The 72089-nt window shown below is 36.8% G+C and overlaps 1 protein-coding gene across 8 annotated transcripts; it reads left to right on the top strand.

Annotated features, from left to right (window-relative positions):
• The first annotated feature begins 34977 nt into the window (after window positions 1–34977).
• LOC114295077 (E3 ubiquitin-protein ligase PRT1) lies at window positions 34978–52141 on the top strand. Of its 8 annotated transcripts, none has more exons than XM_028239266.2 (7): window positions 34978–35311; window positions 38068–38096; window positions 38174–38353; window positions 40389–40769; window positions 50117–50317; window positions 50719–50840; window positions 51649–52141. In XM_028239266.2, the coding sequence occupies exons 1-7, from the start codon at window positions 35232–35234 to the stop codon at window positions 51820–51822; spliced, it is 1167 nt and encodes a 388-aa protein (XP_028095067.2). In that variant the 5' UTR covers window positions 34978–35231; the 3' UTR covers window positions 51823–52141. The 8 variants fall into 8 exon arrangements, with proteins under 8 accessions (XP_028095067.2, XP_028095071.2, XP_082731366.1 ...); XM_028239265.2 differs by having other exon boundaries at window positions 35127–35311; window positions 50713–50840; XM_028239270.2 differs by lacking the exon at window positions 50117–50317 and having other exon boundaries at window positions 35082–35311.
• Window positions 52142–72089: the final 19948 nt, after the last annotated feature.

Below are 72089 nucleotides of genomic sequence, written 5' to 3'. Positions count from 1 at the left end.
GGAAAGGTGTAAACCCAAAGAGCATTTATTTGTGTTAAACTCTCTTGTATTTTTATCTTCATATAATGAAAGAACTATCTACACTCTGATTTATGTTGTTATATATATGCTTCTGGAATATATTTATCGTATTATTTTGAGGGCATTACACTTTTCTTTTTTGGGAAATTTGGCCATAAATAGCTCTTATCTTCCTTTTCTTGTTTAAAGGACCAAAAATAAATAAAGAAATAAAATAAAATTTACTTTCAACACCCCCTCATAATTATAAAGTCTTGTATAAAAGACAAAAAATTTCAGATTTATATTTTGTGTGATAAATTCACCCCTTCACACACACACTCTCTATCTTTCTCCGCTTTCTCTCCATCAATTTGTCATCTCTCTCTCAGCTCTTTCTTTCTCTATCTCTTTCTAATAGCTCTCTCCACTACCAGCATCACCATCTACACTATTACCACCATTACCATCTCTACTACCATGACTATCATTGTTTCCATCACCTCTGTCGTCTCTACGAACACCATCTTAACCATCGATGTTGTTCGTCACCACCACCGCCACCACCGTTTCACCACTAGCGCCATTCGATGCCACTATCGTCATCCTTAGCGTCCAAGACTTCACATCTGAGATTGATGACCTCAGATTTGAGATCTATCATCTCAGATCTATATTCTCTCATTCTTTTTCTCTCTGTCTCCTAATCATGCTCTATTTTTCAAATAGTAAAATTTTACTCTAGTTTGAACCAAATCTAAGGCAATATATGTGCTCTCTATCTCTCTATTTCTCTGTTTTTTTTTCCCTCTAGTATATCTTCTGTTTTTGTTTGACAGAATGAAAGTAAAATTTTACTCTAGTATGTGCTCTGTTTTTGTTTGATAAAATGAGAGTAAAATTTTACTTCTAAGGCAATGTATGTGCTTAACAATATAAAATTTTACTTTAAATCATAATAAATTTTACTCTGATTCAGAGTAAAATTTTACTCTGAATCAGAGTGAAATTTACGAGAATTCAAAGTAAAATTTTACTTTGAAATACACAGTGAGGACGATATTACAGGAGAGCTGATATACATACATATATATATATATATATATATATATATATGAGGGTAGTATAATAAAAAAAATAAGTTTTAAAATGTTAGGGAGTTTTGAAAGAATCTATATAATTCTTGTCCTTTTGAAAGACAAATTAGACAGTGAGGGTCTATCACCAAATCCCCTTTCTCTTTTGTCCTCCTTCTCACCCTTCTCCATCGGCCGGCCATCCCCCCTCACCTCCTTTCCCATCGTCATTAATGATTTGAGTAACATAAATTAATGCCAACAATTTAAAGAGGAATAATGCTATATGTATCAATTAATATATTAATAGATGATGTGATATAATTTTAAAAGTTTTTAATATTTGTAATTTATAAAATGGGTGCGTCCAGTAATAATGTCATAACATATGTTGATATATTAATTGGTATACCAATTGGTGCATATAGCACCATCGAATATCAGTGGTATTACATGCACTAATTGACTTACTATTTAGTATGAATAATGCTATATATAGCAATTACTGTACTAACTAGTGTACTAACAGATGATGTGGCATAATTTTAGAAGTTTTAGGTATTTGTAATTTGTATAATAGATGGGGTCAGTAATAATGACATAACACTAGTTGGTACACTAGTGTGTATATTAATTGGTGTATACCAATATACTAGCCTATGAACTCGTGAGATGGACAAGCTAAATAAATAATTAAAAATAATTTTAAAATCAAATAATAATATAAAATTTATTTTAAAAATATATGAAGTAATTTAGAATGAAATTAAATTGTAACTATTGTATTAGAATATATATTGAAATTTTTTTATTATTAATTGTATATTTTAAGTTTACAATAAAAAATAAATGTCATAATTTAATTGGTAAATATGAAAATAAAAATTGATTAAATTAAAAAAATTATGTTTATGAGAAAATAAAAATAAATTTCATTTTATAAATTTTTTAGTTTTAACTTATTCTATGTTAAAGTTTGTCAAAAAACTTAAACATTCTTTTTAGAAATAAAACAATATATATTGATAAAATCGTTAAAATCAGTTAAAAGACTAATCAACTTATACCAAAATTAATTAATTAAAACTTTTACATTTTGTTTTATTTTAAAATTTAAACTATTTTTAACTGAAACATACATAACATTGTATTATTAAATGGGAGTATATGTTTATTTTATATAACTGAAACAACTCTCTTTTTCCTTCTTTTCCCGATATGAGATTGTGTAAAATAAAAATTAACAATTGTTTGAGCGGAAAGTTTATTTCGAATAAAATAATATCAGTTATTTAATATTTAATTAGATTGATCTTTAATTTATTTCGAATCAAACAAATTCAACCAATATATTTTGATAAAATCACTAAGATCGCGGTTAAACTAACGAATCAATCAAACGAAAAACAATTCAATCTAATCGGTTAGGTTAAAAGACCAATCAACTTATACAAAATTAATTAATTAAAAATTTTAAATTTTACTTTAATTTTAAATTTTAAACTATTTTGAACTTAAGTATGTACAATACTACAATATTAAATAGAAGCATAATGTTCATTTTATATAAGTGAAACAACTCACTATTTTTTTTCCCTAATGCAGGATTGTAAAATAAAAGTTAATAATTGTTTGGGCCGGGAAATTTATTTCTAATCAAGCAATCAGTCGCTCAATCTTTCATCAGGTCAATCTTTAGTTTATCTCGAATCAAACAAATCTAACTAATAAAATTTGATAAAATCGCTAAAATCGCGGTAAAATCAGCAAATCAATCAAACCGAAAATGTTTCAGCCTAATCAGCTAGGTCAAAAGACCAACCAACTTACACAAAAATTAATTAATTAAAACTTTCAAATTTTATTTTAAAATTTAAACTGTTTTGAATTGAAACATGCACAACACCCCAATATTAAATAGGAGTATAAGATTTACTTTGTATAAGTGAAACTACTCAATTTTTTCTTCTTTTCTTGATGTAGGATTATAAAATAAATTATATCATAAACTAATTAGAATTTTTATTTTAAAATTTAAATTGTCTTGAACTGAACTATGCACAGTATTACAATATTAAATGGAGTATAAGATTTACTTTATATAAGTGAAACAACTCACTTTTTTACTCTTCTCTCGATGTGGAATTGTAAAATAAATCATAAACTAATTGGATTTTTTATTTTATATGGTTAAATGGAAGCTAATCAATGAATTTTTTAAAATTTTTTAAAATTAGGAAAAAAAATATTAGAAATTGCGATTAAACTAATCATAAACTAATCTTTGTTTTTTTTTTTTTTTTTGTATGTGTATAAAATGGTATTGGACTTCTGAGAGTATCTCTTAGGACAAAATTTGGTTGCAATTTAAAAAAATAAAAGAATAAAAAAAATTTATATAAAATGACAGGATGATTTTTGAAAATGTCTCAAATATATTAGAGATACATTTTGAATCAACAGTTCAGATTATTTCATCTAACAATTAAAAATCAAGATGATTTCTTTACTTTTGTTTTTCTCCCCAAAATATATCTCTCTTTCCCTCATTTTCTGAGTCTTTTCACCTATTCACCCACTCACCCTCCCTCTATTTTTGAATTTTTTTCCAAATTTCAAGTGTAGTGCACTACTTTCTCCAATACAATTGTCTTCTTCGGGAATAAGTCTTTGGTTTGCTTGTTAATTTTATTTTGTTTTTTTTGTTTATTTATTTATCTTTTTGTGTGTATAAAATGATATTGGACTTTTAAAAGTATCTCTTAAGACAAAGTTTGGCTGCAATTTAAAACAAAAAAATCACAACCAAAAAAAAACCTTAGAGTTTGACCATAGTAACAAAATAAATCTTGTTGTTTTAATTTTTTTAATTTAAACTCTTATTTTTTTAATCTAAATTATTTGTCTATTTATATTAAATAAAACTAGTATAAAAAGTGTATTTTAGCCATTAAACTTAATGTAGGTACATAAAATGTTTAAAATATCATTTTATTTTTGTTGAGTTTAGTGGCTAAAATATTATTTTTTTCGTTAGTTTTACTTAATATAAATAGATAAACAGTTTAGATTGAAAACAAATTAAAATATTAGGATTTAAATTAACAAACTTAAGATCTAAGGGCTTATAAGACTCAAATCCTAGGATTTTTTTTTTATTTATAATTTCCCCAAGAAAATTTAACCAAATTCTTATTGATTTTCTTATTTGTTGTATTTAAAAAAATAGATTTTTATTGATAAATCTCATTTAGAAGTGTTTTAACCTAAGAAATCTATGAAAGAATTTTTTAACCCACTTAATCCCATGTATTTATACTTTTATTTCATAAAGTCCTTTTTCTTGATTTATACTATTTTCTTAGACTCTTATGGTCTTATATTTAATATTGATATTTAATGTTGGGGAGGAGAGAGAAGAGAAAGGACCAAGGCGTAAGAAATTTTATACACAAATTAAATAACATTGATGTTATTATTTTATATTATTATATAATGTGAATATATTTTCAATTGACAACATATTAAAAATAATGTGAACATTATCTCTCATCTGATATGAACGTTCACAACACCTTTCCGAAAAATTCTATATCATCTATGTAGTGATGTGAAGGTTCACTACATGTGAACCTTCTTATTTTTAATTGACAACACATTAAAAATAACATTCATTAGATTTTTAATTGACAATACATTCTTATTCACAACATGTGGTGATGTGAATGTTCACATTCGTATGTTTTAGTATGAATATTCACATTATGCAATTGACGACACAATGAAAAAAATTCATTTCAAATTTATGTGAATATTCGTTTCAATTACATGATGTGAATATTCACATCATGTGATTGACAACACAATGACAAAAATTCATTTCAAATTAATATGAATATAATGACAGTCAATATCCTGATGCATGGGAACTACCAAAATATAGTGACAATCAACATTAAATATCAACATTAATAGGGGCAAGAGAAATTGAGGGTGTTTTGATCTTTTTACCTCTAATAGAATCTAATGGAATAGTCAAAAAAATTATAGATTTGATGGAATAAAACTCTTAGATAGAGGATTTATCAAAAAAGCTCCCTTAAAAAAATTAGGCTACGAATTGTTAAAAATTAAGTAATGTTCAAAAATTAAAATTTTAATACACATTTTACATATTCATACACACTTTTATATATTTATATACATGTTTACATTTTTAATATAATTTATATATATATATATTTAAAATATGTATTAAAAATTTAATTTCTAACATTATTTGATTTTGAACAAATACTCATAGATGGCTTGCAAGCGTAATGTTTTTAACAATCAATAAGAAAATTAGTAATAATTTGGTCAAAAAAAATTTTTTAAATAAATGAAACCAATAAGAAAATTAATGAAAGTTTTGCCACAAGGAATACTTTAAAAACCAATACCATTCAACAACAATAAGCCCTCCCAAAAAAAAACAAAACAAAACAAAACAAAGAAACAAAACGGCACCGTACTATGTGCAGCAGTTGCTGTTGTACTTTATGCACAACAAAATCTTCACATCTAAATTACTATCTAAAACTTTGTACCCGCCCACCCTCTCTCTTTCTCTCTCACGTCTCACCTCATTTTCTCTCTACACTCTCTTATCTCTTTTTCTTTCAACCTCACTTTCCAGATTTTAAATTTCAAAACACACATTCACTCACTCTATCCTCCCATGCTCTTCTCACTCTCTCTCTAAACTCTTCTATCTCTCTTAAGACTCTCAGCCTTAATTCTTAATTTCCAGCCTCACTAAACACTCTCTATTTTGTCTCTCAGCCTCACTTCCCTCGGCCCAAACCCAACAACCTGGCATCGTTGACGAACAAGCCTTTGTTGTCGTGACCATATCCGAAAGCAACGTTGGGGACTCTAGTCCTCCGAACATCAACATTTTGGTTAAGAAATCACCCAACGTGAATGAATCGTCACCGTACAATACCAGGTAAAGACACATCTGATGGTTGTTGTAGCCCGGTGAGTCAATTTCGTTAGATCGAAGATTTGGTTGATCTGAGTGTAGCATTTTCAGAATGAGGAGCACTAGATCGAAACGAACCATCGCCGTACGATACCTGCTGAAGTCGCAACCAATGGTAATGTTGCCATAGATAGTCGCGGATAAGGTTTTGGCCCTACGGCATTGCATTGGAGAAGGTGTGGAAGAGGCGTTCTGAGGTGGCAGTGAGGGTGGTTTCGGAGAGGGTTGTTGTCGATGAGGGTGGTGTAACTATATGGAGAGGGTGATTTCAGATTCTGATTGGCAGTGAGGATTTTTGAATCATGGGTTATTGTCCATGAGAGGGACTGTGGTTTTGGAAGAAATTATTGGAGAAGGGTTTGAAATTAGAGGGGTTGGGAGAGAGAGATAGAGAAAGCAAAGAAGAGAAGTGAGAAACCAAACATTATTTTTATTTTTATTTTTTTTATAACCCAGGCATGCTCTATATTTAGGGGTTTATGTGTTTTATACTCTTAAAAGTGAGGAGCATGCCCTAGATTTATGGGTTTTTGTAGTTAGTATAAGAAAGGTAAAAAAAAAGTAGGGAGAAGGGATTTGGAGGCAAAGGGCAAGTGAAATTGGTCCCTTTTTTTTTTTTTTTTTGGCATTTGCTTTGTGTTCTATCTGGCACTGATGGGCTTGATAATAGTCATGTTAAAAAATATTTGTGGAAATTTTTTTTAGTTTACAAAGTTGAATTCAAAATTTAAATAAAAAAAAATGAAGTTGCTTGGTTATTAAGAGACAAAACATCATTATAAATATTTATGTTTAATGATGAGATCAAAATATTAATTGGAATATATATTTTTGGTAAATGTTTTTTCTTTGGTGAACAAATTTGAATTCAAAATTTAAATTGAGTTCTGTTGACACACACACACACATACACACACACAAAAGACTTAGTTTTACTATTAAAATCTAGGAATATTTACCAATAAATCTTATCTCACAAACAAATACTTCAATTAGTCCTAAGTTTTTTCTATTAATCTATGAAGTCCTATTAATGAAGAGTTTCTTTCCATGTGGTCCTATTTTTTATTTTGATAGTGTTTTGGTGGATAGCTATACTCTTTTATTAATGTGACAGGTATGATGTGATACTCCAATGTGGTAGGTATTAATGTAACACTCCAATGATGTGACGCTCCAAAAAAATTAAAAACTCCTTAGTGTACTTTTCCTAAATGTGACAATGTAACAGATATAACGTAACACTTCAAAACTTTTACTATTCCAAAAAAAATAAAAACTCTTTAGTGTACTTTTCCCTAATGTGACAACGTGGTGGGTATGATGTGACACTTCAAAAAAAATAAAAATGCCTCAGTGTACTTTTCACAAACGTGATAACGTGATGTGTATGATGTAACACTCTAAAAGAAATTCAAAACCCCTTAGTATACTTTTATCAAACGTCACAACGTGACAGGTATGATATAACACTCTAAAAAAATTAAATACTCTTTAGTGTACTTTTCTCAAACGTGACATATGACTCTCCAACATGGCAGGTATGATGTGACACTCTAAAAAAATTAAAAACTCTTTAGTGTACTTTTTCAAATGTGACACTCTAACGTGACGGGCATGATGTGACATTAAAAAATTCTTTAGTGTACTTTTTCTAAATGTGACACTCCAATGTAGCGGGCAAATGAGTCATTACACATCCAAAATGACTAAATGGATCACAAGAAAAAAATATGGGACTTATTGGTCAATCTCCCTAAAATCTAATCTTTTTATAAGGAGAGGTAAGGAGATAATAGGGATGGTGTGATTTGTTTAAAGACGGAAAAAACCCACCTCAGTGATAAAGATAACATATTTTTATTTTTGAATAACTAATTGGACCTGTATTTATATTTTCACCTCAAATTTTTAGCAACAAATTAATTTGGTAAGTTACATTTTAACTTAATAATTTTATACTCAATTATATTTTGATCTCATTATTAATTATACCGTGCATTTTGAGAAATAAAATTGCTAAACATAATCACATTAGATCTTCAAAAGTCTTTTAAACAGGCAAAAAAAAAATCAAAAACTTCAAAAATATAATTGATCAAGAACTAAGAGCATCAGCATCAGTCTCTCTACAATGGCTTTGAAGTCATTGTAAAGAGCAAAAGCTATAAAAATGTGATCCACCAGCCTCACTATACCCATCTATCATTTTGCCAATGCTACAATTTCTTCCCTGATGAAGCGAGCCACTGTTCATCGCTACAAGAAGCGAATTTGGTGTTACCAGATGTCTGCTCAGAAGTCCGGCCGGTCAACTGGTCAACGGCAATTTTATTTTATTTATTTATTTTTTGTAAGAATTGTTGGCAGGCAACTCATCAATTTAATAAAGAAAGAAAGAATAACAAATACAATAATAAAGTTATATTTTAATTGAATTGAGTTTGTAGAGGGTCAGAAATTAAGCTCCAAACTAAGTATAGACCTAAGCACTGGGGTCGCACCAAAGAGGTGACCAGGGATAAAAAAGGAGCATGGGCCAAAGCCTAAGGGAAGTGGGTCAACAGTGAGCCGAGGCAGGTCTGACCCACCTGGGCTCCAGATGGACTCCATGAAGAAAAAATGCTCAAGTCAAGTTGTAGAGGCAGTACCTGCAGCGGTGAAGTTGCGAAAGGAACATATGCAGTGGTAGAGTTGCTAAGGCACTTTGCCTCAGCGCCACCATTCCTAATATCTTCAGTTCTGCCACCATCTGAAGTTGCTGAGGGAAAGAGAAAGTCGACGCAATTAAGTTGCAGAGACAACACTTTCGGTGACCAAGTTGCAGAGGCACTTCATCTCAGCGCCGCCATTTCAAGTAATGTCGGTGCCGCCGCCATTCCAAGTAATGTCAGTACCACAGCCATTTGGAATTACTGAGGAAAAGAGAAAACCGAAGCAACTAAGTTACAGAGGTAGTACTTGCAGCGCCCAAGTTGCGGAGGCATTATGCCGGCGCCACCATCTCTAATATTCTCGATTCTGCCGTTTGGACTCGTCGCGGGAAATGGTTACTGCAGCAACTAAGTTACAGAGGGAATATCCTACCAAGGTGATAGCAGCCTTTGAGAGTGGCTTCCCTCTGCAAGTAGAGGCTACTGCTTGGCGCCGATAGCAGGCCCTAAGGCATTACTAGCCTAGGGCTGATAGTAGGCCCCAAGACTTACTGGTCGGAGCTGATAGCAGGCCCAGAAATACCAGTTTACCATGGCAACCTCGCGAAGATAGGAGCAGGGTAGCCCAAACATAAAGGACTCAATTTTCATTATCCAAGTCATGGACCTGCCTTAGTCGCACAAGCAGGACTAAGGAAGCCCCCTTGGGCTTGGTACTAAGGCACAGCATGACCAATAACAGGCTTGGTTATGGCCTTTGCCCTGGGAAGCTGGGGAGTTTGTGGTTAGGTGGCTAAGGGTGGAGGTTTCGCTGAGGTGAACACGAACATAGCCGATAGTAGGCTGATGGAGTCCTGAGAATGCATGTACTGACCAAATAGAGCCGAGAAGGCAAGTGCAGCGGCAAGGTTCACCGCTACAAGTGCACTTGCTAAGTGCAGCGGCAAGGTTCACCGCTATAAGTGCACTTGCTGAGGTTCAGGCTGAAAAGGCAAGTGCAGAGGCAAACACTCCCGCTGTAACTGTACTTGTTGAGGCTCAAAAAGGAGTTACAGCGCAAAACACTTCCGTCGCAACTACACTTGTTGAGGCTCAAAAAAGTAGTTACGGAGGCAAACATATAGTACACAGTACATGTAGAGAGACACGTAGCACCTTCAGCCTGGTGGCTCAAGGCAGAATATTCCATGTGATCCTCTAGGACACACGTCTTCTCTCTATTTAGCCACTTGGTGTTCTCTTGGCACCAAGGAAAAGCCTATAAATATGACCCATTTCCCAAGATTCAGAATAGGAATTTTGAGGGATTTAGGGGAGATACTGCCCATTTTGGCACTGCCATACACTTCTTCTTGAGCTACTTGCTTCACCCTCACCCAACTACACACTCTCCAACTCCCAGATAGTTGTTGCTACTCATTCTTCAACCACTTCCACCATTAGTGGACCATTAACATAGTTTTGCCTCTCTAATCATCTCTCTAACCTTGAACCCCCCTCACATTTCTGGCAACTCTGCTAGGGAGGCTGCTTTGTTGATGGTTCATACCTACAGTGGCTTACACACTTCACTGGAAAAGATGACAGAGGATAAAGTTCAACAACCCCCACGGCAACAAGGCTCTTCCAATGGTGGAGCAACACATGAGGAGGACCATGACCACAATGTCGTGATTGAGGTAGTTCAGTCACTCCAGGATACGCAGAAGGAGATCCTGGCAGCTTTACAAACTCTTACTGAGGCTATTATGGTCATGGCTTCTAGACCAGCCCCAGTGCAAGCACCTCCGTCTATAGTAGTCCCAAACCCAATGCTTAACTTGTTCCCTGAGGTTCGGGCTCCAATCTAGTTGCCTTTGGTGGTGCCTCAGGCGAATGGTACGACCTTTGGTTCAGCTATCCAGGAGCAGATTGGACCATTCCAGCCCACTCACTTTGTTACTCAATCCGATGTACAAGCTATGCTCGAGCTAGAACGCGGCAAGAAACAACTGTCATCTCTCCCAGACCCAGATGTGAAGCCCTCATACTCTCAAGAGATATTAACCATGCCATACCCAACTGGGTATACAATACCTAAGTTTATTAAGTTTGATGGAAAACAAGGCAATGCCAGAGAACACGTGGTGAGGTTCATTAAAACTCTTGGCATTCATGACAGTGACCACTCTCTGCGCCTTCGGGAGTTCTCCAAATCACTTACTGAAAGGGCTTATAGTTAGTACGTGAACTTGGCTCCCAACTCGATCAAGAGTTAGGAGGAGATGGTGAACAAGTTCCATACGAAGTTCTTCCAAGTCCAAGAGATAGTTACAACCCACACACTTGGGCGAGATGTCCAAAAGGAAGACGAAAATATACTGCATTATGTTAAACGGTTCCAAGACAAGGCTATTGATTGTCATGAGCTAGTGGATGAAGCTCACTTAGTCAGCATATATGTGGAGGGTGCCATACGTGACTACAAAATTTTCTTGGTGAACCATAATCTGCCTACCTTTTCAGCCTTGATTGAGGCAGCTAGAAATCTCAATACCACCGGTCCTTTACACAGATCTCGTGACAACCACCGCTACTTCCGCAGTAACAGAGTTGTTGCAGTAACCTCTATAGGAAGGAGGGGCTCGCAAGCAGAGGCTTCATCCTCTCGAAAGAGGAAGAGTTATGAGGACAGGAATTCATATCCCTGCAGCATTGAAAATGTTAAGGCCTTGGTTAAAAAATGGGTCGCTAATGGCGAACTTACTCTGCCTCCGGTTGATATTACTCCAACCAAGAAGGACAAAGAAAGCCCAGATTATTGTGTCTATCACAGAACCACCAAACACTCTACTAAAGACTGTTGGACGTTGAAAAGTATCTTCAAGAAGAAAGTTGACGCAAATGAGCTGAAGTTTAACAATGCCGGTAATCGTGATGTAAGGAAGGACCCCTATCCTAATCACAAGAAGAAGGGGAAGAATATACATATGATTAGGTACCTTGGACCCGTGCGCGATCAAGTGCACATGACGTCCTACTATGATGAGTTAGAAGAAATTGCCAGCGGCCAACTCTCTGAGACAGTACCTGTAGAGGCAAAATTCGCAGAGGATAATCATGCTCAAGCCTTGCAAAACTCTGTTAAATTTCGTACCTTTTTTGACCAACTAGGGCTGAGCCAAGCTGCCAGGATGGAAGCAACAAAGGCCCTCATTAACATCTCCGAAGTGCACCATGATAAAGTCGCTAAGGCTAAGGAGTATGTACCTCAGCGCATCCAGGAAGATTATGGGGCCATTACTTTTTCAGAAGCAGACAAAGCATACCCATTTCTTTATAATCGTCCTCTTTTTGTCACAGCTTACATCAATGATGTAGAATTCAAGCGTGCTTTCCTTGATGGTGGGGCGTCCATAAACATTATCACTACTGACACCTTTGCAAAGGCTGGTATACCAGAGTCTAGGTTAATTCGCCAACTGATCACTGTAACGGGTTTTAGTAGTGAGAAGAAAGTTACTAGGGGCCATGTTCTTGTGGACTTAGCAGTTGGTGAGATCCGTTCCGCAACCAAGTTCCATGTGATTGAACCAGACACAAATTACCATATGATACTTGGCAGAGCTTGGATGCACCGATATGGGGCTATCCGGTCAAGTTATCACCAATGCGTGAAGGCAAAGTTAGGAAAGTGCACAGTGACCATAATTGCGTCAGAAAAGCCGTTCGGAGTGGAAGAGGCATACTATTCAGATACAGTTTTCTTTAATGAGTTGTCAATGGATGAAACTCCAAGGACGGGTAAAATTATAGGGTAAAATTGCCGAAGTGCAAAGACATTCGAGATGCAGAGGCTGCTCCAGAAAGTAGTGGACAAAAAAGGAGCAGCGAATCCACAAGTCCTCCTCTCAAGATTGTTAAGGTGCGTGAGGACGACAAGACAGTTTATTACCTATAACGATCTTGGGGGCCAATCTTCATACCTTAGGAGGATGGCCTCGAGACAAATAAATGTGACGGTAATGAATCCCAAGAAGGGCTGGTGAAGACGCCTGAGCCCACCCCTGAATGCACGCAAGATAGACCCAAACCACAGCAGGAAACACTTGCTGAGGTTAACCTCAGTGACTTACCAGGGCAGAGCAAACCGATGTTTATCAGCGATACAATGGCTCTAGTAGCTAAGGCAGAATTGATAACATTACTGAAACGGTATAGTGACGTCTTCGCTTGGACATACAACGAGATGCCTGGTCTTGATCCATCCCTTGTCACTCATCATTTGGACACTTTCCCCAACTCTAAGCCAATCAAGCAGCATGCTCGAAAGTATCACCCTAATCTTAAAGCAAAGATTAAGGCAGAGGTAGAAAAGTTGCAGAGGGCCAAGTTCATTGAGCCTATGCAGTACCCAACTTGGTTAGCAAATATTGTACCTGTGCAGAAGAAGAACGGTTAGATCAGGGTCTGTGTAGAATTTCGTGACCTGAATAAGGCCTGCCCGAAAGATGAGTTTCTGTTGCCCCACGCTGACACACTTGTCGATTCTACCGCAGGCCATCAGATGTTCTCCTTCATGGATGGGTTCAATGGTTATAATCAAATCAAAATGGCACCAGAAGACACAGAAAAAACGGCTTTCAGAATGCCCTTGGGAAATTTTTTCTATACGGTGATGCCCTTCGATTTGAAAAATGCAGAGGCAACCTACCAACGGGCTATGACTGCAGTGTTCCATGACATGTTGCATCATGAAGTGGAAGTATATGTAGATGATCTGGTGGTCAAGTCTACTAAGGCAAACCGCCACCTCTGCGACTTGGAAAAAGTTTTTCAGCATTGCCGCAAATTCTGCCTCAAGATGAACCCTCTCAAGTTTGCTAAGGCAAACCGCCACCTCTAAATAATTAAAAAATTATTATAAAAAATTAGATATTTCATTTATTTTTTGGTTAAATTACAAATACATCTCCTAAGATTTGTTTAAAATACAAATTACCTCATGTGGTTTGAAAAATTACAAATACCTCCCCTATTAGAATTTTTTATTTAACGAATTTAATTGAAAAAATGAAATTTCTAATTGTTCACCTATACAATAATAAAACTATCTGAATTATTAAAAATTGTTAATTAACTTGATAATTTATTAATAAAATGACCTATTTGTTATGAAATTAGAAACTTTAGGTGCATAATGTAATTTCTAGAACTACAGGAGATATGGTGGCCGAATAATTACAAACGCGGATAGGCAACGTATAAATTCCCAATCGGTGTATAGTATGCATTCGGCCCCGCCCCTGCCGTTTCAGATGCCGAATAAGCCAAGCAGGGGGTCGATTAAATGGGGAGGGCCGAGTGAGTAAGTACATGACAGATCAAGAGTGGGCCCTACCTAGAAGACCAGGAGCGTATATAAATAGAAAAACAACAACCAAAGAGAGGTATGTGAGAACTAATATGCTTAACTTAAAATACAAGCAATCAAGAGAGTATACACTGACTTATCTGTCGGAGTGCTAATTCCAGCACCCCCGACCGGAGTGTTCATTCCTTTTCAGGTGGCTAGCTGAGGATCACGAGCGTTCCCTAGGATCTGAAGAGTATTTCCAAACCACTTCCCTACAATTGGCGCCGTCCGTGGAAATACTCAAATACATCCATGGCGGGCGTAACGGAAGACCCTCCGATAGTCACTGATGAAACCACATAGAGAGACGACTTCACTCTAACAAACATGCTTGGACCGGAGACTATAGCCGTAAGACGCGCCTTGAACTTCGCCTCGCCTTCAACTTCAGCGCCTGAGACCATGCAAGCGATCATAGAACAAGCAAAGCAAAATGAACAGAGGTTGGAGAACATGATCGCTGAGAATGAACGTCTCCGTTAGGATTTGGGCTTGGAAATGGCGAAGTCCAAACAAACTGTACGCCAAGATCCGGAACGACCTCTGAAGGTAGGTGGTCGATGACCTCGAGCCTGACAACAAGACACTGATAGCGACTCCGACTCATTATCCCCGGAGCCCAAGAAGAAGGGACGAACAGAAATTACCAGTTCTTCTGAAGAGAGTCCACGTATAAAGCATAAGGGAAGAAGAAACAGTTTAGATGAAGAAGACCAGCGTGATCCCTTTGTATAACGGATGCAAGGGCAGTGCTACCCAAGAAATTCAAAGCACCGTCATTCACCTTGTACGACAATAAATCAGACCCCACCGATCACATCTGTCATTACAAACAAGCCATAACGCTGCATGCGGACGACGAGGCTCTCATGTGTAGAATATTTCCGCGCAGTTTGGGGCCACTAGCTGTCATGTGGCATTATAAACTGGAGCCGGCTTCGATCAAGAGCTTCCACCAACTCCAAAAATCCTTCAGGGCAAGGTTTATCACTAATGAGGTCCAGCCAAAGCAAGCTGATTCCCTCTGGGCAATGCAGATTTAACCGGGGAAAACCTTTCGTGCGTATTCAGCGCGGTATTAGGAGTGTTTTAATCTGGTAGATGATGCTTGCAATGACTCCATGGCCATTACTGCCTTGAAGATGGGTTTACATCCCGACAGTGCCCACCGCAGCTCTTTGACCAGACGGCCCCCCAAAACAGTCTGGTCGTTGATGAAGAAAGTTGAGAAATACTGTAAAGTGAAAGATGACGCCTTACGGGTTAAAGCCGAAAACGTGGCCAATAAGACGGCTCCTTCTGAAATTGCTCAGCCGTTAAATTCTATACCACCTTAGAGCCTTGAACCACGGCATCGGGCTAAACGAGACAAAAGATGGGATTCTCGCCGATCAAGCGACCAATGCTCCCACCGAGCAAATGAACAACTGCAAGTCGACAGCAGGCGCGCCGACAAGAAATATACGGAGTTGTCAGAGCCGATCAACGCGGTTATGTCCAAAATCCAACACCTTCCGTTCTTCAAATGGTCGTCGAAAATGGTGAGACCTCCCGACACGCGAAGACGGGATAGGCGGTGTGAATATCACAAGGATCATGGCCATGATACTGAGAGTTGTTATGCATTGAAGGATCACCTGGAGGAATTGGTACAAGATGGTCGGCTACAGCAGTACGTCCGAAAGGCAACCCAACCAAAGCAATAGCCTTAAGACAGAAGAGAAGACTGTAATAACCTTCACCACTGTTTACCGATTAACCACTGATTACTGCTAAACTGAGACTGATTATGATTGGCAATTGAACTGATTGAAATACTGAACTGACTGACTGAAATATGGAATTGAATTGACTAAGTATATCTGTTTAATTGTATGTCTATCTGTTGACTATTTAATTATCTGTTCAGTTTGTATGTTTAAGCTGTTAATTGAAGGCCTTATCGGCGGCCGAATCTGAAATTGATTGATGATTTGTGATCCTTAGAATTAATGCGATTTTATGGCATATTTAGTTAAAATGTGATTTGGTATGATTTAATTAGATTAAATTGAGTAATCAAGAGAGTTAAGCTTATTTACCAAACTACCCCCTTAGTGACCACTTTCTTACACATATTTGAGCCTTATTATATACTTAGGCACACAATTCATCAGCCATTCTCTTGTTATTGCCGACCGTAGAGAGAGAGAGACTAGAAGAGTTGATTTCATCTCACTTTTGCTTGTGAATTGCTTGGAAATTGAAGAAGAAATTGCATATTTGAGCTTCCCTTCCTTGAATTGGAGACTTAAGGTAGAAATTCATCTTCTCATTCTTGTGTTTAAATTGTTTCTTGCATGGTTTAGACCTAGGTTGAAGACTAGAGCCAACCTATGGCTCAAATTGTTGTGTTGAAGCTTAATTGTTACATGCATGTATATATATATATTGAAGTTTGAGGTTGTAGTTCACATTCCTCACATGCATGTCCATGTTTTAAGAGTAGTCCATGATTTCATCATGTTTTTAGAAAGAATGGGCTCAATTGAGCTAGCATTTGAAGCTTTGAAGTGTTTAAATTCATGCATGTTTGCACGTTCTTCATATTCATAGAAATTGGTTTGAATTGGATTTATTTGAAACACCCTTGGGCTTTGTTTTTACAAATTGAGCTTTGAATCATGTTAAAGTATGAGTTTTGATGTGTTTTCTGGAAAATTGGCCCAAGAAGATCGAAATTTATGGTTTAAAACTTGGTTTTGAGCTTGAGGTTCAAATCTGGAATTTCCAGAATTTGGACTCACGCTCGAACGGGGTGACTGGCGCTCGAACGTGGAAATCGTGCTCCCAGCATTTTGTTCTGTTTTGAAGTCCGCTCGAGCGGAATAATTGACGCTCGAGCGGGACATTGTGTCTCATGCTCGAGCGGGTGTCGAGCGCCCAATCGAGCGTGATTTTCGCCTCTCCAGTACTTTTGACTGTTTTGCAGAATGCTCGAGCGGGTAATGATACGCTCGAGCGGTAACCTTCGTCTGCATGTCCACTCGAGCGGAGTAACCTACGCTCGAGCGTGACCCCTGTTTTCTGAAAAGTCTGAAAATGCTTTTAAAGTGCATCTTTACATCCTTATCTCATTCTAGACATTTTTAGGCCTAGTTTAAGACATCTTATTGAGGAAATAGATGTAGAACCACACCGAGGCAAATTAGGGATTAAGTTACTATCTTTCTCAACTGTGTAGCTTAGTGTGTGTTCAATCTGTAAACTGTGTAGGGTTGGCTTTCCGAGGAGACGCACTCTAGCTTTACCATAGCCCAGAACTCTGTGAGTAACAACTGTGTAAAGATATGTTCAAAATGATTATCTTTTGAACAATTGAACCGTACTGCTTTCTGAACTGATACTGTTAATTGAATGAATGTATGTCCTATATTCTGAACTGTACTGTGGCATCCTTAGCAACTACTATTTACTGATACTGTTACAGAGATCTCTGTCGGTTCCCTTGTTGGAACCACTACTGTTTACTGATTGATGGCCATCATTTACTGCTCGGTCTTTTAAGACCTGCTGTTTACTGTACTGTTATGCTAATGGATGTACCACATATGACTGTACTGACTGAACGACTGAAATACTGATTTAATGAACGGTTTTCATAACTGTAAGGACATTCATTCTTAACCCCTTTACGCATTGTGTTATTCACTGGGCTATAGCTCACTGCTCATGTATATATGTAGGTGTACAGGCACCAGACCGTAGCTGGGAACGTCGGGGTAAACTCCAGTTTTGTCGAGCCAACCGATGTGCCTCAATGCGAGGTTCCGAGCCTGTCAAGTTATGGCTTAGGGGTGTTTAGTTCCCTCTTCTGTCTCTGTAACTGTTTTGTTTACTGTACTGTACTGTTTAATAGGGATTAGGTCCCTGACTGAATGATTGTATATATGTATATACTGTTTTGTCTGACTGTATATATATTTGAATGAAAAGTCTTTTTGCATACAGATTATCACAGCTCATTGGACATTGTTTACTTACTGTATTGGCTTCCGCCAGCCCCTGTACTATGTATTACTGTATTACTGTTAAGCAGGCCTTCGGTGATCTCGGATTACTGACCAGTTACGGTGCTAAACCCATAGGGACGGGTTTGGGTCGTGACAGAAGCCCTAGACCGAGTTAAAATTGACAAAAACCCAAACAGGTTCTTCATGGTCGGCGCTTCCCTGAGTCAAGCTGACAGGCAGCAACTGATTTCCTTCCTGCTCGACAACCTTGATGTATTTGCATGGACTCCATATGAGATGCCAGGTGTAAATCCGTCTGTTTCGCAGCACCGTTTAAATATTGACCCCAAATGCAAGCCGATTATTCAGAAAAGTCGGCGATCAGTCGCAGAGCACACTGCCGCCGTAGTTGAAGAGGTTCACCGGTTGCTTGACGGCGGGGCAATCAGGAAAGTGACCTACCCTTCATGGCTCTCTAATACTGTGGTTATGAAGAAGAAAAATGGGACTTGGCAAGTGTGCGTTGATTTCACGGACCTCAACAAAGCCTGCCCCAAAGATTGTTTTCATCTCCCCAGAATAAACCAACTTGTAGATGCGACGGCACCTCATCAGCGTATGAGCTTCCTCGATGCTTACAGAGGCTACCATCAAATCGCCTTGCATCCGAAGGACCAAGACAAGACTGTATTCCTCACCCCAAGAGGAACCTATTGCTATAAGGTTATGCCTTTTGAGCTGAAGAATGCAGGGGCAACTTACCAAAGATTAGTCACTGCCATGTTCAAGGAGCAGCTCGTCCACACTATGGAAGTGTACATCGACGATATGGTGGTCAAGTCCAAAGAAGAGCAAACTCATCTAGCCGACCTGGAAGAGACATTCGGCATTTTATGCAAATACAAAATGAAGTTGAACGCTTCCAAGTGTGTGTTTGGGATCAGCTCTGGCAAATTCTTGGGTTATATTGTCAACCACCGAGGAATCAAAGCCAACCCGAGGCAAATCACAGTAATCTTGGAGCTCGGCTCCCCTCGCTCAGTGAAAGAGGTTCAAAAGTTGATGGGGATGGCCGCCGCATTCAACAGGTTCATCAATCGGTCCACAAATTGCTGCCGACAATTCTTTCACACTCTATGGTAGGGCAAGGCTTTTGAATGGACCTCCGAGTGCGAAGCCACTTTCAACGGCCTCAAGACCTACCTCCGATCAGTTCCACTCTTGATAACACCTTCGGTAAGCAACCCGCTCATTTTGTATCTGGCAGTTTCTGACCGGGCTGTCAGCGCCGTACTGATAAAGGAGGAGATGTGGGAGCAGCGGCCAGTGTATTATGTGAGCAAGGCAATGGTTGACGCCGAAACACGCTACCTTCCATTGGAAAAACTCATTCTGGCCCTCGTCATGGCAGCAAGAAAGCTGATGCATTACTTTAGGGGCATACCATCGAGGTACTAACAGACCACCCCCTACTCCGTAGTGCAGAAGCATCAAGGCATGTTTCAAAGTGGGCTCTTGAACTCAGCCAGTACGATATCCAGTTTCTTCCTAGAACCTCAATTAAGGGACAGGTGCTTGCCGACTTTGTGGCCGAATTCACCGAGGGTCTTGCCGACTTCAAGTCTGATGAAATTCAACCTAAGCCGAACTGGAGAATTTATGTTGGGGACATTTGGCAGTTGTACTGTGATGGATCGTCCAATCAACACGGCAGCAGGGCCGGAGTAGTGATAATGGCTCCCGATGGGGCAATAATTGAGCAGGCTGTCAAACTCGGCTTCGAAATATCAAATAATGAGGCCGAATACGAGGCCCTGCTAACCAGCTTGCGGAATGCACATCTCCTGGGTGCTCAGCGTTTGCTTATATTTTGCGATTCAAAATTGGTGATCAATCAGCTAAAGGGGGAACACGCAGCAAGAAACGACCGTATGGCCGCTTACATGAAAACGACAAATTCCTTGCTGGGAAAATTTGACCATCATGAATTGAACCAAATCACCCGTGACCAGAATACACATGTAGATGCCCTGGCTTGCCTAGCCTCCGCCATCAACTCAGAGATTAAACGGACTATTGAAGTTAGTTTCATCCCGGAGCCGAGCATTGGCCCTTCTGAGGAAATCCAGGTCAATGCCATAGAGTCAGGACCGAGTTGGATGGACTCCATTGCTGCATTCCTGCCTTCCGAACAGCTCCCAGCGGACAAGAAAGAAGCGCACAAGCTACAAAACAAAGCCCTACAATACTACTTGGATCCGCAAGGAAAGCTTTATAAAAAATCCCTTTCTGGTCCATACCTAGAATGCGATCATCCGGATAAAGTCGAGGGACTCCTGACTGAAATACATGAAAGCAGTTGTGGTGCTTATTCTGGCGGGCGCTCTTTGGCCCATTGAGCTATAACACAGGGGTATTATTGGTCGACAATGAGAACTGATGCCAAATGTTATGTGAAAAAATATGAACGGTGCCAGAAGTTCTCCCCATTAACCCATCTGCCTGCTGAAGAGTTAAGCTCTATCACCAGTCCCTGGTCGTCCGCCCAGTGGGGACTTGATATAGTCAGACCATTGTCGAGGGCCCTAGGGAACAAGTGATACCTGATCGTCGCGACAGATTACTTCACAAAATGGGTCGAAGCGGAGGCATTAACGCACATTCGAGATGCTGATGTTAAGCGCTTTGTATGGAGAAATATCATAACTCGTTTCGGCATTCCAAGAGCACTTATCTCGGACAACGGCACCCAGTTTGATTGTGGCGTCTACCGTGAGCTGTGCAACAAGTATGGTATCCGGCCTTACTTTTCCACGCCGACTTACCACAAAGCAATGGTCAAGCCAAAGCCTCTAACAAATCCATCTTGGACGGCATCAAGAAGAGGCTCGAGAAAGCTAAAGGCAAATGGGTCAAAGAATTGCCGAGTGTATTGTGGGCTCACCGGACTACGCCGAGGCGATCCACTGGGGAAACGTCGTTTGCTTTATGCTTTGGAACCCAGGCGATCATACCCCTGGAGATCGGCCACCCAACCCTGAAATCGCAAGTTTTTGATATGGGCCGAAACGACATGATGCTGGCTTTGGATTTGATTCTGATCGAAGAACGAAGAGACCATGCCCTTGTGTCCATGGCACGATACCAGCAACAGCTCGCTAAGTCAGACAATCAACGTGTTCAGCTGCGCCGTTACACACCAGGAGAGTTGGTCCTGAAGAAAGTACTTCAAGCTGCCAGGAAACCGGCTGATAAAAAATTGGGTCCTAACTAGAACGGCCCCTATCAGGTCGATTCGATCGCAGGAGTAAGGGCGTACCGGCTCAAAGACATGTCTGGAAGGAGTCTGTCACGGCCTTGGAATTCAACACACTTACGTAAATTCTATCATTAAACCCGACTTGTGGGGAATGATACTAGTTTTGAATGGTTCAAAATGTACACATTCCACTTTTGTAATGCAAAGATCCCTGTTTACTCACTGCGAAATCCAGTTCAAAAGTGTTTCGATAAAAGCCTCCGGATTCGGAGCGCCCTTCGTGGATATCACAATTGGCCAAGATAAGTCTCCGAATTCGGAGCCCCATTAGTGCATGACACTTTTGGGCCGATTAAGCCTTCGAATTCAGAGCGCCCTTCGCGGATATCACGATTGGCCAAGAGAAAAAGCCTCCGAATTCGAAGCCCCATCCGTACAGGTCACGTTTAGGCTGATTAAGCCTCCGGATTCGGAGCGCCCTTCGAGGATATCATGATTGGCCAAGATAAGTCTTCGAATTCGGAGCCCCAGTAGTGCATGACACTTTTGGGCCGATTAAGCCTCCGGATTCGAAGCGCCCATCGTGGATATCACGATTGGCCAAGAGAAAAAGTCTCCAAATTCAGAGCCCCATTAGTACATGACACTTTTGGGCCGATTAAGCCTCTAGATTCGGAGCGCCCTTCGTGGATATCACGATTGGCCAAGATAAGTCTCCGAATTCGGAGCCCCATTAGTGCATGACACTTTTGGGCCGATTAAGCCTCCGGATTCGGAGCGCCCTTCGTGGATATCTCGATTGGCCAAGATCAGTCTCCGAATTCGGAGCCCCATCCGTGCAGGTCATGTTTGGGCTGAATAATCCTCCAAATTCGGAGCGCCCTTCATTGATATCACAATTGGCCAAGTCTCCGAATTCGAAGCCCCATTAGAGCAGGGCACTTTTGGGCCGATTAAGCCTCTGGATTCGAAGCGCCTTTCGTGGATATCACGATTGGCCAAGATCAGTCTCCGAATTCGAAGCCCCATTAGTGCATGACACGTTTGGGCTGAATAAGCCTTCGGATTCGGAGCATCATTCGTTGATATCACAATCGGCCCAGTCTCCAAATTCGGAGCCCCATTAGTGCATGGCATATAAACGTAGGTTGAAACATGCAAACGTTCAACATGAAATGGGACAAACCGTATAAACAAAGGCTGAAACATGCAAGTATTCAAAATGAAATAGGACAAGTCGTATAAACGTAGGCTAAAACGTGCAAACATTCAAAATAAAATATGTCCTTAGATAAATCGATTGGCATCAAGTGTACTAATATAAATAAAAAGTACGCTACAAATTGAAAACGAAGCGTTTTATTAAAATTAGCCAATAAATACATAATTTCGCACTCAATCTACATGAGCATTCAAGGTATGCTTTTATTCAGCGGCTCCCTTATCATCACTCTTCTCAACTTCGAAAGCAAAAAAGGGGAAATCATTTTGTTCGTACAGCGGCAACTCAGAATTCACACCTGCTGCCTGGAGAGCCTCAGCTTGCTGAAGTGCCTTGATCCAGCCGTGCTTAAACCCACGATTTTCACATCGGCAAACTTCTTCGACAAGTTTCTCCATGGTCTTCTGTATTCTGACTTTTCGACCGTCATGGAAGCCTTTTTCATAGGCCGCGGTTCTCGCAATCTCAATCACAAACATACTAATTGTGTTCCGATCGACAATAGCATTACTTATCAACCTTTGAGTCACCCTCTCTTCCACAACCGGGTTGGGATGGCTGGCCGATTGAGACTCGGCAGACTTGATTTTCCTTAGCTCATGCTCAGCCTTCTCCGTGTGAGCTTCTAACTTCCGAATGCGTTCATCTCTCTGCTCTATATCGCGCCAAGCGGCGATGCATGCCGATTTCATAAGCGGTGTACAGTCCCTTCACCACCCCATGAACGCCTTCATAAAACACTTCGAAATCTTGCCGACCTACCATCGACTGCTAGACATCAGGTGGAAAAATCTGTCGAGCAAACTCGACTGCCACATTTAGATCTCGAACGATCGAGTCCGCCTCTGTCATTGTTCTATTCCCCATGAAGACTGCAAAACTCAATGGGCGCAGAGTCGCATCGGATTCCCTTCCAGAACGGGGTTGAGGAGATCTGTCCTGTGGCTGCTTGTCCCTCCTAGGTGACCTGCTTCGACGACGAGGAGATTGGTGTCTCTCCCAATCCCTTGAAGTCCTACTTCCCGTGCGCAAAGGTTCACCACTTCGACTCATATCTCCTCCCAGCTCAGCTAATGTCCTCGCTTCTCCTCTGCTGTTGAAGAAAAGTCTATCTGACATTCGCACTTGTTTAACCTTCCTCAAAGAACTGGACTGAGTTACTGACTCTGAGCATATAAATAGGACCTTCATGCACGAAGTACACGCCCATTTATTCCCTACGAGGGCAGCACCTCCGAGGCGATCTCATTAATATTAAAACCTCAACAGCCCGGCGCCGATTGAGTCATGTGCCCCAGCCGCCCCCACGAACCTCCGTTATTCGGCGTTCTAGTTCATAAACTAGCTGGGGCAAGGGCAGATTCATCAATCTAGTCGGCTTGAGTGCCCTAGCCGCTCCATGAATCGATTTATCAGTACAATATTTATGAGTTCATTTTATTCGGCGTTCTAGTTCATGAACCAACTAGGGCAAGGGCAGATTCATCAATATAATCGGCGTATTTTCCCCAGCCGCCCACAAACCTCCGTTATTCGGCGTTCTAGTTCCTGAACCAGCCGGGGCAAGGGCAGATTCATCAATATAATCGGCGTATTTGCCCCAGCCGCCCCATGAACCTCCGTTATTCGGCGTTCTAGTTCATGAATCAGCTGGGGTAAGGACAGATGCATCAATCTAGTCGGCTTAAGTGCCCCAGCCACGCCATGAATCGATTTATCAGTACAATATCCATGAGTTCATTTTATTCGGCGTTCTAGTTCATGAACCAGCTGGGGCAAAGGCAGATTCATCAATATAATCGACGTATTTGCCCCAACTGCCCACAAACCTCTGTTATTCAGCGTTCTAGTTCCTGAACCGGCTGGGATAAGGGCAGATTCATCAATATAATCGGCGTATTTTCCCCAGCCGCTCCATGAACCTCCGTTATTCGGCGTTCTAGTTCATGAACCAGTTGGGGCAAGGGCAGATGCATCAATCTAGTCGGCTTGAGTGCCCCAGCCACTCCATGAATCAATTTATCAGTACAATAACCATGAGTTCATTTTATTCGGCATTCTAGTTCATGAACCAGCTGGGGCAAGGGCAGATTCATCAATATAATCGGCGTATTTTCCCTATCCGCCCACGAACCTCCGTTATTCGGCGTTCTAGTTCCTAAACCAGCTGGGGCAAGGGCAGATTCATCAATATAATCGGCGAATTTGCCCCAGCCACCCCATGAACCTCCGTTATTCGGCGTTCTAGTTCATGAACCAGCTGGGGCAAGGGCAGATTCATCAATCTAGTTGGCTTGAGTGCCCCAGCCGCTCCATGAATCGATTTATCAGTACAATATTCATAAGTTCGGTTAATTCGGCGTTCTAGTTCATGAACCAGCTAAAGGTAGATTCGTCAAGCTAATCGGCTTATGTACCCTAGCTGCCTTATGAGCTGATCTATTAGCACCTCATGAATTCATTTTATTCAGTCATCAATCAAAGTCATTAATTTAATCAGCTAATAAGTTTGTTGTCTCACGTAGTCGTGACATTTCGTTCCAACTGCTGATTCTTTTAATTATGTACTCATATAACAAATAGTACAAGCAATAAATTGAGAGCATAGTGTAGACGCGCCCTTGGGCCTCACTACAGTTCGGACTCAATTTGTGTCACGGTCCTGTATCTAATCTCGCGGAGTACAATGCAAGACCGATGAATTGTCAAAGAGTCCAAATCCGGCAAATCGTTTTTTGAAAATAGATTTTTTTTGAAAGAAGTGCCAAACATGGACTGCTTTGCCAGATACAGAGTCGCCACCTAAATATGTTATTTTGGGAGAAATTTAGGAAACCCTGACTCATGCCTAAGGCCACGTGTCCATCATCACCAAAGTTGCCTCGGCTCGGGAACTTGGGTACGATTGGGGAAGGTCACTTCGTGAGCACCCCCGCTCGCCCGATCAAAAATCGGCCTCTACTAACCATGATATCTAGTTTTGAAAACGTTATGCGTTCTTATTCTGGTTATTAGCCTAGATTTACTATGTGATGCGCACAGCATACAAGTATAGACTGGGTCGCCTGAATTGGAACGAAACATCTCATGTTTGTTTTTGAAAGCGGTTTGCTAATCGTAAATAGGCTAAAAATGCAGATTTGCCACCCTCAGGTGGGCTTAGAAAACAAGATGATTTGCCACTCTCAAGTGGGCTTAAAACTCACAATTGATGAATTGTTCCAATCCAAATAACCCAACCTTCGCCCACGGGCATTCAGGCAGTTATATCACATAAGCAATTAGCCTCATGGTAAGCATGCTATCATGGTAGTCACTCACACACATGCAAGGATGCTAAAGCATAAAACTTACCAAGTACTCCAAGCCGAAACAAAAGCTATATTAGAAATCCATGCATGATCCTAACTATACAGAAATGCCTAATGCAACACATGCAGGAATGCAATTACAATAGGCTCGGCTATTCTAAAGATGGCATGTGATGATGCTACAACTAACAAGTATTCAACTTGGAATTGAAATACAATGCAGTTAGTATGATGCGCCGAGCCCGGTGCATGCAAGACAGATGAATGAATGCAAACATGCTATCATACTGTATGCTAATTGAAACATGCCTTAAATTAACCATCATAAGCTGGTAAATAAAAGGGAGAAAGACGTGGGGTTAGAAGACATACATCACACTTACGCACACTTATTACAACATTGCCCTTGCTCGGAGGGTCTGAATAAATAATATACAGTCCGAATAAATACAAAATCCTAATTAATTAACAAATTAATCTAGGAAAGCAGGCAAATTAGCACGCTAATCAATGGACCGCCTCAGCTCTGTTCCAAATGATGAATGATGCATGCTTGAGTTGCCTTGCGCAGAAATCCATTACAATGCCCCAACTTGCCTCTGTTTGCAATTGTTCTTGGAATATTGCGCAACGCTCCAGAAGGCCGCTGATTTCTGATTTACTGCAACAGAAGGCAACAAAGGGGCACAGCAAAGTATTTTCACATATGTATGCATGACTACTCTTCAGGGAGTGTAGTCCTCGATCCTCGTGCCACCAATCACGCATATCGATGCATGATGGCCGAGGAGTCAAATTGTACGACTCAATATGAAATGAATGCACATGAAAACACAACAAGACCTAAACTCCATCATGGGTAATCCGGAGTGTCGGCGACAGGAAATTGAGACACGTTCCGTCACTCGGAGTACGAAACATACCTCATTTCCCGTGCTTGGGCTAACTCCTATCCCAAACACGATGCAAATGAGATGGCATACACAATGTGACTAACATACAACCTAGCATACGCAATGCTATGAAATGGCATACACAATGCTCTAACATGCGACCTAGCATACGCAATGCTATGGACCGAAATGACATACACAATGCACGATGGACTTATACCAACATGAGTGGACCTCAGCCACACTCACATTAGTGGCCATGCGATGAAAATGAGAGAATCGAAATGCATGCACACATGCACGAATTCCAAGGACCGAACCTAAGGCATAAAATGCCACTCTACCAAAGCATGGCAAGGGATGAAAGATGGCATACAAACATGTAATTTCTAGCACTGAAACATGATGCTAAACGGTCTCGAAACATGGAAATATGGCACCCGATGCATGAAATAAGCCCCGAAACTCAAAGCTAGGCACATGTATTGAATTATAACTATGCAAAGCAAGCATTATTTGGTCATGAAGTATAAAGACAGAGCTAAGGCAGTCCCAAAACATGCACATTTCTAGTTTAAAGCATGGCCAAAAAGTGCTAACATGATGGACAAAAATAGCATGCAAATTCGGCTAGCAAGCATGGTTTACATGACATGTATATGAAGCGTATGAGAACTCATCAAACCAGCCAAAAACAGTGAATAAAACATGTCAAAATATGTCCAAATAACCACTGAAATGCAACCAATGCATGCAAAAATGATGAGCCCCTTTAGAGGGCAATACAAGGGGTTATTAAGCACATACAAGATAGACATGTAACATGACAAAAACACCTTCGGAAATGAGTTATGAAAGCCCTAAAACCCACCAAATAGGCCCTGAAATCAGTCTCAGAAACATGTAGAGAAAGGCCCCTTTGAAAGGCCTTGAATGGGATTGCTCTATACATGCATCATAGACATAAAATATGGCAAAATGGGCTCTTGACAGAGCTTAGGCAGACCTTAAAACCCTTAGAATGAGGCCTGAAACATGACTTGAATGCATACAAAATAGGGTCCCTTTGGAAGGCCAACCATGCTAGTAAAGAGAATGAGGGGTGAGAGGGTCACTCCTATATGATTTCGGGGCTTGAAGATACATCAAGGCCACTGAAAATCCATTGGATTTCAGTGGCCAAGATTCCAAAATAAGACCAATGCAAATGCTCAAATGCATGGCTCAAAGCATGAGAAAATGAAGCATGCAAGGAAGAAGATGACTCCAAAAACAAAAGTGACCTAATCAAACTTAAATAGGATGTCAAAACAAGACTTTCTTCAGTTTAGGTCGAGGTCCAAAAATGCTCACAAATAAGGCTAATATATCATGCAAAATAAGCCCTAAAAGAGAGATAAAGCATACAAGGGGGTAGGAGACCTCAAACAGAAAAGTACTCTTAAACAAACATGAAGAGGAGCTTTAAATAAGACTATTTTCAGTTTACACCAAGGCTCGAAAATGCTTTCAAATGGAGCTAAGGTATAGAGCAAAATAATGCAAAAATAGGGGAAATGAGGACTTACCCTTGTAGCACAGCAATGCAGCCAACCCTAGACCAAGAAAGTGTGCTTTGAACCTCTGAAAATGAGTTCCAAGGTGCTGGGATGGATGGTGAAGGTGTTAGGCTTAGAGGTGTAGTGTAAAATGGCCAAGAATATTAGGGTTTTGGAGCTTGGAGAAGAAGGCTATGGAGGATGGAGTGTGTATGCCTTAACCAAATGTCTAACCCCTGTAAAATGAGATGGAGGGTTGGTTATATAGAGGGAGAGAAGTAAGGCTTCTTGGAGAAGCCAAGAGAGAGGTTCAAAGCTTCTAAAAGAAGCTTGACCAAAGGGGTCAAGCTTCTTGAGGAAGCTACACCAAAAGGGTCAAGCTTCCTCAAGAAGCTTGACCAAAAGGGTCAAACTCCTCCTACCAACCAAGCAAAGGGGTCAAAACCCCCTTTTAAGGACCAAAACAAGGACAAAACCCTCGGACAGTGGGTCAAATGCTTCACAGTTGGCACAGTTGTGTTGCACTTGAGAAGAGCAAAAAGCAGAAAGCTGGCCGACCAGCTAAGGTGGCCGACCGGCCACTCCCCCTGGTCGGCCGACCAGGGGTCAAAAGGGTCAAGCAAAATTACTGGTCGGCCTATCCAGAAAGGTGGCCTCCCAAATGAGTAGAACACAGCCCTGTGGTGAAAAACCAAAAAAAGTGACCCAAGAGAGAGAAAAATTAGCTTTTTAGAGGGGTTCAAAAGGGTCAAGAGGAGATACTAGTCGACCTACCCATATTGGTGGCCTCCCAGATGAGCACAACATAATGGTGGTATGAAAAGCCAGAAATTATGGCTCAAAAGTGAGAAAAATCAACTTTCTATTAGAAAAATCAAATTTAAAAAGAGAAAATGAGAAAACTGGTTTTTCAGGGGAAAAGGTGGCCTCCCACCATCCTACCATCTTCCTAACAATGAAAATAGGGTCCCTACCAAAAATGGACCAAGACGGATGCAAAACGAAGGTTCGGGGGCCAAAACGCGCGGTTCGGGACCCCGAAAACAGGCTGCTAGGCACCAGAAGTGGCGTATGACCACGAAGGTGGTCTCCCGGGCCACAGTGTCCCTCAAAAGGGAGGAAGTAAGGTGTGTGCCAAAAATCGGAGTGATCGGAGGTAGTTAGGCGGTCCCGAACCAAGGCACACGGCTGACAGCTCCGAAAACCAGAAACTGGGCTCCAAACGGGAAAAATGGCCTACGACCACGAAACGTAGCCTACGGCCACTGAGAGATGGTCTACGAGACCTCTCCCTCCCTTCAGGAAGAGAAAACAGAGAAAACAAGATTAGGTTCGCAAACCGAGGCGAAGCACAAAAGAGCCCCGAAGTCTAGAGGCATGGCTCGCAGCCGAGACTCTGAAACCTCAGAACGAGCACAATATGCAACATCACCGAGTGCTCAACTGGTGACGTCTGCGTCTTAAGGTCGGTCAAAAATGGGGTGTCTACACAAAGAAAATTTTCATTCATAAATTGGGCGCTAACAGCGGACATTTTACACATGAAAATCCAAAAAAGATGAAAATCAACTAACCAAAAACTGTGCATCTGAGATGCCTACAAAAAACGAAAATACGCCTTAATCATTCCTCAGGGTCAGACGCCAGCAGGTCAACGTCCACCTGCTCGTACGGAATCGGCTGTGCCAATGTCACATTCGCAGCAGCAAGGGCTTTGACCTAGCCGTGTTTGAAGCCCCGATTCTCAAACTTCAGCGCTTCTTCTGCGTAGCTTTCCAAGGCGGCCTCTTGCCCAGCTTGAAATGCTTTGGAAGTCTCGGAGTCGGCCTTTTCCCTAGCCTTCTTCGATTCCTCCAAGTTGGCCTCCAGCTTGGTGATTGCCTCCTGGGCTAACTTAAGCGCCTTCTCGTTGGCCTTTGCCTTTTCCTCGGTGGCAAGCCTCAATTGATCAAAGTTTCTGGCTCGCTCGTCCTCAGAGTTGGCTCTAGCGCATTCCGCCGTTGCCTACGCTGCCTCATAATCAGCCCATTTGAGAGACTGCCACAACCTTTTTCTGTTCATCTTCAATTTCGGCTTTCAATGGGCCGATCTGTTCTATGGCGTCATGCTGACGACGGCCAATCTCGGCTATCCTGCCCACCACTTACAAAACAAAGAAACTGTAAACAAATAATTAGAGACATTTACAAACGTGCATGCGTAAAAACGAAAGATTGCAGATAAGACAAGTAACGTACCGAAAAAGCCGACTGAGCGGCCGAAGCAATTAGCATCAGATCTGGCTCCGCTCGAAATACGGCTTTGTCGACCGGCAGAGATATCGAGGAGGCCATGCTTAAGGCCACAGCCGGGTCCCTCAAAGCCGAGGAGTCTGAAGAGATCGGCATATTTCTGATCCTTGGTTGAATCATAAATGGAAGGACCAAATCCGACTCCTTAACTCGGGGCCATTTGTCGCTTTGGTCCTCTTCGCACTCGGCCTCTCGATCGGCGGGGCGCTTCTCGCCCCTTTGTTCACCTTCATTCGCCTGCCCCACCTCCTCCACCTCGGCCCTTTCAGGGTGAGCCGTCTTTTCGGCAATAACCAGAGGAGTAGATTCAGTCTCCATTGTCGATGTAGACTCAGCGACCGCGACGGGTGGAGTTTCCAACAGGAAGGCATCGGCCCTCCGTCTGGCGGCCATCCTCTCAGCGTTCCTCTTCCACGCAAGTTGCTGAAGTGATTCCCCAGCCATATCCTCTGGGTAAGTACCAGGAAGATCTCCTAAGTTCGTAAAAATGTCCTCAAAGACGTCCCCTCGGCCGGATGTGGATGGAGGGTCAGACAAATTTAATCCAGCCTCCTCAAATGCCGAATTGAGTGTTTCGTCTACCTCAGTTCCCAATTGGTCCGAGTCCTTGACGATCTGATCGGCTACTTGTTCTTCTTCCTATTCTGAATTAGAGGCTTCTAAACTGATCTCCTTCAAGTGTTTAAAGCTGGGGAAGATGAGGGCTGTAAGATGATCTTTGCCTTTTGGAACTGGTATATGGTCTGCTGCCGAAAACGTTGCGTAGGACGGCGCGTAGTGCAAGAGAATATGGGCCGCCCTTCCTTGCTTCTGAACATTTGGACGACCAACGAATTGCAGAGCGGTTTTAACATCCGCAAGTACAGCGTCGTCGGCCGAAACCAACACTTTCTTCAACGCGTTGCCTGCGCAAACAAAACGGTAAGTACATAAAAGGAGAGCCGAATGCACATGCGAAAATATAAGCAACTAGAATAAGCTATACGGCCACCTGGATCGCCTTTTTGCCTTGGCACGGGATCCAAGCGATCTTCACCCTCGCCGAATTTCCAGTTGCCTCGAACAACGACCATCACGTCGTCAACACGCTTGCCAGAGTTGGCAAGCATGGTCACTAAATGATGGTCAGTGTCCTTGGCCCTAAGAAAATAGTGTCCTAGACAGCCAATGGACTTGGCTAAGACATAGCAATGCCGAATCGCAGGAATGCCTAGGTTAATCCTAAGACGACGGTTTAACTCTATGATCCCATTACGATGCGAAAGAAATTCACATTAGGCTGGGAAGGGATTAGGCCCCAATGTCGAAAGACGGCTCTCAGAAACGGATGAAGGGGAAAACGGACGCCGCCTTCAACAATCGATAGGAGGGGAAAGATGATTGTGCTCTCGTCGGTCGTCTGGATATCGGTGGTGCTATCTTCCACGAGTGACAGGTGAACGTCATCAGGGATGGAACAATGGCGTCGGAAGTTGAAAATTCGGTTCGGAGAAAGAAGTGCTTTCAAATTTCTTGCCATTGTATTCAGCCTAAGGGTTATGCAAAAGTAACAGTAAACGAGAAAATGGTATTGGGAGTGAAAGATAAGAGAACTTATAGGAAGCGGAAGGGATAATGAGAGACAGAAGAGAGCTACAGAGATCGCGAGATGGAGGAGTTGTCCTAGAAGGCGGACCAAAAAATCTTGAGTATTCAAAGTATACATTCGAAGAGACAGAGTTTTAAACCACATTAAATGAAAGAAGTGTACGAAGAGTCGGGAACTTGTAATGATGACTAGAAAACGTGTGCGTTCTGACACGCTTTGGAATGAGGTTAACTGCCGAACTTTTGACTTTTTAAGATCGAAACTAAACACGCCGACTAAACAGAGTTAGTGGGGTGTTCGGGGGGCAATTGTTGTGGCCGAATAATTGCAAACATGGATAGGCAACGTATAAATTCCCAATCGGTGTATAGTATGCATTCGGCCCTGCCCCTACCGTTTCAGATGCCGAATAAGCCGAGCAATGGGTTGATTAAATGGGGAGGGCCGAGTGAGTAATTACATGACAGATCAAGAGCGGGCTCTACCTAGAAGACCAAGAGCGTATATAAATAGAAGAACAACAACCAAAGAGAGGTATATGAGAACTACTATGCTTAACTTAAAATACAAGCAATCAAGAGAGTATACACTGACTTATCCGTCAGAGTGCTAATTCCCAACCGGAGTGTTCATTCCTTTTCAGGTGGCTAGCTGAGGATCACGAGCGTCCCCCAGGGTCTGAAGAGTATTTCTAAACCACTTCCCCATATGAGGTAATTTGTAATTTAAATAAATCTCAATGGTGTGTTTGTAATTTACTCTTATTTTTTTGTACGTTTATTTTTGTTATTAAAAAAAAAATCAAAAATTAACTAACCTAACTAGTTCTCAAAACAACTTTAGCATATTATATAGGGAAAATTAGTCTAAGGTCTCACTCTCATATTTAGTAATGGAAGAGATCCTTAATATTATTTTATGATGTCTAAGGTCCCTCAACCCCTACACTCATATATTACAGAGAAATTTCTCAAATCAAACCTCATTTTTTTTCTCTCTCTTCTTCTCTCTCTCTCTCTCTCTCTCTCTCTCTCTCTCTCATCTCCGCGTCTTCCAAATTGTCCCAATTCCTACCACGAATACTTCCAGATCGTCCTCATTTCCACCCCTACCGCCATGCCCATGCTCGTCTCCGATCGCTGCTTTTCTCACCAGAAACTTCTAAATCAAATTCAGAGTTGTGGTAGTGGTGGTCCGTTTCCATTATCATCATGGTCATATAGTGGGGAGGTTTCTTCCAGTCCTGTTGAAGGTATACATTGGAATTTGGGTTTCCATTACACTAGTTTATGTTTTATGTTTGACAGTTTCTGGATCTTAGTGTGATTGTGGTTATGTTCTTTTTCAATTACAAGATTTTTCTCTACTTCTACCTTTAAATAATGATTGAAAATATCATAATGACAACTAAAAAATGGAGACAACCTTACACGAGCTGGAGACATGGATTTAGCAAATAAGGTGTTTGATGAAATGCCAAGAAGAGAATGTCCAAGGTCCTTTAAATCAATCTAGAGAAATTTCAATCCAAACCAAAGAATTTCTCTGGACCAAACTAGAGAAAATTCAGTCTAAACCAGAGAATTTCTCTGCACCAACTCAGAGAAAATTCAGTCCAAACTAGAGAATTTCTCGGGACCAACCCAATTTTCTCTAAAGCAGAGCACTAGTCCTCATTATTGTTATCTGCATTTTGCTTTAGTTGTAGAATGGGTGCTTCAACCTTTGCCATCAAATATTGTCCGAAGTGTTATAATCGTTCTTTAAATTGAACAAATTCAATTACTTGAAAGGAATATATAGAGGTACTATGGTTGAATACTATCTTGATACTTTCAAGAGTGGTTGTAGTAACTCAAAACACACATCTTTTTAGCATAAGCAGATAGAGGGTTTACAACAAAACAAAAGCAATTATTTATTGACATCACCTTGATGCACAGTTTACAAAAAACAAAAACAATGGGACATGGATTTAGCAAAGAAGGTGTTTGATGAAATGCCAAGGTGAAAATATCTAAGGTCCCTCAAATCAATCCAGAGAAATTTCAATCCAAGGACCGACCCAATTTTCTCTGAAGTAGAGCACTAGTCCTCATTGTTGTTCAGAGAAATTTGGAATTTCCTCTGTGATGTGTCTAAAGAAATTTAGAATTTTCTCTGTGATTTGTCTAGAAAAATTCTCTGGATTGAATTTTCTCTGAATTGATGTTAAGGGATCTTAAACATTATGAAAATATTGAGTATCTTTTATACTATAAAATTTTAATACCACGGACCTTAAAAAAAAATCCCCTATTATATAAGGTAGCAACAAGACAACGAAATAAATTTTTTTTTTTTTTTTTTTGGATGCATCACAAGAAAATACGACAAGAAATCAAACTCAAGATAAGAGTGAAAAGAGATAAAAGGAGCGGCAAAGTTAATATTAATTGTATTTAATGGACACCTATTGACAAATGAACAACGGTATACAAAATTGGAACAAATAATCCAAATCCTAGATATTTTTTATAACATCAATAGAACACTAATTAAATGTCACATAAATTTATATTTTTCTCTCGAATAAAGTAAAATACAATTATAAATGTCAGGGTAGTGATCAAATACCAGCAACAAAATACACTTTATTCTGTTGAATTATCATTTAGTATTACTTTATCCCTTTCAATTAAAAAGTAAATAAATAAATTTAACAATAAAAAAGAACTGCACATGAAATGAATAGTGAAATTTGAACAAAAAAACAATAACCAAGAGATAGATGATCTAAAAAGAAATTGAATTGGGCTTGGGCTGCAAAAACGGGTTGGATTGGCTTGGGGTTCGCGGCCACCGCCAAGAATATAGCAAACCTTACCTTCGTTCTCCTCCCCATCGATGACGTGAATGCCAAACCAAACCAAACCCTCTCTCTCTCTCTCTCTCTCTATATATATATATATATGTATAATTTTTACATAGAGATAACAATATAGAAATGAACAATCAGCTGGAAAATGCGGCTGTTGTTGAAGCCGAAGAGGAAATTCTCGATGAGTTTCAGTGTTGCGTTTGCCTGTAAGTCCTCTTCTTTCTCTCTGTATATATACACATACATATGTTTGTTTTCCTAATTTCATTTCTCAAATTCGATGCTTTTGGTTTAGATATTCGTTTTTCGTATATATCGCCATCGATGCCTTGCTTATCTTGTTTATTTTCACATTTGAGCTGTGAAATCACTGGTTTCAATGTATCCTGGGGATTTTGTTCGAAATTTTGTGAATAGGTTAGGTTTCCATTGGCATCGTTGCAATTTTAGCGTATTAATGCTATGATCGGATCTAGGATTTTTCAAGGGAAAAAGAAAGAAATTGTAAATCTTTGATTACAAATTTTATCAGAAATTGTACTCAATTCAATATTTAAAATTTTGAATTTTGTTACTACAAATTTATATAGGTATATATACATATATATGTCTTGATTTTAGGACAAGAAATTTGTGTGCACAAGGCGAACACAAATTGATACAGGATTTAGAAGCAACACTCTACATCATCGGTTGTGACTCTTTTCAACTTTTCATCTTAATAGATACAGCACTTGATTCATCTTTTGACTATCAATTTTACTACTTGATAGAGTATGTAGCTTGCTTGTATATATCTTTTATTATGGGAACCATCAGATGTCTCTTGCAACTTGAATATCTCATTGAGATGAACAAATCATTCCAAGTAAAAACAGGATTAGATCTCAAAATTTCACTTCTGAAGTTCTATTTTAGTGTTCTGAAGTAGGGAAACTTTTCCGAAATGCACTGGAAATAGCACCAAAAAAACTTGAAAGCACACGGAAACATAAAGTAGATATTTATTAGATAGTGGATATAAGAAAAGTAATTGTTCAATTGGGTATTGCCTGCTTATTGCTCCACTTGAGGAGATTAGAATGGAGTTGAGGAGTAAATACAATTGGAAATAAGCCCTGAAAATAATGCCAACCATTATTTTACATTACAAAACAAGTATCAGACAGCCTACAATTGATTTTGGCATTGGATTATTATAGTTAAGTGCAACATTGACAAAAGGAATGAACTATGTAATATACATGAAGTAAACATCCTAAGTGGCACAAACACAGATATGTGACACAACACAACGTGATGAACACACCGACATGGCAATTTTTAAAAATGCAAGACAACATGCTTGGGAACATGTTAAAAATGTATATTTTTATAAATTTAATATTAACATATGTCATATTTAAATATTTGAATGATTAATTCAAACGTAATGAAAAATATGCAACATAATAGGAATTAAATTTAAAAAGTGATATATTTTATAACTTAAATATCAAGATAACATTCTTGTATTAATTGCATGCTAGAGAGTGCAAAATAATTGCAGAACATTATAATATCAAATGTATTTACCTTATAAATGTTGCAAAACATATTTAGAGTGCATAAGTTGTGTTCCGAAGAATGCATAACATTGTTATTATGAAGAAATTCATCACATAGGACATGTTTAGATTAGAGGGTTCAAGAAGTGTCGACAAAATGTCTTCTAAGCATTGGTAAAGTGTTCAATTTTATGAATTTGATTTTTTAAAATTAAAATATGTTGAAAAAGTGTTGGACACGCTTTGAGGAGGCTTCAAGGAGTGTTGGTGTTTAACCAACCATGATTCTCCTAAGGGCTTAGTTCCCAAGGGAGAGGTCATGGGGTCAACTCTTCTTAAGGGAACTTTGAATTAAGAAGACAAACACTTGGTACTTTGCAAGGGTGGGGAGATTAACTCTCATGGGTGTTAATCGAACAACTAACAATTAACTTTCGCCGATCAAAAAAAAAAGGAGTGTTGGTGTGTAACATGGATGTCTGACACGAAACACTTCCTCCATAGAAGTGTCGGTGTTTCTTAGTAGACATCCAGGTAAAACAATAAGCAACCTCTTTTCTTCTTTTTTTTTTTAACAACGGTTGGCAAATGTGTACTGTACTATAATATTTGTTTTCACCTCCCTAGTTTTCTTCTATTTTTTTCTAGTTTTTTTGTTAGTAACATGAAGCAAAGGAGAGGGCAGGGTCGACAGTGACAAATGAAGTAGGGGCATATAGAAGTTTCTAAGGTTGGGAGCACCTATAAGAGCATGTATATATTTTATATCCTATGTACTAAATATATTAATATATCTATTCCCCTGCTTAGTAGTAATATATGTCTTAAAAGATGAATACAATATTAGAGATTGATGTCAACTATAAATTGTCTTTGTTAAGTATAAATAAATATTAAATATAAAGTATAAAATTAAGTTTGAGTTGTTGCTTTTCTGTTGTTTCTTTAAGATATGTATGTTTGAGAGTTTATATCTTAGTTGGGAGTGAGTTTCTTCTTTAAAGGGAGTGAGTTTCTTACAAGTTTTCTCACTTAGGAGTGCGGAATCAAGTTTTTGAGTAAGAAACATCACCCAATTAGGAGTTTTCTACTACTAAAGTTTTTCTCTTGATGGAAACAAAAGAAAGTTTTGATCCTTGCCTGATTTAGCAATTAGGAAAATGATTTATTATCTTTCAAACAATATTGTCATTTCAAGAAAACCTAAATTCATTCATATACCAAGAAACATGGTGAAATATCCTATTTTTTCCAATGGCCCAACCTTAGGTGATACTTACTTCAATAACCATACACAACACAATGGGGCCATTGAAATTCAAAGGGACATCCAGATGCACGCTAACTGAACCTATATTGTTATCTTTTATTCTGGGGAATAATTTGTTTGATGGCAATTTCCTTTTGGTCTGCAGGGATCTCCTCTACAAGCCTGTTGTGTTGGGTAAGAAGGCATTACAATGACTACAAATCAGTTGTTATTCCTTCTTTAATTTTAAAGTTCAATTCCCATCTTTGCAGGCTGTGGGCACATTTCTTGCTTCTGGTGTGTCTTCAGAGCCATGGATCTTTGTCTGGTGTCACACTGTCCAGTTTGTCGGCATCCATACAATCATTTCCCTAGTATCTGTCAATTACTGCACTTCTTGCTTTTGAAGTTATACCCAATAGCTTATAAAAGAAGGGAACAACAAGTGATAGGTGTGTTGTGAACATTTGGTTTTCATGCTTCTCAAATTATTTTGCATAGATGATTAGTTTCACTTATAAATATGTAATATATGTCCATTTATTCTTTATAGGAATGGAAAATTGCATACAATTGTGAATGCCAGAGATGTAAAAGTTTGCTCTTTTTGCATAAAAATCTATTATACTTCAAAGGAATTAAGGGTTTTTTTTTTTTAATTTAAAAAAATATATATTTTTGTAGTTTTTTAGTCTAAAAAAATGTGTGAAGGGGTGCTTGACAGCAGAATAATTTGAACATTTAGCCATTATGACTACATTTACAGCTGGAAAGTTAGTAATTGTGATCTTCATGGTATTTTTGGTGACAGCTAGTTACTGAGTATGTGAGTCACAGATGGCAATTCAATTAGTCTGAAGGACCTTTTATATTAGGACCTTGGGACTGATGATGTTAGACTTATAAACACTCCTATGGAAGCAAAGAAAGCAATTCATTTGCAGTAAATTTACAGTATCTGGGATAACAGATATCTTGAGTTCTTGTCAATACCCTTTATCTCGTAGTTGTTAAAGGTGTTAGTAAATGCATGTATGCTTGAGTGTAGTGTTTTATTTATTTATTGTTTTTTTAAATACAATTATTGTCTGCTGCATTCAATGGAAAAGCAAAATATAGAATGAAAGTGGTGCTAAATTTGGAACTTATTTTCTCAATTTTGGAACATATTCTAGTAAATTTTGTAGTTTAATGAACAGTAATAATTGAATTTATAGAACAAGAAATGATTGTGTTCACGGACTGCACCAAGTGACATGCTTGCAAGCATTATTGTTCTATAAACCTCAAGTGGTTGGCCCAGTCTTGAGGGTGTACTCCCTTCAAGGTCTTAGGTTCGAATCCTCCTAGGTGCAAACAATTTCTTGAGGCCAAACCAATCTAAACAGGGCTTTTCCTTGGCTTTAATTGGGACCCCCGCAAGTGAACGGTATGATTGGTCCCTCAGATTAGTCGGTCCAATGGGCTGGATACTGAGTTATCAAAAAAAAATGATGGTTCTATAAGAGAACAAAGAAGTTCTAAGATATTTTGTGGTCTTGGACTCTCTTTCTGCTTCCTTCTGTCAATCTCCATTAAACCAAGGTGAGTTTGAACCTGGAATTAACGAGAATGGATAAACACTAGGTTGGTTCTGTTCTTGGGTTGGAATAGGCAAGTTTTTTCCAAGTGAAATCTTCTGTGGAATATTTACTAGTAGATATATCAGAGACTGTAGGAAGATATTTAAGTATGTTTTTCACATTGATGTGTTCTGGATTATGTATGTTGTATAGCAATGTAACATGGATCTTGTTTTTGACTTGTGAGAAAACCTATGTAAAAATTGTTCTATTTTCCATTTGACAGCTTTATATGATTAATGTGTTCATTTTATAATGCTTTCAGTAGTAATTATGCATCTCATGATAACAACTGTCGCTGTAGCTTGTAGTATGTTTTTTTTTTTTTTTTTTTTTTTTGAACTGCTGTAGATTGTAAGTTGATTTGTGGGAAAGTCATTCTTTCTTAGTGATCTGGTATTATCTGATGTTACTGCATTTGACAATTGTTTTGATTTGTAAAAAAAATTATATTAAAGTTGATGTGATATTTGACAGCTATATGTACATACGTATTCATTTTATAATGCTTTAGTTGCTAATTATGCGTCTTGTGATTACACCTGTCACTGTTCAAGTTTGTAGTAATTGTTTTGTTTTGAAGACATTGTCAATGATCCAGTAGTACTATCAAACTTTATTATAGTTAACAGTTGTTTTCACTTGTAGCAAAACCTATATAGAAACTGATGTGCTATTTTTCCATTCGACCATTATTTATAATTATGCATTCATTTTCTAAACCCTTCAGTTACTGATTATGCATCTTGTGATTAACCCTGTTGCTGTTCAAGCTCATACTCATTGATTTGTGTTAAATTCATTCTTTCTCAAGGATCTGGTATTCTAATGCAATTCTATATGTTTTCTTATTTCATTGTTTCAGCTGAAGAAAAGATATTGGATCAGTTCTCTCCCCAGCTTGATAATTGTTTATCTGGATCAGAACCTATTAAAGAGCCGTATATCCACAGTGGTGTTCCCCCACATTCTACTACCAGTTCATGCAATAATGTAAGTTTAGGACCATGTTCTATGGTGGAAGGGGAATCAGAAAGTACTATTGCGCCTCATAAAAATGATAAAATGCCCATTCCTGCAAAATCAACTTTTGAAGCCACTAAAAATGTGCCCTTTGGACAAACTGGTATGCTGGGAGATAAATTCAATAAACAGCAAAATTCCAAGCTTGTGCTTATTGCTGATTTCCTATGTTCTATATGCAAGAAACTGCTCTACCGACCTCTAGTTCTTAATTGTGGCCATGGTAAACTTTACTGCTTTAAATCGTTATTGTAACGCCCTCAAAATAAATTCATAATACCATACATTCAAGATACAAGAAAGAGATATTATATTACAATCATCAGCGTATTCTTACAAAATATATTACATGTTGACAACAAAGTAACTGCCTTATAGGTTTATAACTTTCTAAGTCAACACTTGATTACAAAAAAAGTGTGTGCTAACACAATTACATATTAAGCCCTTGGCTTGAATTTACATGTAATACATCAAAGAAAGCAAAACAACAAAACAGTTTGTCTGCCTCTAGCCTCCCAAGCTAGGTCCTTGGATGTGGCATACTATCGGTACTTGAAAATGATGTCCCATATAGGGTGAGTCACAGCCCAGTAGAAGTATACTAAACGAACTATAAACAATGATTAAAATAATAGCATTCAATAGATGGTTCACACTTATATTCCAACTTATATCATATTGCAGTTTCATGACAATCATGTCCATGTTATATTTCATCTTCCATTCCTTATTCGACATTAAGTTTGAAAACAAGGCTCAAAGTCTGGCCAAATAATTTAATGAGATTATAACTCATCACTAAAATACTTTCGAAATTTATTATGGATACACATTTTGGTGCTGTATCAATAACACATAAAACCACTTTCATACTTCACAAATGATAATGATATACATTTTAGTACTATATCAAATCATAAAAATACTTCCATACTTCACAAATGATACACATTTTAGTGCTGTATCAATCTCTAACAAACTCCGGTTTAGAGGTCCATCCCCCATCTTCCAATAAACCGTGGAGTACATCTCTCATCTCCTCCCACACAATACAATGTATATAAGTAATTATCATATACAAATTTAATCAATCAAGACAAGTGATACACATTTTAGTGCTATATCAATGTCAAACAAAACACTTCTATAATTCACAAATGATAATAATTCACAAATGATACACATTGTAGTGTTGTATCAATCTCAAACAAAATTCGGTTTAGAGGTCCATCCCCCATCTTCTAATAAACCGTGGAGTACATCCCTCATCTCCTCCCACACAATACAATGTATATAAACAATTATCATATACAAGTTCAATCAACCAATACAAAATTTGATGTATTATACCAACCGCTATATTCGATAGCATACCCAATGGATTAGTTTTAGTTTGTCTAATCATCATGTATTGTCTACAACAATCAAGATTATCCTCCACCGATAGCCCAAAGCAGTTATTTCTAAACAGAAAATAAATGCACCAAATGGATAAAGTATCAACATTTTATCTAGGTGAGCGATAAATTAATCCAACAACACCCTTTGATCCCGTACCTTTCCAATTTGAATATTTCCTATTCAATTTCTCATTTTTCTAAATTAATTATACAAATTAATTTATCATAACAATTAGGGCTTTTTCCCATATTCACAACACCAACCCTAAGGTTCCGTTTTTCATCAATAATCTAATACCAAGTCCATTTTTCAATGTATTACATATATAAAGGTTTATATGTTTGAAACACCATCTTTTGAAAATTACACAAAGACCCCAAAACCTTCTCAAAATCACCCAACAACCCCAACATATCAAAATGTCAAAATTTAAAGACAAAGTTCATAAGATGGAGTAGGATATCCCTACCTCGATATTAGAGCTCAAACGGAGAAGAAGACCAAATCAAAGTGCTCCAAACTCCAAACTCCAAACTTTTCGGATCAAAACGTAGCCCTCGACAATCAACACACTTTTTGTAAAGGCCAAAGGGTAGGAGAACTAGATTAATCCTAAGAGAGAAGGGAGATTCTAGAGAGAGGAGCTCTCAAAAGATATTTTGGGAAAGTAAGAGAGAAAAGAAAAGTGAAAATGATTCAAAAATGTCCGGCTGCCAACTGATATACGCATGACCCGCTCGAGCGGATAACAGGACGCTCGAGCGTCAAACACAAAAACTGGACCCGCTCGAGCTCAAGAAGTACCGCTCGAGCGCCAAGACACAAGAATAAAATACATCCGCTCGAGCGCGAAAACCAGTTCGCTCGAGCGTAGATTCCCCTCTCCCAGTATTTTCACAGACAATGAACACCCCGCTCGAGCGCCAACAGACCTGCTCGAGCGCGACCTGCTCGAGCGTAAGGAAATCCACTCGAGCGTGAAAAACACATCTGCAAGAGTTTTGCAAAGGCACAGATATTGGAAGTGTGAAAACTCCGCTCGAGCGTGAAATGGTCCGCTCGAGCGCAATGGTTCCCGCTCGAGCATACCACCAAAACTCTGGGCAACAAGGAAAGGGACTAAGGCTTAACCTACCTGTTCGAAACACGCCCAACACATCTTAAAACTCAGACATATGGAATTTAAAGGATGACAACAGGACATACAACCACCAACTCCACGGAATCTAAGTCCGAAACACTGTACATAACGGGGACAAACCCGGGATCGCTATAACCTCCCCCCTTAAAGAATTTCGTCCCCGAAATTAAGAAACAACACAATTACAAGGTCAACCGACCACAAAGCACACAACACCCGAGCACTTAGGGAAGAAACTATTCTCTCAACAAATTTGTAGTTAACTCTCACAACAAAAAGGACTAACTAAGGAAACACGATCCACAGACGACACTCAGGCACGAAAGACCTCAACAAAACCAAACTCTCCCCGAGATAAATCATCAAAACACCCGACTAGCGCTCCCAGCTAAGTCATTTCTCAACAATTATAATTCCAAATAAAACAATCAACGCAAATCTTTTGTATAAATATAAGGGAAATTATTCTCTTGCTCATGAGACATTTCTCAAAGAAAATCAAATTTTCAACGTTGGCAGCCTGAAGTAAAAAAAATTTTTTTTTTTTTAGCAATTCCCATGCAAAACTTAAAAATTTTGCAAACATTTTTCATAAACGCGATGTCACACATAACGCATGACCATCAACGATTCAAATTAAATCAATTTCTCAACAATATTACAATTCAACTATTAACCACCTGACCCATTACTGGTCACCCTGTCTCTATTTGAGAGGCAACCTACAGTATACATCGCAACACGTATTACCCACATACATTTCTTTCAAACCCAACGATTTTCAATATACATGATTCACAATTTCATATCATAGTCAATGTTCATGATATGTTTCTAGTTCTACAATACATTCAACACATGCAATGTTACATTAAACTTCCATTTCAAGGCAAGTTTCAAAATACTTCCGTAAACCGAAACATACGCAATGTTCTTCAACTTAAAACATATTCAATGCTCTCTAAAGTTTTAACAAAACAACAAGAATACAACATATGCTCAAACATCCACAATTAGATCTGGATATTTCTCTCGGACCTGAAATTCACTTACTCAAGTGGTTTTCCCCCACCCCGTTATGTTTCCACAATACCTCACTTGATGGAAGGGTCCCGTCCTCCAAGACCCGATAACAATGATAATAGTAAGCCACACGCAACCACTACAGTGTTTTGAGACATCCACTACGTCTCGACTACCGACAATACTCAAACCAGTATTTAGTGCTTACTACCCTAACATAGGAAATATGAAATCATTTTTACACAAGGCTTCCAGTCGACTTTCACAAAGCAGGAACGCAAGACGAAGCAAGGGTAAGGAACAACATTACGGCCCATTTACACCCTAAAATTTCAAGGTCTTACCAAAGACACACAACATGTAACTAGCAACTCAAGCTAGATCAAATCTATCTTCCCACAAAATATTCCATTCAGGTTAGAGAATCTATTTTATTTGCTCCGTTTGTTTCAAAGTACTCGGTTTTTCCTAAAGGTATACAGACTTATACCGTCACTGCTTAAGCGTGCCACTTACAACTGGCCACAGCCGAACTCAGAGATTCTCCTCAAATCATTTGCCGAAAACAAGGATCGCAATTTCACGTTTCGATTCAAAATCATTTTAGTTTACGAAGAGTGCTCAATGTCCCTCAAGCGAATCACAACGTAACCAATCCCCAAAACCCGCCATACTCACTGTGATGACGTAATCCCCAAAAACAGTACTTTCATGATAGGGACTCCTAAACGTTTGAAGCTCCCAACAACACAACAACATAAAGGGTAACTTTGCACACCCCCATGCCTTACAACGCATAAACAAGGACCGAACGAGTCAAAACGACTCTAACAGAGTGCCTCACTCACTCTACACAACCTTACTTCCTCACTTGTACTATCATAATCCAAACTGGATGGCGGACACTTATATCAAAGTGACCTAGCTTTACCAAACCTCAAACCATGCAATTCCATCAATAACCACCTTATAGCCTTACCAAGGCATTCGCCTGGGATTCCCTAAGAGTGATCCCCTTCTACGCATCATCTACTAACAGCATACGAACCACGCACTATCACACACCGCACTATGCAAAACTTCCTCATTTAGAGATTTCACTCACCACCTCGACTGAACTCGAAGTAACAGAATTTGCATACCCCTTCCCTCATACCGAGTTAACTGACAGGGTTTGCTACACCACGACATTTAACACTACCAAGTAACCGTTCGTACCTAACACCAGCAAACATTGCACCTTCATCCGCAAACACCATACCATTGTGACTCCATCCACGGGTCACACCCTAACCACGGCCTATACGCCCAATCAACCCTTCTGATAGCATCTCCTGACCTAACCAGAGCTAAGGTACAAACCTATCGCATTCGATCATAATAAAGGAGCCCGAAAACTTAGGGGACACCCATATACTACTACCCGAGATATAGTACCAGCTGCTCACAACACACCACTCCCCGATACCAGCAACCACAACCTTATATAGGGACTAACACCCCCTCAATCGAAACGACCAATCAGTACATATGTAGATTCGACACGTTACCTACCACGAAGGTACAAGTCTAATCCTAACAAGGTCATGCGCTATGCCCCCGTAAAATACCATGTTAAATACATACTACACCTAGTATTAATCGCACCCTTTACATCCTCTCGAGGAGTTCCCGCGACAGTAGATCAACATCACTTTCACGCGCATAAAATCGATTAGATAACACTAATGAGATTCCGATCACCCGGCAAGTAAAACTATTCTCGCCCCCTAGTAATCCTGACTGCGATACGCATCCCTCAGTAATCCTTCCAGATTTGAAAACATGGCTCATCCACCCTCATTTTCCAAAACCAAATCACACGCATCTAAATGCATTATTACCCAAAATTTTATGGTCTCACAACAACTTATTATATTAATAAAACTTTTAGAGCCATAACATGCTTTACTCTGCCCATTTCAAGAAAATAGATAAGCACAGGCACACACCACTATATATATATTTAGAAACAAACAACCTTGATGTTTCAACAATTCCAAAACACATTGGTTACACAACAGAACCCAATGATTACAAAACAGATTAGTCAAAGCAAAACCACCCCATCGGTATTACCACCACTACCGTCCCTCACTGGACCACTAAGGTTAGTCATCCCCAACCCAAGATAACCTACGAGCTTACAAGCCACAGACAAGAACTACTGATGTGCCCCAACTAGCCATACCTGGAACAACTGCGGACTTCCCCAAGTGGGACTTAGGAACTCGACTCTCCTGAGGCCCTCGAAGTCTGGCCTACTTGTCCCCCAAAACGGTATTGCCCCTGTCCAGTCGAATATGACTAGACCCGACTAGGTTGTAGAACCCCCAAAGATGCTCCCAGCTGGGTACAGAAACGTTTGAGATGACCCGGCCGATTACACACCCAACAAATAAGCGGCTCCCTAGCACGAGACTGGTTCAAAGTCTGAGCTGATGGAGACCCCAACAACTGCTTCCCCACTGAGCATTCGATCGGCCCAAAACCTGGCTGGCTAAAAGATTCTGGTGGTGCAACCACTGGTCGAACTGTCAACCCAGCCCTCTTCCTCTGTGGGCAAGCTGGGGACTTGTGGTCCAGCTGACCACATTTGAAACAAGTGACAACATGAACCTCTCTGGACCTCCCAACAGAAGAGTCTGAAACCCCTGACAAAGAAAAGAACTTAGCCTGGGACTGAGCATACTTTTGCCTCCACCTCTTACTGGGCCTAAAGTACCTATAAACCGCAGGAGTTACCGAGATGGCCTCCTCCCTAATCCGACCAACATTCTCAACTATGGGCTCTTCCCTAGTTTGTCCCATAGTTAGCACCGCTGCCTCAACATGAGCAGCCGCCTCAACAAGCACACTATAACTACTATGCCAAGACCCCGCTATCCTTTCACGAATGTCGTCACATAGCCTACTCTTAAACTCTGAACAACGCAATTCCTCCGTCTCCACCAATTCTGGAGCAAACCTCGACAGGTTGGCAAACCATCTTTCAAACCGTACCAAAGATGTAGTACCTTGGCGTAACTCCACAAACTGTTTCCGCAACTCTTCCCGAGCGGAGGGAGGGAAATCACAACTCCCTCGTCTAGGCATCCTAGTAAAAGTAACAAAGGAATTAGCACAACAACAAGGGTGCCGAAACTATCTCACTAGCGTCCTAACACGATGGACGGCTGTAATTCATTCCACATAAGCACTTACGAATTTCATTTCCGGATAATGATAGTTCCGAGGCGTTACTAGAGTTCCGGTTAGAAACAATATTGATCAAGTGTTTTTCCAACAAGACTCACATAAACCCAAGGACCCAATCAGCATCCCAGAAACTAAATCGCATACCCAAGTAATCACATAAACATGTTATCATATATGCACATAACATTATATCTAAGTCTCTAACAAGCGAGACAAACCCATTGTGATACTAATCACTTCCCACGTACCCAAGGTATTCGAACCCAGTACGCTCTGAACTCAAGTTGTAACGCCCTCAAAATAAACCCATAATACCATTCATTCAAGATACGAGAAAGAGATATTATATTACAATCATCAGAGTATTCTTACAAAATCTATTACATGTTGACAACAAAGTAACTGCCCTATAGGCTTACAACTTTTCAAGTCAACACTTGGTTACAAAAAAAGTGTGTGCTAACACAATTACATATTAAGCCATTGCTTTGAATTTACATGTAATACATCAAAGAAAGCAAAACAACAAAACAGTCTGTCTACCTCTAGCCTTCCAAGCTAGGTCCTTGGAGGTGGCATACCATCGGTACTTGAAAATGATGTCCCATATAGGGTGAGTCACAGCCCAGTAGAAGTATACTAAACCAACTATAAACAATGACTAAAATAATAGCATTCAATAGATGGTCCACACTTATATTCCAACTTATATCATATTACAGTTTCGTGACAATCATGTCCATGTTATATTTCATCTTCCATTCCTTATTTGACATTAAGTTTGAAAACAAGACTCAGAGTCTGGCCAAATAATTTAATGAGATTATAACTCATCACTAAAATACTTTCGAAATTCATTATGGATACACATTTTGGTGCTGTATCAATAACACATAAAACCACTTTCATACTTCACAAATGATAATGATATACATTTTAGTACTATATCAAATCAAACAAACACTTCCATACTTCACAAATGATACACATTTTAGTGCTGTATAAATCTCTAACAAAATCCAGTTTAGAGGTCCATCTCCCATCTTCCAATAAACCGTGGAGTACATCCCCCATCTCCTCCCACACAATACAATGTATATAAGCAATTATCATATACAAATTTAATCAATCAAGACAAGTGATAGACATTTTAGTGCTATATCAATGTCAAACAAAACACTTCTATAATTCACAAATGATACATATTGTAATGCTGTATCAATCTCAAACAAAATTCGGTTTAGAGGTCCATCTCCCATCTTCCAATAAACCGTGGAGTACATCCCCCATCTTCTCGCACACAGTACAATGTATATAAACAATTATCATATACAAGTTCAATCAACCAATACAAAATTTGATGTATTATACCAACCGCTATATTCGATAGCATACCCAATAGATTAGTTTTAGTTTGCCTAATCATCATGTATTGTCTACAACAATCAAGACTATCCTCCACCGATAGCCCAAAGCAGTTATTTCTAAACAGAAAATAAATGCACCAAATGGATAAAGTATCAACATTTTATCTAGGTGAGCGATAAATTAATCCAAAAACACCCTTTGATCCCGTACCTTTCCCATTTGAATATTTCCTATTCAATTTCTCATTTCCCTAAATTAATTATACAAATTAATTTATCATAACAATTAGGGCTTTTTCCCATATTCACAACACCAACCCTATGGTTCTGTTTTCCATCAATAATCCAATACCAAGTCCATTTTCCAATGTATTACATACATAAAGGTTTATATGTTTGAAACCCTATCTTTTGAAAATTACACAAAGAATCCAAAACCTTCTCAAAATCACTCAACAACCCCAACATATCAAAATGTCAAAATTTAAAGACAAAGTTCGTAAGATGGAGTAGAATATCTCTACCTCGATGTTAGAGCTCAAACGGAGAAAAAGACCAAACTCAAAGTGCTCCAAACTCCAAACTTTTCGGATCAAAACGTAGCCATCGACGATCAACACACTTTTTGTAAAGGCCAAAGGGTAGGAGAACACTCTAACTAGATTAATCTTAAGAGAGAAGGGAGATTCTAGAGAGAGGAGCTCTCAAAAGATATTTTGGGAAAGTAAGAGAGAGAAAAGAAAAGTGAAAAGTGATTCAAAAATGCCCGGCTACCAACTGATATACGCATGACCCGCTCGAGCGGATAACAGGACGCTCGAGCGTCAAACACAAAAACTAGACTCGCTCGAGCTCAAGAAGTACTGCTAGAGCGCCAAGACACAAGAATAAAATACATCCGCTTGAGCGCGAAAACCAGTTCGTTCGAGCGTAGATTCCCCTCTTCCAGTATTTTCACAGACAATGAACACCCCGCTCGAGCGCCAACAGACCCGCTCGAGCGTAAAAAACACATCTGCAGATGTTTTGCAGAGGCACAGATACTGGAAGTGTGAAAACTCCACTCGAGCGTGAAATGGTCCGCTCGAGCGGACAACCAAAAATCCAACTTCGCTTGAGCGCAATGGTACCCACTCGAGCGTACCACCAAAACTCTGGGCAACAAGGAAAGAGACTAAGGCTCAACCTACCTGTTCGAAACACGCCCAACACATCCTAAAACTCAGACATGGAATTTAAAGGATGACAACAGGACATACAACCACCAACTCCACGGAACCTAAGTCCGGAACACTGTACATAAAGGGGACAAACCCGGGATCGCTATAGTCATTATACACAGTTGAAGTTTGAAAAATTATATAATAAAATGTCGGTCTGTTGTCTTCCTTTGTGCAGTATATTGTGAAACTTGTATCATCAGTCCTGACGACAAGGTCCCCGTGTGTCAAGTATGTCTAAGTGTGCATCCAAATGGGAACCCAAAAGTTTGTTTGGTACTGAAGCATTTCTTGGAGGAGCAGTTCTCAGAACAATATGCATTAAGAAAGGAGGCTACATCCAAACAGTCTGCTAGTCAGAATGGGAGTCCGCCAGCATGTATGTTTTAAGTTTTAGCTGCTTCTTTACATTGGATTTTTGTTGATCTTAGGATACTTCTAATTGCAGAATATATATATATATATATATATTGATAACCAAGAACCGATCTAGGCAGTACCCTATCACCTGGCCCAAGAGTGCAAACTTGGGATACGTGTGACCACCCCCTAGCCTCACTTATCAGGCAAAGTAGGACGTCAGGACTCTATCCTAATTGCATAATATTTGGGAGAAAATTGTACCAATGTCAACATGATATTTTACATATTCCCCTGCCGATACTGTTGGATTATTCAACGATACTCCCTAGATTTTAGTTGCCCATATATATTCCATAGTGTTATTTTTTGCATGATTAAACCTTGCTGCTGCTAATATGATCTATAAATTAGTGACAGGTTTAACAAAAGCCCGGAAAAATGCTGCCTGGCTATCAACATTACCTACCACGGATTATCGATCGATGTTGTCTAGCGGAGGACCCAAGGTCCATGTCAGAGTTGGTTGTGATTATTGCGGGGTAAGGCCAATATTTTGTCTTGCTTTGTGGTTCTATAATTTGGAAGACAAATTATATGCATGACTTTGGAAACCTGATAATTACTTTGGATACCTTTTGCTAGTATCTCTTGCGGTGACTATTATAAAGAGTTTTGTTCTTTCCGGCACTTGTCAAACGGAGCATATGTTAGGATGAACATTAGTAATTGCTGACTAGAACATTTTTTTTTCCCTCCCTTTTGGGGCTTTTTCTTAATGGAGTGTACAATTGGATGACCATCACTAGTTGCTCACTAAAACTAAGGCGTTCGTTAGTCTATTTCATCATTTCTTTCACAAACATGTTGCAAAGTTGCATATTTATTGATATCATCATGGTGGGAAGAACTTAGAATTGAGTGCAAGACCACAAGCTGGAAAACTATATTGGTATATATTAGCATCATGATGAATTGACGCAAGTTTGGACTTGATTGTCTTGCAATGACCAAGAGCATAGTAAAGAGTGGGAGGAATGAATGTCGTTCATGTAGGGTGAGACTTGGTGGAAATATGCAATGGTGCGTACTAACACAGCCATTCTCACTCCCACATACCCCTCTCTCACAGTCAACATGAATGAGAGTGAGAGTGGTGTGTGCTTAACTTTTCCCAGGAAGATGTCCAACCTGAAATTTGAAGTTCTTTATTTGGTCTTCAGGCATGACCACACGTCTATAGGTACTAGATTGTGCAAGACCCTCCAAATCAAATAAACATGTAAATCTTCTCATCGTTTTCACTAAAAACTAGTTATCAATAAAAATTTCCTTATCATTTTGATGCAGATGTGTCCAATAATTGGGGAGCGATACAGATGCAAAGACTGCAAGGAGAGAATGGGCTTTGACCTCTGTGAGGACTGCTATAATAGTTCCTCCAAGCTTCCAGGCCGCTTTAATCAGCAGCACACACCAGATCACACACTCGAGATTGTACTGCCAATGTACAGAACTAATTAAGTACATCTTACGTTTGAGGTTGAACAGTCTGAAAAGGATGAATCTGATGCTCCAGAGGATATGGAAGAAGTTCCTCCTGCTCCCATCTTGCCTGGTGATTCTCCACATGATCCAGAGGATGGTTTGGCTGATCCAAGGTTTTAAAAAACAGCCGCAACCGTTACATAATGGTTGTAGTGATTACCGTCATCCGTTACGGCCGCTATAGCAGTGTGACACAAATTTACATGTGTAACAGCCGTTTCGGTATTACGTAACGGCCGTAGCGATATCATAACGATTTTAATGGTCCGTTACACACCGTTACATCCTTTTACAAGACTCTGAATAGTTTCATTTCCCAAAAAAAATAAAATAAAAGTTTTAAAAAAAAAACAAATACTCAAGTGATTTGAATCTAAATAAAAAATCTTATATGAATTTTTTTTCTTTATAATTTTTTTAAAAATTTTTATTCATTACATTAGCATGTAAAATAAAAAATATATAAACAGTTGTATTTATTTTATAATCATTTTATTTAGTATTTTTTATTTTGTTAATGTATTGTATATAAAATGTTTTTAAAAAATAAATAAAATTAGTAGTTCAAAAATAATTTTTGTTTATGGCACAATTTTTATTTTTATAATCATTTCATTTAATACTTAATTGTAAATAATTTTATTTAGTTAGCTATAAAGTGTTGTCTAAAAAAATGTTCTAAAAATAATTTTTGTTTATGGCACAATTTTTATTTTTATAATCATTTAATAATTGTGAATATTTTTTAGGAAAATTTACCCATAAGTCCTAGTTTTTGAAACGTTGAACCATTTAGTCCTAAAAGTTTTCTTATGCTCCATTTAGTCCCATTTTTACATCAACATGATGTGAATGATGTAAATGATCTGATGTTTCATTCTATAAATTCAAAATTTATTGAAATCTGATGAACATTAGATGTTTTTCATCCTATATTTTCAAATATTATTGAAATTTGATGAACATTAGATGTTTGAAATCCAATGTTTGTAACATGACTCTGATGTTATTAACATTGTATCTGACGTTATTAACATTGTAATGGGACCTTTCAGTCTACAAGAAAACTTTTAGGACTAAACAGTGCATAAGTTATTAATTTGGGATTTATTGGTGCATCCCCCTATTTTTTACTCATTTAGTTCCGGTATTGGTCAAAAATAATTTTTAAACATTTAAAATCAATTATTTTTAAAGTCATTAACTATTGAAATAAAATATAAAAAAACTCATTTTGTAGTGATTGAAAATTTATATATTGGATCATACTTAAAAACTAATAAAAGTTAATTTAAATTTATTTTAAACCTCAAAAAATATGATTTTGAAAAAAAAAATTAAAATTAAAATTAAAATTAAAAAATAAAATAAAATAAAATTGTGTATTGGTAAGTTTCAAATTGTGCAAAAAATGAAAAGAATCACGGTTTCGATTACTGCAACCATTATACTACGACTTGGGCTACAAATGAATTAAGTTGTGCATAAACAAGCACGGTTCAGCTTGTTAGAGGCTTGGCTCGGTTCAGTTCGGTTCGTTTAGTAAACATGTTGAGCTCGAACTCGAATATTAGACTCGTTTAGTAAACGAACCGAGTTCGAGCTTACATAACCCCAGGTCGTTAAGCTCGATTCGTTTATCTGTATTTGAATTATATAATAAATATATTATTTAAATATATAAATAATAACATAAATACATTATTTACATATTAAAAAAAATTATCGAGTCGAGCCAATCTAAAGTTTCATTAATATTAACGAGCCGAGCTGAACTTAGTTTCTTATCAAGTGGAGCTCAAGCTCAATAAGTGAGTTTCGATAAGTAAACAAGCCGAGCTCGAGCTTAGCAAAGCTCAACTCGGCTCTGTTCGTTTGCAGTCCTAATTACAGCTTTTATACCCTGCAACCGCAATTGCGCTACCGCAATTGCTTTTCAAAACCTTAGGCTAATCCCACATTCTTAGATAATACCACAGAAGATCAAGAAGATATCCACTCCTCAATCTACAACAATGTTTCAAAAGGCAATGTTATGTAACGGTTGTGACAGTTACGTAACAGTTACGGGTGTAATGCGTTACCCATTACATCTGTTTTTGCAGTGTGACGAAAATTAACACATATAACAACGATTTTGGTGTTACGTAATAGTATCGTAACGGCCTGTTACACATTGTTATAATATTCTGAATAACTTCAACAAAAAAAATCTTACAAAAAAAAAAAATTAAATACTTAAGTGATCTAAATCCAAATAAAAAAATCTTATATGAATTTTTTTCTTTTTAATTTTTATTTCATTACATTAGTATATAAATCAAAAAAAAATATATATATATATATATATATAAATAGTGGTTGTATTTATTTTTATAATAATTTCATTTTATATTTAATTGTAAATATTTTATATTTTTCACTATAATGTGTTGTCTAAAAATGTATTTAAAAAAAAATCACTGATTTTTATAATCATTTCATTTAATACTTAATTGTAAATAATTTTATTTAGTTGGATATAAAGTGTTATCTAAAAAAATGCCTTTCAAAAAACAAAAAATCATTAGCTAAAAAATAATTTTTGTTTATGGCATAATTTTTTTTTTATAATCATTTCATTTGATAATTGTAAATATTTTTTATTTAGTTAGTTTAGATATTGATCAAAATTAATTTTATAGACATTTAAAATCAATTTTTTTTAAAGTATTAACTATTGGAATAAAATGAAAAAAGTTCCTTTTACAGTAATTTAAAAATATAAAATATATTAGATCATACTTAAAAACTAACAAAAATTAATCAAAATCTATTTTAAACCCTAACAAATGTGATTTTGAAAAAAATAAATATGCATATCAATAAATAAAAAAAATTCAAATTGTAAGAAAAATTAAAAAATTTATGGTTTAGTTACCACAATCGTTACGTTACGGTCTTTACACCCACAACCGCAACACCCCACAACCGCACCATCACAATGGTTTTTCGAAACCTTGACCTAAAAGTATTGTAATCTAAAAACCATTGACAAGTTCTTTACATACCCAACATTTTATACTTGTATGTTCAACATTTTGCCATTTGATGGTTTCTTCATAAAACTCTTGTATAGCTTCCTGTTTCAGTTTATATTTAATATTGTTCTTGCTTCATTTTATGTTTCGGTTTATATTTTAACAAGATGATGACCAGTTGTCAAAATCTTTTGCATCTATGAATTTTTTTTTTTTGGAACATTTGTTTCATAAAATGCACATGTTGTTGATATACTTGAACTACTCATGAAAAAACATTGTTACATTAAAGTCTAGGACCGCCTAGGCCATCTATGGTGACATGTGAATGCCATAATTTTCGATGACAGCAAGGAAAAACCCCTACGTGATGGACCTTCAAATAGACTTAGAGACCAACAAAATAGATTCGAAGTTTTATTTGTTACCTCTTCTTGACATTGAAGATGTTTTTAGTATATTTGTGATCCACTGCACTTATGAACAGGAAAGTAGCAAATAGCAAAAACACTCTCTCTCTCTCTCTCTCTCTCTCTCTCACACACACACACACACACACACACACACACACACAAACACAGAGCAAGAAGGTTTGAAACCATGTCCAGAATAGCTTTGTATTGACTTGGCTGTTAGCTGAATTTGGAAGGTATGTAAAGCCAAACAAGCCCTTTTATATTTTGAATCAAATGATTTGATTCCATTATCAACGGCTGTAGTTCTTCTTAGTGCAAATTTGTAACGCTAGCGGGATCTTGATAGTTCTTTAATAGTTATCAGTTTTATTCTCTGATTTCGGAACAGAGGCAAACTTGTTTTGCTATAGTATGAAATTTTATCTCTCTTTCCTTTGCTTTTTTGGATTCTAATCTCTTTTACAAGGCTTTGGTGTTGATTGGTGCATCTTATTATAAGTTAAAAGTTGATAATTAGAAGTAAAAATTAGAAGCACCCATTTTCTAATTTCTAAATAATCAGTTTTTCTCGACTTATTTAAGTTATTTCTGTCTAAAAAACTGTAAGTAAAAATTATACTAAACAGTTTGACACAAATTTTTAAATTAAAATAAGTTATAATCATCCCTTATAATCCATGCCAAGTATCCCCTTTGAACCTGCGTTTGTCCTACTCTGATGGTTTTGTTCGCTCTATTTTTTTTCTTTTGCTTTGATGGTTCTCACTCAGTCCCAACAATTGGGGGAGTAAAAAAAACAAAGGGAAAAAAAGACTCGGTGCCCTTTGGGAACATAGTTTAACTAGAGTAATCTTAAAATACTCTCTCTGCCGCAATTTCTTTGTCCATTTAAAAAAATTTAACTTATTAAGGAGATAAATAAACAATTATTACACATCAGTTCAAAATTTAAATACTTTTTCTTGAGTTGGATGTTCTTTCTCAATTTCTGACCTCACATCTTTAAGCAACAACTTGCAGCCTAAATTTGTTTCTAAGCAAATATTACTCATGCCAACAATCTTGGACAAACCTTCATTACCTATTCGAACAGAACCATAATCTCCTTTGGTGTCAGTAGTGAAGAAATCAACTCACGAAGTCATATGAAAAGAAGCACCGGAATCAATCACCCAATTGCTCTCTTGGCCCACAAAATTGATACAATCATCTTCACAAACGACCATGAGATCATCGGTAGTAACCACCGTTGTGTCTTCTTGCTTCTTATCCACACTTTTGTCACGCCTTTTATCCTTATTCTTAAGCTTTTAGCATTCCCGTTTCATGTGCCCTTTCTCATGACAATAATAGCACTCAATGTCTTTCTTTGAAAAAGAATCTTCTCTTGATTTGTCACGGCTTTGATCACGACCATGAGAAATCTTACTCATCCCCCTTGTTTTGCTTCGGCCTCTCACAACAAATGTTTCTGAAAAAGTGGAACCAGTGATTTTCTTCTAGTTTCTTCATTCAACAAGTTACGAGTGACTTGGCTCATTGTGACAACTCTATCAAGCACCGAATTACTAACCGTCACAACCAAAGTGTCAAGACCCAAACCCGCCCCTATGGGTTTAATATCGTAACCGGCCAGTAATCCGTGATTACCGAAGGCCTGCTTAACAGTAAAGACAATAATACAGAGTAAAGAGGCTAGCGGAAGCCAAAACAGTAAATAAAAGATGTCCAATGAGTTGTGACAGTCTGAATGCAAAAAGACTTTTTATAAACAAGCCACATTCACGAACAAAACATATATACATACATCGCATACATACATGGCATTCAGGTTAGGGACCGAATCCTTACACCATAACTGTACAGACAAGTCTTATTCATCTATTATAAAACAGAAACAAAATGGTGAATCTGAACACCCCAAAACAGCCGTAGCTTGAACGGACTTGGAACCTCGAGGCGAGGCACAAAGGTTGGCTTGACAAAACAAGAGCTAACCCGACGCTCCTAGCTCCGGTCCGGTGCCTGGACACCTACATATATATATATATATAAGCAGTCAGCTAAAGCCCAGTGAATAACAAATGCATAAAGGGGTTAAGAATGAATGTCCTTTCAGTAATTAAAATAGTCAATTGCATCAGTAATCAGTCATTTAGAAACCATAGTAGTCATATATGGTACATCTAATAGCAAAACAGTACAGTAGGTCTTAACAGACCGAACAGTCAGTTGATGGCCATCATAACAGTAAACAGTAGTAGTTCCAAACATTGGAACCGACAGAGATCTCTGTAACAGTAGCAGTAACAGTAAATTGCTAAGGATGCCACGAATACAGTTTACAAATAAGACAAACATTCATTCATTAAATAATAACATTTCAGTAAGCAGTACGGTTGATCTTCAGAAAATAATCATAATTGAACATATCTTTACAACATTGTTACTCACAGAACACTGGGCTATAGACAAGCCAACAAGCGTCCTCGGATGCCAACCCTACAGTTGCAGAACGAACACACACTCGGAATTAATAACTTAGCCCTTATTTATACTTGGTGTGGTTCTATAACATTATCATCATTAGGATGCCTTAATTATAGCCTAGGAATGCCTAGGATGAAATGAGGATGCAAAGATGTACTTTAAAACACTTTTCAAAATTTTGCTGAAACAGGGGTCTTGCTCAAGCGTGGCTTTCTTCACTCGAGCGAGCTTGCCAAAACAGTGGGGTCGCTCGAGCGTAAACTCCTTCGCTCGAGTGGTCTGTAAAAATGCAAAAGTACTGGATGTTGAAATTCTCCGCTCGTTGCTCGCTCGAGCGTGAGACACAGCTCTTCGCTCGAGCGTGTGTCTACGTGCACAAAAACCTGAGGGCTTGCAATCTACGCTCGAGCAGAGCTTTGAACAAAAGATGGTCGCTCGAGCGTGGAATCCTTCACTCGAGCAAGGAAGCCAAATTCTGGGTTTTCTAGATTTGCCTTTAAAGCTCAACCCAAGAATTCAACACACCAAAACTCAACCTTTTGGGGCCAATTTTCTAGAAAACACTTGAAAACTCATGGTATAACATGTCTTTGAAGATCAATTTGTAAAATCAAGCCCAAAGGTAAGCCAATTTGAACACAAATTCAAATGTAAATATGAAGAACAATGCAAAATCATACATGCATGAGTTCCTATGAACTCTAATGCCCCAAAACATGATCAAATGCAAGTTTTAGCTCACGAACATGGTGAATTCATGGACCTCTACTAAAATATGCACATGCATGTAAGGATTTCATGCAAAACAATTTCAAATTTCAAAAACATGTACATGCATGCATGAATTTACTCACAACTCAACACTATAAACCACTTCTTGGATCTAAACACTAAATCACCATGAACCATGCAAGAAATAACTTAAATTCATAGTCAAGAAGGTGAATTCTCTACCTTAGGTCTTGAATTCCAAATATGCTAGCTCAATTTTGCAAATGCTCTTCAATTCTCCTAATTCTCCAAGCCAATTTTGAGGCCATACAAACTTTTCTTGTCGTAGGGCTTGCTTGAGGCCATACAAACTTTTCTTCAATTTGCAAACAAATTTCTCTTTCCCTTTTGCCACAAAACCCTCTGGTTACTCCATGTAAATTTCTTCTTCAAGATCACCATGAAGAAATGCGGTCTTTACATCAAGTTGCTCAACTTCAAGGTTCATACTTGCGGCCATGCCAAGTACAACCCGAATAGAAGACATCTTCACAACCGGTGAGAAAATTCCATCAAAGTCAATACTTTTCTTTTGCCCAAAACCTTTTACAACAAGACGTGCTTTGTACCTTAGATTCTTGCTATCATTCTTCAATTTGAAAACTCACTTATTTTTCAGAATTTTTCTCCTCTTAGGCAACTTCACTAAATCATAAGTGTGATTTTCAAGTAAGAAATTTATCTCCTCTTTTATGACCTTTTTCCAATAACCTTTCTTTGCATGCTCAATTGCTTCTTGGTAGCTCTAAGGCTCCCCTTGATTAGAAATCAACACAAATTCATTATGCAGATACTTTCTCGAAGGTTGTCGATGCCTTGTAGATTTCCTCAATTCAAGTTGTGGTGGCGGTTAAGTTGGATGCCCTTTCTCAATTTCTGGTTCAAATTTATTAGGATTAGTATCATCCTTTACATCTTCAGCAGGTGGTTACACATCTCCCCCATTTTCATCATTCACCGAAGATGAAGAAGATAGATCCATGTCAATGAGATCATTATTTTTTAGCTCCGGTTGATCACCTTTGCCAAAGTCTGCAATTATTTGATCTTCAAGAAACACAACATCGCAACTTCGAATGACTTTCTTGTCGACCGGATCCCACAATCTATAACCAAATTCATCACGCCCATAGCTAAGAAAAATACATTGTCTTGACTTGCTATCAAGCTTGGATCTCTCATCTTTTAGAATGTGAACAAAAGCTCGACAACCAAACACTCTCAAGTGCTCATAAGGCACATATTTACCGGTCCAAACTCTTTCTGGGACATCACTATTCAAAGGATAGGAAGGAGATAAATTGATCACGTCAACCGCTGTCCTCATTGCCTCACCCCAAAAGGATCTTGGCAATTTAGCATGTGAAAGCAGACACCTTGTTTTTTCCACAATGGTGCGGTTCATTCTCTCGGCAACGTCATTTTGTTGAGGAGTCTTCTTAACTGTCTTTTGGTGCCGAATACCCTGGCTGCGACAATACTTATCAAATGGCCCAATGTATTCACCACCATTGTTTGATCGGATGCACTTCAATTTCTGCCATGTTTCTCTTTCAACTATGGCCTGAAAATACTTAAATATATCTAGAACTTGATCTTTAGTTTTTAGTATAAAAGCCCAAACTTTTCTTGAATAATTATCAATGAAAGTAACAAAATAAAGTACACCACTATGTATTCTAACTTTCAAAGGACTACAAACATCCGAATAAATTAACTCCAAAACATCTTCTTTTCTAGAAGCAACATTTTTATAAAAAGAAACTCTATGTTGTTTACCCGCCAAACAATGAACACAAGTTTTAAGATGTGTACCTTTCAAACCGAATAGAAACTCTTTCTTGAACAAAACTTGCAGTCCCTTTTCACTCATGTGCTCAAGCCGCTTGTGCCACAATTAGGTAGAAGTATCATCTTCAAGTGTATTGACAACACCTTTACAAATTTTTTCTTGCATCGAATAAAATGTATGAGTCTTCTTGCACTTAACCACCACCAAAGAATCCTTTGTGAGCTTCCATATCCCATTATCAAATTTGTTGTTGAAACCTTCATCATCTAACTTTCTGGTAGAAATCAAATTAAGGCAAATGTCGAGAACACTTTTATCATAATACCCTTTGATTTTGAATTTTAAAATGTGCTTGCACTTATGTATAATGAGAAATTTAGAAAATACCAATATTCAAAATAGAAAGTGGACAAATATTTTTAAATGAATCAAAATGAAAAAATGGACCAAAAAAAAAAAAAAGGACAGAGGGAGTAGAAGTTTCTTCTAATAGGGCCCCATTTGGGGTGTTAATACATCCAGTCATATTACTCTTTTTATTTTTTATACGCTTTTTTATAAAAATCTAAAAAATTAATTAAAATAATCACTTTCTAAACATTCTCAAATCCAATCCCACAAAATTGAATGTAAAATAACTATTTTGTTCCACATTTTACAAAAATAATAATGTCACTTTTTATACAATTAACTAAGGAAAATGCCTGGTAGCTCGAAGCTACCAGGCTCGAAATGGCTCGAGAGGAAGAGAGGGAGACGGAGAGGGAGAGGAGAAAGAGAAGGGAGGGAGAGGAAGAAGGTCGGCGCAGCTCCCCGCCCCGTCCTGCCCCGCCGTCGTCGCAGCTCCCGCCGCCGCCTCTGCTTCCTCCTCCGTCGCATCCCCGCCTCCGTCGCAGCCCAGCCTCCCCTCCTCCTCAAACCGGTTTTTATGGCCCCCTCCCCTCCCTCCTCCTCCTCCTCCTCCTCCTCCTCCTCCCTTCTCTTCTTCTCCCTTCTTCTTCTTCTTCTTCTTCTTCTTCGTTCTGCAAAACCAGGGAAAAAAAAAAAAAACAAAATCGATCGAGCCGCGTTTCGAGCCGCGACATTCGAGCTACGTAGCATGATCGATTAACTAATATCATCATATTATTATATAAATAGACACAATTTATTTTACGTTTTCAACTAATAATATCTTTATTCAATCTTAGTGCATAATAATTTTATCCAACTTAAACAGGCAAACAAACACAAACATTGGTAGCCTTTGAAACCGACCCACGAAGGCAAAGTTTTGTACTGGTGAGAGTGTTTATAAATAAATCAGGGAAATTATGTCAGTATATTTTTAGTTCATGTTTCTTTATGTTTGTGTGGCTTCATGAGTGAGGGGTCTGGACTAAGTGAGAGACTGTCATAAAAAGAGTATTTGGTTGTGGAAGGTTGTGATGGGATTAACATTAATAGTCTCATCTCATTAGCAATTTTAATTTCCTTCCTATAACTCTAAATAAACGGGTTAGGGACTACCAATTCTCCTTCTCGATTAGACTAGAATAAAAAGAAAACAGATGGGATTATAAATCTAGTGATAGGATTAATGGATTAATAGATTAAAATATTAAATAAAATGGAATAAAATATTTTTAATATTATTTTTTTTAAATAATTATTTGTGAAAGAAATATTTAATTTTTTTAATAAATACTAAAATATATTATTTTTTTATATTTAGTGAATTTTTAAATAACTTTTATGCAAAATTTATGGTAGCATTTGGTAGAGTTTTCTAAATATGATTTGAGAATAGAGTTGTATTCTGAGTTTGTGAATTTTAGAATTATAATTGAAGTATAGAAAATTTGTTTGGTTATAAGTTTTGAATTGAGTGTTCAATAGAATTTTAAATGTTTGATGTGACATGTGAAATAAGAAAATTTGTTTGGTTATGAGTTTTGAAAAGAGTTTTCAAAACTTAATTCAAAAAGTTATAACTCAAAACCAAACACATAACTCAAAACTCTATTGAAATTTCTGATCAACACTCATAATCAAATTCTTTTTAAAATTCAATTCAAAAAATTAATTATTAACAAAAAATAACACTCATAACCAAATTTTTTTTAAAATTCAATTTAAAAAATTAATTATTAACAGAAAATAACATTAAAAAAATTTTAATCGAAAATAACTCAAAAAGTTATAACTCATAAACAAACACACAACTCAAAACTTTATTGAAAATTATATTCAAAATTTATAACCAAACTCTTTTTAACATTCAAATAAAAAAAATGTCATTTTGGTTTAAAAATAATAATTTTTATATTTAAAAAATATCAAAAATAAATATAAATTTTTTTCCCCAAGTGGCAATTAGCGATTGGTAATTCCAAAAAAAAATAATAGTAATAATAATATTACACTGTTCTGGTCAACCAGCCAGACGTCCAAGAGGATGACCGAGTAGACCTAAAATTCAAAAATCTTGTGTTTTTCAGAATGGAGAACACAAGAGAGAGAGAGTAGCTAAACGTAAAGTAGAATTACATTTTAAAATGTGTGGTGGAATCACATTTTAAAATGTGTGCTGGAATCACATTTTGAAAACTCTATCCAAATATGAAATGCAAATGGAGGAGTGGAATTATATTTCCAGAACACAACCAAACAGGCCTATATTTTTTTAAAGTGTGTTTACATTAAGTGGACTTAAAAAGCATAAAGATAATAATTATTGTAAGATTAATATATATATATATATTAATTTTATATATTAATACTATATATAATATTATTAATTTGATAGTATATAAATAAATATTTTTTATTTTATATTTCCAATCTAATATCATCATATTAACCATCTTTTTATTTAAGCCTCTGTTTGGAAAGATCTTTTTTTGGCTATTTTAGTCACAAAAAATAAAATAGGCTATTTTAATCATAACAAACAAAACATCACATCCAACTGATAAAATAGGTTATTTTAGTCACAGCAAATAAAACATCACATCCAACTCATAATCATTACACTCTTCTCTCACAAAAAAAATTAAAAAAATTAAAATATCAAAAAAATCTTTCTAAACTAAACTTTTTAATCCAAACTAAAATAATTAAAAAAATTAAAAGACTAAAAAACTAATCCACATGCCAAACGAAACCAATCCACTTGCCAAACGAAACCGGTCATCTTCATATCTTGTGAAGCTGAACAAATGAGATCTTAAAGCTATAATTTTTTTTAACCAAAAAAAAAAAGGTACTATTCAGAATTGTAATTGGTCTAATAAATTATTGACACACGTGGGGCTCTTCGTACGGACGCCCGTGAAACCGGAGAAGTTGTTGATTGGGGTGTCTAGGGGCAAATTTTTTAACTTTTTTTTATGGAAAATGAGTGAGGGCACTAATTAGTGCTATCACTAATGATGTGGTAGTGGACTCCACCAGGAATGATTTGATGTTTTGGCCTTGGTATTGTATTTTTTTTATTTTTTTATTGAGTGCCATGTCATTAGTGGTCTTTTAGAGCTCCAAAATTAGTAGTCTCTATCATTGTTGTTTTTTTATCTGATCTCAGGGGCAACTTGGAACGTTAATAGAAGTTAGTTTTTAATTTTTAATTTATTTCTAATCATATTATTTTTTATATACAAAAAATTTAAAAATTAAAAAAATAATTTTTAATCAACTTTTCAAATCATTCTTTAATAGAGTGACTGATTGAGAAAATGAGATTTACGAATTTATGTGATTGGTCCCCCCAAACTCTCATTGGAAGTGACTCCCAAGATCTTAGTGAATTGTGATTGGTCAAATTTGTTTTTGTTCTCCAATTACTAACTCTCACGTGTGTGTAGGGAAATTAATAATTTTTTGTAATACCCTTCACCTTTTTTTCCACCTCCATTGAAACCGAGGCACAATATAATATAGGGCAAATTACATATATCCCCTCGAAATTTAGCAAAATTATAGATATTCCCTGAGATTTGAAAAATTATAAATATCTCCTGAAGGTTATATTTGCATAACAAATTAAGGGGTAAATTGTTATGAAAATATAAATCTCATGGGATAATTTATTATAAAAATATATATCTCAAGAAAGTATCTGTAATTTCTGAAACTTCAAGATAGTATCTGTAATTTCACTAAACCTCACGAAAAGTATATATAATTTTCCCTATAATATATAATAATTGAATTTATGTTGCTTTTTGTATATTTGAAATTGCATGCATGTAAAAACCAACAATGGGAATCTGTGCCCTCTCCTTCTCGAATCAGGATTATCTTTTTCTCCATCTCTCTTATTGTCCCCTTACTTATTAAGTTATTAGACCCACTTTTAGAGCCAAATTCAATAATTCGATTTGTTTATATTTTAAAATTTATTAAGTATATTATACTTATAAAAAATTAAGTTAATCGGATATCAGAAACTACGTATTCGAATCATTGAATTAAAAATTATTTTTTAAAAAATTTAATAAACAATTTTTCGAATATATATTTTTTAATATCCGATCAACTTAGTTTTTTACAGATATGATATACTCAACAAATCTTAAAATGTAAACGGTTCGAATTATTAAAATTGGATTCAAAAGTAGATCCAATAACCCAATAAATAAGAAGGCAAAGAGAGAATAAGTAGAAGATCTTGATTTCTCCTTCTTCACCCAACGCAATTGACGTTATTCAAATCCATATTTAACAACCATTATTAAATTATAATAATGATACATCCTTTTAAAATTAGAACTTTAATTGAGTTTTAATAAGGTGAAAAGTTAACAAAAAAAATTACTTTAGAGTTCTAAATCCAGCTCTAATGAAATGGCAGTGGGCCCCACTTATTGTAATGTGATGTTTTGGTCTTTATATTTTTTTTTCCTAAAAAAAATACTTTGGAGCTCTCTAATGAGCTAGCAGTAGGTCCCATCTACAGTGATATGATATTTTGGTCTTTGTTTGTTTTTTTCTTTTTCTCCTTACCATGTCATTAATGCTCCATTAGAGCATCAAAATTGATGCTCTAAATCATTGCTTTTTTTTTTTGTTTTTTTCCTCCTTGCTATGTCATTAGTGCTCCGAATCATTGTTGAAAAAAAACAAAAAAAAAACATTACATTAGATGGGCCCCACATCCACATTAGAGCTATTAGAACTCTACAAATTACAACTACAAAACATTTTTGATTAAATTAGTGAATAATACCATATTGCTAATTGATATATTAATTAATATATTAATAGATGATGCGATATAATTTTAGAAGTTTTAGGTATTGGCAGTGTTACATGTATTATCTCTAGATTATTTGGTTGGACTAGAATTGTATCTCATGTTTGTTTAGTCATGAAATTAGATATCAGGAAATGACTATTTGATTTGATAGGATATGAATCCTATGTTTGTTTGAAATATTATGGAGAATGATAAATGTTCGATTACCATTTTCAATTATTTATCAAGTAATAGAAATATTAAACATATCTTTAATATTTTAATTATTTTTAACTAAATTAAATAAAAATTTATTTTATTTTATTTTTTACACAATTAAATAAATTTATTTTTTTAAAATTAAATAAATAAACTATCAAATAAAAATATGTGTTATTTTTTTAATTAAATTTTTGAATAAATTTATTTTAAAAAATAATAATAATTAAATAATAAAATTAAATAAAAATGTATTAAAATTTAAATAATGAAATTAAATGAAATATAAACAAAATTTTAAAATAAAATATCTATAAAATATCCATAAAAAATTATTTAAAAAATTAAATAAATAAAAAATTAATAAAAATTAAATAAAATTATTTTATTTTTAAATTGAGTCATTTAAATTTTACTAAATATAATACATAATTAAATAGAAAAATGTCAAAATGGTCATTTCACTGCCTAATCATATAACCCCTTTTATCCCTCCATTTGTGTCACACCCCCCATTGGGACACAATAGTCCCATGGATTTGGAACTATTAGTCTAGTTCAAAAATTTTGAACCAAATAACGGACTATTAGTCTAGATGGACTAATAAACCAATCCCATAGAATAATCTCTCAAAACAAACACCTATCAACATATATTATGATATTATTACTTCAAAATTATAACTCCACCCTTTATATAAATTACAAATACCTAAAACTTCTAAAATTATATTACATTATCTGTTAATATACTAATTAGTAAATATATTATAATTCTTTAAATATTTATATTTTGTTAATACACTAAATGGTACATATAGTATTATTCTTTAAATATTTATAATTTGTGTAATGGGTGAGATTTAAAATAATAATGTCATAATATATATTAATACACTAATTAATATTCCAATTATTGTGTATAGCACCATCGCAAATTATTAATCTCTGTCTCTCTCTAACTTAAAGCTTCTCTTCCAGTTTTCCAAACCTTTTCAGCTTTTCAGAGCCAACTTATGACTTTTAGCTTTGAAAAAGTTATTTTGGACTGTTTGGTTAAACTTATTTCAAACAGCTTCTGACAGCTTATTTTAACTCAAAAAAGCTGATTCTGAGAAGCTGCTCACCTCTTACTTCTGATTATCAGCTTCTGCCGTGGACATGTTAATTTATGGTTATACTCTTAAATTTTTTTATTTTTTATTTTTTTAAAAATAGAAAAAGACTCAAATGGACTATAGATTATTATTATTATTATTTATGAGAAATGTAGACAAACAAAAAATAAAAATTAATTGAAAAAATTATTTCACAGTTTATTTAACAAACACTACTCAGCAACTTAAATCTATAATCCAACAGCTACACCAAACAGATTAACAACTTCTGATTAAAGTCATAATTTATAATCTGTTAAACTATAATCTATAAGTTATTTTAACAGTTACACCAAACGGGGTCATTATCTCTGGATTGCTAATATGGTGAGTGATCACTAAGGTGCTGTTTGGTCAATTGTTTACTCTCTCTAATTTAAAAAATAATATCAAGGATTGATTTTTACTGAAGTTTAAATTTAAATTTAAAGAAGCCGTGGGCATAGACGCCACCTTAGGTGGAACTGTATTTTCATATACATTATTAAATAAAATTGAAACCATTAATTTACAACAATGGAACCCCCTGCATTTATGAGTTATCTTAGATTCAAAATGAAATTTTAAAAAGTTCTAGCAAGGTTAAAATTTTTTCAATTTTTTATAAAGAATTCTTAAAAAATAGATAGCATGGTGTGATATGAATATTGGCACGATGTGATATGACACTCGTCAAACATTTTTTAATATTTATTAAACATATGTCAAAATGTGTTATACTATTTTTAAAAAAAATTTAGGACTCAAATATGTTTCAAATAATTGCTTACATACGTCTTGTGTCTTACATATTTAAAAAAAATAAAAAATTAGTATTGATATATCTATATTGTGTTTGGTGTCCATATTTGTGTTTAGTAAAACAGATGATAAGTATTTTTTTTAATGTATTTTTTAAAAAACAAATGTAATAAAATAAAAAAGTTAAGATTATTCGATTGTAATAATTTTTTATTAAAGGTCCTAAAATAAACAATTTGAATAATTGAAATTGGACTCGTGGTGGCCTCATAAACTTATTAAATTCTCTTAAATTTAGATTTAAACTTGATTAAGCTCAACCCAATCAAAAAAAGTTTAACTTTTTTCAAGAAAGCAATCACTTTGCTTGGTGTGGGTCTAAAACCACATTTTGAAAAATTCTACTTTTTTATTTTTCTTATTTTTTTATTTTTACTAAATTTTTAAAAATATTTTAAATAATTTTTAAAATTTTTAGACACACCTAACATAAATACACTTTAAAAGTATAATTTTTGTAAAAAATTTTTTTAAAATTCACTAAATACTAAAAATACAAAAAAATACAAAAAATCGGTATATAGTTCGTATTTTTGTGTATTTATTAATTTTTTAAAATATTTTTTCACAAATAGTTTTTTTACTTTTTAGATAAATTTAAGTAATGTGCATCTAAAAAAGTAAAAAAAAAAATACTTAAAATTTTAAAAATATTTAATAAAAACAAAAAAATCAATTTTCAAAAGACTGAAACCAACCATTCTCAATATTTTTTATTTTAATAAATTTTTTTTTAAAAATTCTAATTTTTTCTTATAGTTAAGAAAACCCTAAACACTAAAAAGAAATTGGTTAAGTGGTAATTTGGCATTGACTTTTTTAGTTGACTTTTTTGAGTTGAGACTCTTTTAGTTTGGGTTCATTTTTTTTGGCTTCTTTGACTTTTGTAAGAAAAAAAATAAATTGATTATAATTTGAATGTGACATTTTATCTTATTAACTAATTTATCATATTTTGTCTTTTATACTTTTTTTAACCAATTAGTTAAAAAAAATACTTAGAGATATTTTGAAAAGATAGTTAAAATTATTTTTTTTAACTATTTTATTTTTTATTTTTTATTTTTTATTTGTGAAAAATGAAGTGGATTAAAAGTTAAAAGTACTCCCAAAATAGGCCTTAAAAGCATTTAGCAAGCGAAGAAGCAGCGTCCAAACATTCTTTTGTTCAAATCGCCGTGGTTCAAATCGCCGATTTTTGGCTCGGCTGCGGCATTGGATTCCTTCGACCGTCCGATTAATTGATTAAGCGCCGAATATATAAATTCGCCGGCAAGTCGCGCTGGTTGATAATAAAACAAAAATGTTAAAAATTTAAAGGAGTTTTCTTAAGTGTGCAAGTGCACACCATGTGCCACTTACACAAAAAGTGTAAGTGTAAGGTGTAAGTATAAGTATAAGGTGTAAGTGTAAGGTGTAAGTGTAAGGTGTAAGGTGTAAGTGGGTTGCACATGGTGTGCAACCTCAAAAAAGGTGTAAGTGTAAGGTTTAATTTTTTACAAAAGGTGTAAGTGTAAGGTGTAAGTGTAAGGTATAAGGTGTAAGGTGTAAGTTGCACACCATAACCAAACCCAAATTTAAAAGTTTTATTAAAATTTTTATCAAATATTTTATGTGTGTGAGACTCACTTGATATGGATCTCACATGTAAAATATTTAGGTAAAAAATTTAGTAGAACTTTTGAGATCTATAGTATTAGTCATAATAAAATGGACAAATTATATTAAACCCCTCAAATTATCGGTCATTTATACTTTACTCTCCTAATATTTTAAACTCAGCAATTACCTCCTCAAACTATTTAAATTTGAATATTAAATCCTTCTGTTAGCCATTTGTTAGATATTTAGATAAAAATTTATCAAGTGTTATGCACATGATAATTATATTAAATTTTATGTCCAAATTACCCCATTTTATCTTTTATAAAAATTTAATATAATCATTATGTATACAGCACTTGATAACTTTTTATTTAAATATCTAACAAATGACTAATAAAAAGACTTAATATTCAAATTTAAATAAATTGAGGGGGTAACTGTTAAACCAAACCAAGCCTTAAGTCCTATCAAATGAGGTCGGCTACATGAATCCTTCTTCTCCACGCGGTCCTATCAAAAGCCATTTCATTAGTCAAATTAAGTAGATTCATATCTCTATTTATAACGCTAGTCAACGTTAATCTAGGCCTACCCCGTCCCCTAACACTTCCATCTATCGTTACAGCATCGCATCTCTTCACCACTGCCTCTGTTGGCCTCCGTTGAATATGACCAAACCATCTCAAACGATTCTCTCTCAACTTATCTTCTATCGGTGCTACTCCTACCCATTCCCGAATACACTCATTCCTAATCCTGTCTTGTCTAGTCTTACCACACATCCACCTTAGCATCCTCATCTCAGCTACACTCATCTTATCTACATGTTGTTTCTTAATTGCCCAACACTCCGTCACATACAACATAGCTGGTCTAATAGCCGTTCTATAGAACTTACCTTTTAGTCTAGTGGGTATTCGTTTATCACACAATACCCCAGACGCACTTCTCCACTTACACCATCTCGCCTTAATCCTATGGGCCACATCTGCATCAATCTCTCCCGCTGTTATGATAATCGACCCTAAATAACGAAAATGTTCACTCTTAGGCAGTTCTTGGTTCTCAATCTTCACTTCTCCTCTGCTTTCATTGTTACTGTTACTAAATTTACACTCCATGTACTCTGTCTTAGTTCTGTTTATCCGAAATCCTTTAGATTCAAGAGCTTTTCTCCAAATCTCCAACTTTGTGTTAACTCCTTCTCTAGTCTCATCCACTAAGACAATATCGTCTGCAAAAAGCATACACCATGGCACGTCATCTTGAATATTTATCGTCAACTCGTCGATAACTAAAGCAAAAAGATAAGGACTTAAGGTAGATCCTTGGCGTAACCCTACAGTGATAGGAAATTCATTTGTTTCTCCAGCTGGCGATCTAATAATGGTCACCACCCCTTCATACATGTCCCTAATCACGTCAATGTAGCCTTTTGTCACCCCTTTCTTCTCTAATGCCCACCATATTATATCTCGGGGCACTCTGTCATATGCTTTCTCAAGGTCGATAAACACCATATGAATGTCTCTTTTCTTTTCTTTATACTTTTCTATAACTCTCCTCAAAAGATAGATCGCTTCCATTGTTGAAAGTAGGATTCAAAGTAGGATTCATTTTCATAAGGGATCCGAGCGGGTTAACTGTTAAGGAAGTAAAGTGTAAATAATCACTAGTTTGAGAGGGTTTAATATAATTTGTCCTAGTAAAGTTTTGTAAATTTGACATTTGATGGCGTTTGTTAGATATTAATTTTTAATTTATCATACATGAGGGGGTAACTGTTAAGTTTAAAATATTAAGGAAGTAAAGTGTAAATAATCACTAGTTTGAGAGGGTTTAATATAATTTGTCCTAGTAAAGTTTTGTAAATTTGACATTTGATGGCGTTTGTTAGATATTAATTTTTAATTTATCATACATGAGGGGGTAACTGTTAAGTTTAAAATATTAAGGAAGTAAAGTGTAAATAATCACTAGTTTGAGAAGGTTTAATATAATTTGTCCTAGTAAAGTTTTGTACATTTGACATTTGATGGCGTTTGTTGGATATTAATTTTTAATTTATCATACATTTATTATGTAAGATTCAATTTCTTATCAAGATATCATTGTTTATGAATTTGAAATCCCAATTATAAATCTCTAACATTTTTCTTGTTAATAAAAGTTTTTTTTCTTTTTTTGAAAGAGGAATAAATAATTGCAAAAGTGGAGAATCTAATATTATTGCATTTAACAAGAAATTTTAAAATTTATTATGAAAGAGAAAATTACATTGCCCTGATTGGAAAGATTACTATTTCAGTCCTAGCTTGACAAAAAAAAAAAAAAATTAGTTGACTTTTTTGAGCTGTGATTTTTTAACTCAGAGACTAAAATTTCTATTTAAGTTGATTTTTTTAACTTTTTTTTTATTTTTATGAAAGAAAAAGTAAAATAATTATGATTTGAATATGATATTTTATCTTAGGGCTATGCTACAGACCCCCAGCTGGGGGCACCCCCAGTGACCCCCAGTGACAGGTGGCACACTGCCATTGGGTGGACTTCAAAAAAAAAAAAAAAAAAAAAAAAAAAAATTTCAGCCTATCAAGGGCGACCCCCAGTGACCCCCACTGGGGGTGTCAGGCATTTTTCTTTATCTTATTAACTTATTTTATTTTTTGTGTTTTTTAGCCGCAATTAACTTTGTCAAGCGAAACCTAAGTATGTTATTTTAGTTTTAGCTATTTTAACATGATTAAAATAGTT

Source organism: Camellia sinensis, chromosome 6 (genome assembly GCF_055761805.1).
Source record: "Camellia sinensis isolate YWXY chromosome 6, ASM5576180v1, whole genome shotgun sequence".
Classification (NCBI taxonomy): domain Eukaryota; kingdom Viridiplantae; phylum Streptophyta; class Magnoliopsida; order Ericales; family Theaceae; genus Camellia; species Camellia sinensis.
Note: the sequence above shows the minus strand (reverse complement) of the source record. Positions and strands in the feature narration are given on the sequence as shown.

Excerpts from the sequence above, each read along its gene's own strand:
- LOC114295077 (XM_028239265.2), top strand. The coding sequence starts at position 35,232 with ATGAACAATCAGCTGGAAAATGCGGCTGTTGTTGAAGCCGAAGAGGAA. Across the intron at positions 35,312-38,067 it reads TTTCAGTGTTGCGTTTGCCT|GGATCTCCTCTACAAGCCTG; the intron begins GTAAGTCCTCTT and ends TTTGGTCTGCAG. Across the intron at positions 38,097-38,173 it reads CTACAAGCCTGTTGTGTTGG|GCTGTGGGCACATTTCTTGC; the intron begins GTAAGAAGGCAT and ends CCATCTTTGCAG.